The following is a 71,244-nucleotide window of genomic DNA, read 5'->3' on the forward strand; positions in this document are numbered from 1 at the left end:
GCACTGCCCGGCTGGAAGAAAACTATATAAGCCTGATCACTAATCCTTCTGTGAGCTTTTCTGATAACTTTGCCAGGAAAAACGGTTGATATGGGCAGAAAACTAGAAATACAGCAAATTCATAGATATGCTAGGCACACGCATGCAAACCACATTGGGACCAAATCGAGGCCACGATATTGTTTTCACTTTTAGTTTCAGATATTTGAAGTGAATTTCAGTGATTTCGGTTTGCATTTCGGTCAAAACGAATTCGACCAAATTTTTTGAAAGAGCAAAAAACGTCTTGTGTTGTACTGAAATTGCTGAAATGTCAACTGAAATTCAAGGGATTTCAGAGTGAAAACCTACTTCATGATCGAGTCCATGAAAACAGGCAGTCACGTCAAAGAGAATGTACAGACATCGATGCCAAACTCACATTCACTGATTCACAATGCACAGACACATTATGCATCCATGCCATTGCCATGTCCGGACCGGGCGGGACTCACTTGCTAGAGCGTGTCACGGCATGAAACGAGCGGCACCGTTGTCGCCGGCGGTCGCCGAGGCGGAGGAGGAGGACGCCTCCTCCATGGCTTCGCACTTGCGGCACCGCTTGGGCTCGGGCGGCGTCTTGCGGGGCGGCGCGTCGGCGACGACGACGACGACGACGCGGCGGCAGGACGGGCAGGAGGAGTGCGCGCGGAGCCAGGCGTCGACGCAGGCGACGTGGAACGCGTGGCCGCACTGCGGCAGCACGCGGATCTCCTCCTTCTCCGCGAACTCCGACAGGCAGATGGCGCACTCCGAGAGGATCCCCTCCTGCGCCGCGGCGGCCGGGCCCCCGCGCGCCGCGACGGCCGCCGCCACGGCGTCCTCGTACGCCAGCTTGGGCAGCGCCATGAGCGCCCTCTTCTTGAGCCCCTTGCTCGCGCCGGGGCCGGAGGAGGAGGCGGCGGATCTGGCGCCGCCGGCGTCGCGGCGGGAGCGCGCGCAGCCGGTGACGGCGGCGAGGCCGACGACGCAGAGGAGCGCGCAGAGCAGCGCGGCGAGGATGACGACGACGTCGGAGTCGGGGCCGAGGGCGTCGGGCGGCTCGGCGGCCTGGAACTGGCCCGGGTAGGTTTGCAGCAGGCGGCGCGCCGACGCCATTGGTCCGTTCTTGGCCGGATCGCCGGATCGGGATGGCAGCGGCGGGCAGGGAGGGGGAGGGGAAGGGGCTGGAGTTTCAGCGCAGCAGTACTCCTACTAGTAATGGCACGCGTATTAATGCGGGCTCGAGAGCGACAGCCGAGAGCGCTCCCATGGTCACTCACTCACTCCGTGTGCTGCGCTGTGTGTCTGCAGCGTGCTCCACGGTCGGTCACCAGTGACGCGAGCGAGATATAAGCCGGGGGATGAGAATCCGGGGCTCGTCACTTGGCTAGCTTTGCCATTTGATTCTTTTGGCCGTGGTCATTACGAACATGCGTGTACCGGCGGGCGGCGGCGGCGGTGGGTGGGCGGCTAGACGCAGCGCGGTGCAATCCGTGGCTCGGAGGTGAGTGGCCCGCGATGCAGGCGTAGGTGGGTGGTGGGGGCTGCCTTGCGGTCACGTCACCTTCTCATTTCCCATCCATGGAGCCGTGTCCCCTCTCTCGCAGGGTCTAGAAACGAAACGAGCGTCCGCAATGAGCACGCCACCGGTGGATGGATGGGCCGTCTATCTGCTCTTCTTTCTTTTTTTTTTTTTGAGGGTTATCTGCTCTTCTTTCTAGTGCCGTGATGAACGCATAAGACTTTGGTTGCCCATTTTGCATCACCCATCAGCTCCACAATTTAGTCACTCAAACGCCCTCCCAAACCTTCAATGAAAAACGGTTTTTAATCAAACTTCTACTAAAACTTAACCCCCCCCCCTTTTTTTAAACACAAATTCATTTGTTTAGGCCATCAGAGTTAGACCTTCACTGCTTAACTACTTCAAAAAAAGGATGGTTTGGGCACATAGTTCACCAGTTCCTCGCCGGAACAACTGATCCAAACAAGATGATAGAAACAATTTCAACACAAACAAGACTTTTTCGATTGCTGCTACAAGTGCAACCAACACTTTCTTCATCTTTTTTACGTTCATTGCCAATACTTTTGCCCTTCTCTGTTGAGTTCTCTGGCCTGCACACTTGTTTCTTCTATATGCCTCCTCATGAAGAAACTTAGACATTGCACCCTTCGTAATCTCACCTCTAGCAATTAGTGCGCCAACATCCAGTAGACCTTTCTGAATCAATAGGTTAATGTATTATTCTTCTCAGTACCAAAAGTTGCAACCTTCTTGTACAATCTTAACCAACATTGACCTCACGTTTGCTTGAAACCGAAGAACACTCGCAAAATATTGCACTTGTTTTATCCCTTTCACACTTGTAGATGACCTAGTCCGTATGTTTGTCCGTCGTACCGACCTGAAGCAGTACCAGCCACCAGCAATCGCCACATTTTATGAGTGGCAGAGGTGAGCCGAGTTGCTGCGCGATGGCTTAGTCAGTCCGAGCAGCAAATGAGGATCTGTCAACACTTGAGGGAGCGCCGGATGCGCACATCGACGGGAGGACATCCCGCAAGGAGCTCCGAAGGTGGTGCAGGGCACTCGGGGTCGCAACGCAGTCCCATTCTCGATGAAATGCGGCTTTGCCTTCATGGTGGCCCTCCTCGTCGACGAGCACGGTGTGGCGGCGGGGCCTAGATGCGTCGATTCAAAAGACGTGGGGGCAAGCAAATCGAAATGGGGCGGCGAGGGTGGGGGCATGGGGTGTTGGTGGGCGCCAAAGGCAATGCTCTCGGCAAAGGCGTGGAGGCGGATGAGCGGGCGAAAAGGCATCCATGCAAGGGCATAGTTTTTTTTGCTGAGAACTCCTTTCTACCGCCCCAAAAATGGGAGTTGGGGGAGGGTTCTTCTTAAATTCCTGGCAGATAAACATCTAGAAAGTTCAACTAGATGTGGCTTAGGGCATCTCCAATGCCAACCCTCAAAACGCCCGCATTCGTCTGCGTCGTGCTATCCGGACGTGTTGTGGCATAGAACGAGCGGTCCGGACATTATTCTTCCGTAAACCGGAGACAAGCGTGGGGAGGCTTTCCGGGCGCCCGAACCGCTGCCATGCCCGCGTCTGACCGCCCTATCCTACACAAACCCCCTCCCTCGCACGCATGTGCTTCCCGCCGAAACGGTCAGCACCGCTCCAGAGCGTCAGTGTCGCATTCATGCCCGGCCAGAGCAGACGCGTCCTCTACTAGCGCCGACATCGAAGCGATGCTACTTATGACAGGCGTTGGGATTTCTCAGAAGAGTAAGGGTGATGTAGTATATTAGTAGATAGTATTTCCCTTAGTTAAAAAGCAAGGTTTATCGAACCAGTAGAAGACTCGCATGTGCTTCCCGCCGAAACGGTCAGCACCGCTCCAGAGCGTCAGTGTCGCATTCATGCCCGGTCAGAGCAGATGCGTCCTCTACCGGCGCCGACATTGAAGCGATGCTACTTATGACAGGCGTTGGGATTTCCCGGAAGAGTAAGGGTGGTGTAGTATATTAGTAGATAGTATTTCCCTTAGTTAAAAAGCAAGGATTATCGAACCAGTAGAAGACTCGCAATCAAAGGTTAGTACCTGCACACACACACACACACACACACACACACACACACACACACACACACACAACAACAACAACAACAACAACAACAACAACAACAACAACAACAATAACAACACCAAGAAATTTAGGGTTTTAGTTAATATGAAGTGAATGGACCCGGGGGCCGTAGCGTTCACTAGTGGCATCTCTCTCATGAGTATAATAACGATAGATGAACAAATTACTGTTGAGCAATTGATAAAATTACGCATAGTTATGATGTTGTTCATGGCATGATTAATATATAGGCGTTACGTCCGAGAAAAGTAGACCGTTAATCTTACAAAATCTACTAGTATTATTTCACCCCTCGACCACTATTTTTCATGTATCTTAAGGTATTAAATACGTAATAAACAGAATAATGCTTGGAGCATGACATAATGTAGATAAAGCAGAATCAATCAGTATGATTAAACCCCCATCGTTTTACCCGTAGTGGCAATAATACAACACGTGCCTTGCTACTCCTCCTGTCATAGAGTAAGGTCACCGCAAGGTTGAACCTATTACCAAGTACCTCTCTCACTGAAAAAAAATCAATCTAATTGGCCAAAAAAAGATAGATAGATCGAAGAGAAATACAAGTCTATAAAATCACAGATAATACATCTCAGAAAAGACTTAGTTACTTTCAATGAATAATCTGATCATAAACCCACAATTTATCAGATCTCAACAAACACACTGCAAGATTACATCGAATGGATATCTGAAAAGATCATTGTATTGAAGAGAGAGAGAGAGCGCCATCTAGCTACTGATATGGACCCGTAGGTCCCGTGGGAACTACTCACACATCATGGGATCGCGGGAGAGCAGAGGTTTGTGGCGGCGATAAAATTGTTTCGGCTCTCGCTCTGGATGTTTTTCAGTTTTAGGGAATTTAATCATTTATAGCGCTGGAATTAGGTCAGGAGGACCTCTGAGGGGCCCACAAGCTCAGGTAGCGCCCCCCGGACCGCTCTGTGTGACCTTGTGGCCCACTCATAGACCTTCTTGCCTCCCCCCGAAGTTTCTAGGGTCTCTTCTGATCCAGAAAAATCACCATAAAGTTTTATCGTATTTGGACTTTATTTAGTATGTTTTTTCTATGAAACAAAGAAATAGGCAAAAGGCATGAACTGACACTCGTCACTTAGTGAAGAGGTTAGTTCCCCAAAACAATATAAAATGACACAGAAAGCATACAAGATTGATAATGTGATAGCATGAAACAATAAAAAAAATATGTTGGAGACGTTACCCGCCGGTGATAGAGCGCCACCCGCATCGCTTCTCGGTGCATGCGACTACTCCACGTTCAAACGATATCGCAGTCGTCCATCCGTTCATCCGTCCGCCGCTAACATTAATGTCAGACGGTTGCCGGGAAGCCTCCTCCCACTACAAGAAATATGTCAACTTATGACCTTTTGTCAGTGACCCTCGAAGAATTGGTCATAAATTTATGACCATTTTAGACCAATTGGTCAAAAGCTGTTCAGGGGGCTCCAAACCCTAAACCATTGCGACCATTTTGGACAGAAAGGTCGTAATTTCCTTACACGAAATGGTCACAAAGCAAATAGTGCTAGTCCGCAGCCTTATTTCCAGTTGTTAATGACCAATATAGATGGTCATAGCCTTGTAGATTATGGTGGGTTGTGATGACTAGGCGCCATCTCATCAGTTTTGCCTATGTGTCATGTTCATGTGGCAGTTTTTGCCCTAGGTTGTGAAGCAACCTATATTTCTATCATTCCTAAAATTCCCAAAAAAATCTCATAAATTCTTTGGGGCATATCTTCATCAAATATGTAAAAATCCTTCCTTGCCTAGTTCAAAACTAATTCAACAATATTCATTTTCCTATTATGTTCACAACAACACTTTATGAAGGAAGTGCTATTTATCTATTCTTGATTGTCCTCGAAATTTTTGGGCACTCTTTCCTATCCAAATCATTACCGCATGACAAAATTCAGCTCCATTTGCCTAGCAAATCTTCCTCGGCAAATTTCCAAAGTTTTTGTCCACCTAGAAGCATTGTGAAGGAAGTACCTTTTTTATATCTCTAAATGACATGAAATTTATACAGTTCCTTCATATGCCCAAATTATCACCCTCCTCCAAATTGCAGCTCAGTCAAATCATCTATGTGAGCCCAGGTTCAATTTATATTTTATGGCCAAATTGGCACGTTGCAAAGCAAGTGTTATATAGACCCCTCCTATTACCCTCAAACTTTTTGGGCACTCTTCCATACCCAAATCATTGCCACATGATAATATTCAGCTCAATTTTCCTAGTAAATCTTTCTCAGGAAATTTCCAAAGTTTCTACCTCGAGAGAAGCTTTGTGAAGTAAGTACTATCTAGGCTTACCCAAATGATCTGAACATTTACCAGCGCATGACCATACCTATGTAACTTACCTACACCAATTTTTAGCTCATTTCATTCATCCAATCTCTCTCACTAGTTTTCCCAAGTTTTTGTCCATAGAAGAGCATTGTGAAGGAAGTACTACTTTGGCATGTCAAAATGATATAAATTTTCTACAATGCTTTCCTATGCCCAAATAACCATCCTCCACCAAATTTCAGCTCAATCCATTCATTATTTTGAGCCCAGCTTCAACATTCATATTTTTGTCCAGTGTGGTACTTTGCAAAGCAAGTACCACCTAGGATCCTCCTTTTGAGCTGAAAATTTGTGAATAAATTCTCCTTAGTAGATGATCATCCTCGGCCAAAACTTACGCCCATTGGCCATGTGCATTTCCTGTACCGCTAATCAAACACTTGGCTGCTTATTCATGTTTGAGCATCGATCGGTCTCCTCGTGAGAATCTTATGTTGTGATTTTCTTCCTAGCACCTACCTGGGGAGTGCCCAACCCACTAGACATGCCTAGGCCGCCCAGAACACATGGCAATGCCACGGCCACGCGGTGACCACGCGGCGGGCATGCGAGTTTACGCGCTCTAGAGTTGGGGGCCTCGGCCACCGCCCAAACCTCGACGTATCGCCACCAAACCATGTATTTATGATTAAATAGGTACTTATGTAACTATAAATGATTTTTGGAAAAAATAAATAGCAAACTATGAGGCAGCTGCAGTTCAAATTTGACCCGCTTCCTCCTGAATCGGCGGGAATTTGTCTTTTTCACCAGAGGTGGATCAAAAATTTTGACACCCAACCATTTTGTCAATTGTGCATTAAATATGGCCTAGTATTTTATAAAATTGATTAGGTCAAATTTTGCAACAAATATATGGTAGGTCCTTCACAAAAAAACACATTTCAGGCACTCGGAAAATGGAAAATGGTTTTTTCGTCCAAAAAAATGAAAACTTCCTTAGGCAACATTGTTTTCCATTTTAATATGCACCCTTGTGCACAATATGAGATCATTTGAACAAACTATGCCATGAATGTGGCCATAAGATTGATCATTTGGCTTGAAAGCCATGAATCTTCACACTTGATAGCTCATTTCTGAGAACACTTTTTAAAATAATTACCGTATTACAAGTTTACTATTTTTCCTGGAAACTTGGTCACATATAATGACACAAATGCGAAGGTTTTCCATTTTTTTGATTTTTTTTGAATTTTTTATGCCCGTTTCAAAATGCGGTCAAAACAGCGGGCTTGACCGTTCCTAGCTAGTGGTTGAATCTTGGAATTGTTTTGGTGTTTCTCTGATTAAATAGATACTTATGTATTTAGAAATGATTTTTGGAAAAAATAAATAGCAAACTATGAGGCAGCTGCAGTTCAAATTTGACCCGTTTCCAACTGAATCAGCGGGAATTTGTCTTTTTCACCAGAGGTGGATCAAAACTTTTGACACCCAACCATTTTGTCAATTGTGCATTAAATATGTCCTAGTATTTTATAAAAATGATTTGGTACAATTTTGCAACAAATATATGGTAGGTCCTTCACAAAAAAACCTCATTTCAGGCACTCGAAAAATGGAAAATGAATTTTCCGTGCAAAGAAAATAAAAACTCCCTTTGGCAACATTGTTTGGAATTCCAAGATGCACCCTTGTGCACAATATGAGATCATTTGAACAAACTATGCCATGAATGTGGCCATAAGATTGATCGTTTGGGTTGAAATACATGAATCTTCAGACATGATAGCTCATTTCTGAGAACACTTTTTTAAAATAATTACTGTATTACAATTTTATTATTTTTCCTGGAAACTTATTCACATATAATGACACAAATGCGAAGGTTTTCCAATTTTTTGATTTTTTTTGAATTTTTTATGCCCGTTTCAAAATGCGGTCAAAACGGCGGGCTTGACTGTTCCTAGCTAGTGGTTGAATCTTGGAATTTTTTTCGTGTTTCTCTGATTAAATAGATACTTATGTACCTAGAAATGATTTTTGGAAAAAATAAATAGCAAACTATGAGGCAGCTGTAGTTCAAATTTGACCCGCTCCCAGCTGAATCGGCGGGAATTTGTCTTTTTCACCAGAGGTGGATCAAAACTTTTGACACTCAACCATTTTGTCAATTGTGCATTAAATATGTCCTAGTATTTTATAAAAATGATTTGGTATAATTTTTCAACAAATATATGGTAGGTCCTTCACAAAAAAACCTCATTTCGGGCACTCGAAAAATGGAAAATGAATTTTCCGTGCAAAGAAAATGAAAACTCCCTTTGGCAACATTGTTTGGAATTCCAAGATGCACCCTTGTGCAGAATATGAGATCATTTGAACAAACTATGCCATGAATGTGGCCATATGATTGATCGTTTGGGTTGAAATACATGAATCTTCACACATGATAGCTCATTTCTGAGAACACTTTTTTAAAATAATTACCGTATTACAAGTTTATTATTTTTACTGGAAACCTGGTCACATATAATGACACAATGCGAAGGTTTTCCAATTTTGTGATTTTTTTTGAATTTTTTATGCCCGTTTCAAAATGCGGTCAAAACGGCGGGCTTGACCGTTCCTAGCTAGTGGTTGAATCTTGGAATTTTTTTGGTGTTTCTCTGATTAAATAGATACTTATGTACCTAAAAATAATTTTTGGAAAAAATAAAGAGCAAACTATGAGGCAGCTACAGTTCAAATTTGACCCGTTTCCAACTAAATCGACGGCAATTTGTCTTTTTCACTAGAGGTGGATCAAAAAAATTTCACCCAACCATTTGGTCAATTGTGCATTATATATGTCCTAGTATTTTATAAAATTGATTTGGTTCATTTTTGCAACAATTATTTGGTAGGTCCTTCACAAAAAACCTCCTTTTGGGCACTCGAAAAATGGAAAATGAATTTTCCGTGCAAAGAAAATGAAAACTTCCTTAGGAAACATTGTTTGGAATTCCAATATGCACCCTTGTGCACAATATGAGATCATTTAAACAAACTATGCCATGAATGTGGCCATAAGATTGATCATTTGGCTTGAAAGCCATGAATCTTCACGCATGATAGCTTATTTCTGAGAACACTTTTTTAAAATAATTACCATATTACAAGTTTATTATTTTTCCTGGAAACTTGGTCACATATAATGACACAATGTGAAGGTTTTCCAATTTTTTGATTTTTTTTGAATTTTTTATGCCCGTTTCAAAATGCGGTCAAAACGGCGGGCTTGGCCGTTCCTAGCTAGTGGTTGAATCTTGGAATTGTTTTGGTGTTTCTCCGATTAAATAGATACTTATGTACGTACAAATGATTTTTGGAAAAAAATAAATAGCAAACTATGAGGCAGCTGCAGTTCAAATTTGACCCGCTTCCAACTGAATCGGCGGGAATTTGTCTTTTTCACGAGAGGTGGATCAAAACTTTTGACACCCAACCATTTGGTCAATTGTGCATTAAATATGGCCTAGTATTTTAGAAAATTGATTTGGTATAATTTTGCAACAAATATATAGTATGTCCTTCACAAAAAAACTCATTTTGGACACATTAAAAATGGAAAATGATTTAAAAAAAACTAATTTCACCTAACTCTTTCAAAAGATATTTGTCTTATTTCAATTTGTCATTATTCTTGAAAACTAAGGTCAAATTTGATGAAACATGAGAAGATATTTTATTTTTATTTTTATTTTTCAGATCATAAAATAGCCAATATGATTTAGCACCTTACTTTTAGTCGATTACGACCAATTTAGATGGTCAAAAAATGTAGTACTGGTATACTACGTTCTGATTGGTCCAGGAGCATCTCACGCGGATTGTGCCTAATCACCGTCGGATGCTCCTGAATCCAACGGCCCGCCTGTCTCACCCACGTTGCCCAACCCATAACCCGCACTCCCTCCCACGCACCCAACCACACCCAACCCCTCGTGCCCACTCGCCTCTCTCTCTCTCTCTCTCTCTCTCTCGAACCCTAGCGCTCCACTCCTCCCTGGCCGCCGCCACCTCCGGCGCCCTCTGTCCGGCGAGATCCATATGGATCGATCCCCTCCAATCCGCACCACCTCCAGCGCCCTCTGTCCGGCGAGATTCATATGGATCGATCCCCTCCAACCCTCCAACCCACGACTCCTCCTCCTCTCCTCCTCTCTGGATCTCTGGATTGACCCAACCGCTTCTCCCCCAATCCCGGCCTCCTCCATGCCGAGCCGAGAGACACTCCCCACTTCCAGCCGAAACCCTAGCCTGAGACCCCTTCCTCCTTGATGGCCAACCCCTCCATGGCGGCCGGCGGCAGGGTGCCCTTGACGGAGGGGGTCCATGCCGTCGGAGCCCAGATCCGCAACCACATCCGCGTGGCGCCCGTCGACCGTGTGGCTGCGGCCCTAGCGACGCGATGGTAGTGTCGGCCCTGGCAGCGTTGGAGGCGGCGAGCCAGTCCCTGAGAAACCACGAGATCCTCGGCGCCGTGGGCACCACCACGGCGGCGCTAAGCACCACCGATGCCGATGGGGTCCAACGAGGCGGACAAGCCGCTGCGGCGGATCGGTGCATCGTTCGAGCAGCTCGCGGCCGTCGCCAAACCACAGCAGCAGCCCGCGATGGCGGCGGGGGACTTCTCGCGTGCCTGCTTCAACGTCTCCGTCCTCTTTGGCTGCCTCGGCATCGCCTTCAAATTTTCCTTGATGGACTATGTCGCCAAGGCAAGCAGCCGCTCCTCAGCCCCCCTCTCCTCCCCTGCTACCTGCTCTGCTGTTCGGTATGCTACTTCATTGTGCTTGTACTGTATGTGGTAAAATTTCTGGTGATTCCTTCCCGGGACATTGATTTAGTTGTGTGAAGCTGAGAGGTTTGGGATGAAATGACCATTGCTTTTTCAATCAGTAAATTCTTCAGTGTTCTTGGCTTCTTAGTACATGCACATTGAGTACATGCACATTCACATTTATTGTATCTGAATTGTATCAACTTGCCAGTTAGCTAATTACTAAAATCATGTGCACATAACTATGTGAAGTTGATGTTCAACCATTACATGTGATAACTAGGAAGCATATTTTTATCAGTGGACTGCTATTTCTTTTCTTGCTTCTGTTTGCAAAATTAGGTGATCATGGTAGCCTTGTTTTCTTTAGTGTTAAAAAAAGTACTAGCCTGCAGTTTTTTAGTGTGTCATCTTTATATGTGTCTTTCGAGTGAACAAACTATGCTAAAGGTAGATCAGGACTTTCATCTGAAGTGGAATTCTATCTTGGGTCTGATCTTTTGAATGAAAAGTTTTAGTTAGAAATACACTGCTTTCTATCTGAAGGGGTGTATAGCTGTGTTGTATGACATTGTTAGTTTTTGATGTACAAAAATTTGGTAGGTATTCTAGGCTGATGATTGTTGGGACTCTATAGTTATTGAATGGATTTGCTAGCAACAAGGTGCCAGGCACAATTTACTGGTTATGAGGCTATAGTTGTGTTATTGTGATATTCAATTTATAGAATTGACTATGTTCTGTTTTTGCTTCAGGTAAACCAAGGTTTTGCTCATGGCTTGTACTAAGCAGACTGCTCGTAAGTCCACTGGAGGAAAGGCTCCTAGGAAGCAGCTAGCCACCAAGGTTTGTGACTGCAATATTGATAGTTTACCTATGCCATGTCTTTATTTATGGTTTAGGTAAATTGAACTGGGTATAATTTGAACCTCAACCTTCATTGCCATCTTATGACCAGATATCCTACTGATGTATATGGACTATCATGGTATTATTGTTAATTTGACCATGTGCTCTACTTTGCTTTTTGACAGGCTACCCGTAAGTCTGCTCCCACAACTGGAGGAGTGAAGAAGCCTCACCGTTACCGCCCTGGAACTGTTGCTCTTCGGTGTGTAAAATCTTCCAACCTATTCTAGCATGTGTTATAGTTTTGTTTTGAAGTATTCTCAAATGAGTAAATTTTGTGCTTGACTTTGCAGTGAGATCCGCAAGTACCAGAAGAGCACGGAGCTGCTCATCAGGAAGCTTCCATTCCAGAGGCTTGTTAGGGAGATTGCCCAGGACTTCAAGATGATCAATCAACTTGTGCACTACATTGTGATGCTCCTGTTGTGTCAACTCTTATAGTATGATGAATCAAGTAAACTAAAAGCACCATCTTGTTCTGTCTGTGCAGACTGACCTCCGCTTCCAGAGCCATGCGGTGCTGGCCCTTCAGGAGGCTGCAGAGGCCTACCTGGTGGGTCTCTTCGAGGATCCGTGGCGAGAGGGCTTAAGGTGCTTGCTTTGCCTGTGGGAATGTCTCTGGCGGGCATCTGTGTCTGCTTTTGCTGCTGTTTTTAGTGATTGTTTGGAACTGCTAGCTCTAATTTAACTTACTTCTCGTTCCCCTATTTCTGCTGTCAGTATTCCCATGGAAATTTAGGTAACTATAGTAATACTGTACAAGAAACATCATTGCATTACAAGTTGGGTTTGAATCTACTTGTGAGCAACTGGGTGCGCCCATTCTAGAAATATGATATGTAGATTTGCTTCACAGAACTGATGATGATGCACGTATTTGGAACAGTCCAGTCCATTCTCACAACCAATTAAGTCCAGAGCTCACACCTCTCTGTTGATGATGCACGTACATTCCAGTTAAAGAATAACACAGGATTAATTAATTCTTGGGCTCTTCTAGCCGTGCTTCTTACTCTAGGTTCCAAGTAGAGATTCCTATATACGTATACTTGCTTTGCTGCCGATTCCTGACTCTGTCTGTCTGTTTTGGAACTGTAAAATGCAGTGATGCCAAATATCGCCTCTGATTCAACTGATTAATTTTCTGCGTGCCAAACAGAGCCTGTGATGTTATCAAAATATTTGCTACTCTTAATGGGGTTATCCCACTTGATGATCTTAACCACCAAGATCTCTGAGGCTCTTATTTCTAGTCTAATGTTATCATTATAGTACATCCGCTGTTTGCATGATAGATACATATATGTGACATCAATTTGTCGTTGGATATTGCTGGAAACTAGCTATGTCACATCAATTTCTTGGTTGTCTAGTTTGTTATGTCACATCAATTATATGCTTTTTCTGAGATTGTGTTTTAGCTACTGCCACTTTGAGCTGTTGTAGATTTTAGTTATCAATTACAACAAAGCATTCTTACATTCCAGACTTGATCTTACTACTAAATAGCACCCCCTGTTGTTGTTGTTATTCATCCTATCCTTGCTGTTCTGTTTTCTTGTTGGCAGATATTTTGAGTAAATTCAAGACGAAAGATGTTCAAAGAAGCTCCAAGACATTCTTATATAGCAAGTTATGTAATAATAGATGGGTTATCTGGGAATTTAATGTATCTTCTCTTTGTTTGTGAATGAAATAGTAATTATGTATGTGATTTAATGTATCTTCTCTTTGTGAATTTCATGTATGTTTTAGAATTATGATTCCTGTTTCATATGAAATAGTAATTATGTATGTGATTTGAAAATGTGTGCAATGAAAACATGACTCATGTGACCCACTTATCAAAATAATTTGGGCACATTTGAAATTTCTGACATGTGGGACCAGTGTATGATATTATGATATTTGGGACAAATGTAAAACAGTGGAAAATAAAATAGCAAAAAGTAAAAGATCATATGTTGTAAAAGGCCACATCTAGAAATAAAAAGGCCAAATTGTTGGGCCAGACCCATGTAGCTAGAGAAAATTAATAGAGAAAATATACAGTAAAAAGGCCGAATTGTTGGGCTAGGCCCATGTAGAAAACCGAATTGGACCGGGCTGAATCTTGTGCCACATCAGCTTGCCACGCTGGATGCCTACGTGGCCTGGGAAGGTTGCTAGTGACCAAAACGCCACAGTAGACGTATTTTGGTCATAAACGTCTTCGACCATTCCATAAGAAAGGTCGCTAATGTCAGTTTATGACGGCCAGCTTTTGACCTTATGTTTTTGGTCACAAAAAGGTCACAAATGAAAATTTGTGACCATTCAGTGACCAATAGTGGTGGTCACAAGTTGACATATTTCTTGTAGTGTCCGCGCCACCCGTCTGTCCCTCTGCCGCCCACCATTGCTATTCGCCCGCTATAAAAATTGCAGCCCCAACCATAGCCGCATTCATCCTCCTCCGACCCCTTTCTCTTCCGCACCTTTCCCATCTCACGCGCCAAAGCTCTCTGGGACAGACTGACGTGGAGTAGAAGAAGGAGATGGTCGTCATTGCTGCCGGCTGGCAGGCAGCTGGCGTCCGACGTTGTTCCAATGAAGGACGCAGCGGAGGATGAGCCGGCGCCATCCTTATCGGTGCATTGCACCCTGACCATCGGCGAGGCCCGTGCCAATAACATGGACATGGTGCGGGACGAGCAGTTCCAGGAGGCACAAGCTGACGCCGCCTACAATCACCAGCTCCTACAGGACCACCATCAGGCGGAGGAGTGGCTCAACGCGGGCAAAGAGAGCGTGCTGAAAGCGGACTTGGCAGGGTAGGCGACGTTGCTCGAGTCGTACCGCTTCGCCCGTGAGATCCGCCTCGTTCGCTGGCGGTAGCGCCAGCGTCAGGCGGAACTGGAGGCCGCCTACGAGGAGTTCGACGAGGCGGCGGACAAGGTATGTTGCAGGACCTACGATGAGGCGGTGGACATCGCCAGCTCAACCCAGGGCGCACCCCGTTGCCGCGACCACGAAACCGGCATATCTGCGGGCACTGCCGGCAACGAGAAAGAGTACAACATGGTAGGTCGCCCCTTCTCGGGTCCCAAGAAGGCCACTGCTCCGTCCCTCCCATTCAAGGCAAGCTTGGTGGGCCGAACATTGTCGGTCGATTAGCCGCTTGGCGGCGACGCAGAGGTGGACAACTTGACTTCCCGAGGCTCCGAAGGAGAAGGTTACGAAAACGAAGCTGGAGAGCGTCGAGGCGGGACTGGAGAAGACAAAGTTTCAGTTCTCGGGGCTCATGGCCACACATGGGGAACGAGCGCCAGTGATCAAGATTAGGTAAATTGATTATACCTGTAGAGCCGAACGAGAATCACTTTAAACTAAAGTATGTCCAAAATATAATGAAATCCGTCATGTTTATATGGAATCCAGCATGTTCATATGAAATCGGACCGTGTTTAAACGAATTTCGTCTGATTAGTTTGAATTGTTGTCCAAATATATGCAGACAACGTTGGATGGCCGCCTCTCGCATCCGTGTTCACGGATGGATGCAGGAGAAAATTTACGGTCGCCGTTGGAGATGCCTTTATTATTAACTCGTACTCCCTTCGTCTGAAAATACTTGTTATGAAAATGAATAAAAAAAGATGTATCTAGAACTGAAATACATCTAGATACATTTTCTTTTATCCATTTTGATGACAAATATTTTTGGACGGAAGAAGTAAAAAACAATCTTGTAAAGAGTCGAGCCCATTTGAGAGTTCGCTAGAGCGTGCCTACGTTTATGCGTGCGTGCGGTGCACAAGAAATCATTGGACGCGAAGAAAAAAGGCTCGTTGGCGACCGCGCTACTAGGGAAAAGCCTAGCAGCAACGCGGGTTTTGGGCCTATTAGTAGCGCATGTTGTCCCATGCTACTGCTATACATGAATAGCTGTAGCGCTCTTTAGAAAAGGGTGCTGCTGATATTATCTGCAGCGCTGTTTACTGGGAAGCGCTACTGGTAAGGCGACGCTACTGCTAAATTCCTCCCCTCGCTACTACTAGTTTTATTAGTTTTTTTCATGCATATTTGTTTTGTATTTGAATAGGCTTTATACAATAATCTTTAGCATATTATACACATACAAATATAATCATAGCATATACATACAATTAGTCTCATCAAATCATGTCATCATCATAATCATCATCCAACACAAAGTGGTCTATCGTCATCATCTCAAAAATAGTGATACAAGTCTTGATTACTTGCAAATACATTGTCATCCATCTAAACAATGATATACGCGAGAAGAACTATCACTTTAAGTACATGAGTTCGTATCCCTCTCTCACATTAGCGTGAACCTAAACTAACTACTGCCTGTCGCTTGGAAACCGGAAACCGGTACACCTGGGTCTGAGTCTCAGCGCCGGTCTCAGTCTCAGTCTTGATGGCGGTCTGAGTCTCAGCGCCGGTCTCGATGTCGGCAAGGCTAAAAAATCGTCTGACGCTCGGTAGACGTCGTCGCATTCACCATAACCCTGTCCTTCATCGTTGCTAGCCATGTTTCCTACGATTAAATCTAGTCAATTAATTCTAGACCTAATAAAATGAATAATGACATAAAAAGGCCTATTGTTTTGCAGGAACATTGACTCCTTCCCGGTGCGGCAAATCCTAGGCACTCGATATGTCCTAGTTTGTAGCACAAGTCATGCCGAAATTCACGAAAATTTTTGGCATGACCTTTGCTAAAAAGTGAACAAATCAAGAACCTGAATTTTGCCAGAACGGAAATGAATCAACATTCTGGCAAAACATAGGCCACTCGGTTTCAATCCCTGAAAACAACAAAAGGCCACTTGGGCACAATCGAACCACTTCAATGTCGATTATGATCAATGAGCAAACACAATTGAGGATTTTTCATATATCATGACCACTTCAAATTTGCATCTCCTAGTGTATGAACCCTAGAATTCAAATTATGAACCTAGAACTCAAATTATGTCCTACATTTTTGTCCTAATAAAAATTCACTAAAAATTAAGAACCTACTAGACTTGCAACACTAATAGAAATTTATATTTTTATATTGATTTTTTCTCTAAACTAAATCCTACCACCCTAGTTAACATCTAGTTAAACCTTACTTTCCTAACATTTGTAATTAAACACTACAACCCTAACCCTACTGCCCTAGTTAAGCATATACAATTTTTTCCTACGGCGAGGGAGGCAGGGGCATCTCTGTCAAATTAACCTAACTAAATTCTTTTCCTAACTAAATTAACCTAACTAATTTAGAGATAGACAGAGGAGGGGTGGGGGCTTACAGAGGATGGCTCCGATGGTGGCGCGGGAGGCAGTGGTGGCGAGGGAGGCGGGGGCGTCTCCGCTAACGGCGAGGGAGGCAGTTGCGTCGAGGGAAGCTCCGGTGGCGTCGACTGCGACTCCAGTGGCGTTGATGAGGCCGCACGGCTCTGATGGCGTTGGGGGCGGCTCCGGTGGTGTCGATGGCGTGCGGCTCTGGTGGCTCCGGGGGAGTCGGCGTCGGCAGGAGACGGCGGCGAAGTGGGGCGACGATGAATCGGGAAGACGGCGGCGGGGTGGGTAGAGGGATTTGGGGGAGAAGTGGTGGCCGGGGGGAAACGGTTTTTTGGTTAAGTCAAACTTAGCGGTAGCGCTTTTCGCGAAACGCGCTATAGCTAAGTTAGCTATAGCGATTTTCGCAAAACGCGCTACTGCTATAGCTATGTAATTTCCTTCATCTTTCTTATTTCCTTTTCTGTTTCTACAGCGGGGGTCTAGGAAACGCGCTGCAGCTACGTTAGCTATAGCGCCTCTTACGAACAAACGCTACTGCTACGTCTTTCTCCTTTTTTTCCGCTTTCTCATTTATTTTGCTCTACATTTTATTTTTTCCTTTCTCCTTTTTCAATTTCTTTCTTTTTCATTTACTTTTCCATTTGTTTTTTTATTTTATTTTATTTCCATTAACAGTAGCGTTCTCCGCGCGAAACGCGCTGCTACTTATGTGCTAGCGGTAGCGCGCTTTCCTCAAGACCGCTGCTGCTATGCATAGCCTATCGGGGGTAGCAAAGGGGATACTAGTGGCAGCGCGTTTTCATGCGCACACGCTACTGTTACTATTGTATCTGTAGCGTGGTTTACGGACACGCGCTACTGCTATTTAGCACTAGTGCCTTTATTTGACACGCGCTACTGTTAAATTTCTGTGTATAAGATTTTCCCTAGTAGTGCCGGGACGCTCTGGGCTTTTGTCTCTGTTTCCTCGATGGCCATTTGCATAACTCAGTCGGCGAGTCGATCGATGAGGTAGAATGCGCCGGTTCTCCGTCGTGTCGCGGCCGAGCTAGAAAAGCCTGCCCGCGCTTGTGCGTGCGGTGCAGAAGAAATCATGACAGGCCGAGAAGAAAAGAGGACACAAAACAGCTCGGTGGCGAACGGGATGCTCTGCTCTTTTCCCCCTGTCATTGTGTCATTGTGTCTTTCTTTCTTGCTTGCTTTTCCTAACTAGGAGTAGATCGGTACGGGGATGGCCATGATGATGTCCTCTGGCTTTGAGCGAGCCATCGCAGGAGATAGATACTCGTAGATGATTCGACTTTGGACGGATCCATGGCAGCCAGATCATCACCTGCACCTGCACGCACGCACCACGACATGGAGGGTAGCAGAAGCTTCTGCCTACAAGTAGCCGCACCGCACGCACACCTGCCCCCAATCAGTGGACCAGTGGTGGTTGTTGTATAGCGTGCGTTGGGAAAAGGAACCGTGGTTCCATCCAACGCAGCCATGAAGAAGCAGAGTTCGTTCCAGAGCAAGCAGCAGAGCAAGATGGGGTTGGCTTCCTTGCTCACCACCTTTCTATATATATCTGGCTAAACAAAATACCTACTCCCTCCGTCCCAAAATTCATCCGTATCTAACATAACTAGATACATCCGTATCTAGACAAATCTAAACAAGAATTTCATCCATATCTAACATAACTAGATACAGTTGTAGTATTAACTCAGCATCGACTAACTAGGTTGTGGAAATACATACTATTGTTGTGGAAATCAGCATTAGTGGCCCAACTCTAAATGGGCACTCAGTCACTGCTAGCAAAGGGCTTAACCCCAACCATTTGAAGCAAATCTCCGTAAAAGTACTTCCTGCAAAAGGACAACACATTCTACTAGCAAAGGACAACACGTAATGGTGCAAGAGTGACGTTCCTGCAAAAGTCACGTAAAAGAGAATCTACAAACCACTCACCACTTGCTCTCTGTAATGGTGCAAGAGTGACGTTCCTGCAAAAAAGCACGCCTCGATTCAAAGGGTACTGAGTTCCATAACTTCAATTCATGTCGTCTGGCCGCGGCAATGATGGGAATCACAGAAATGCATCAGTACTACCATGATAACTGCACCCATGCAAATGCACCACTAATCTGGAACAATTATGCTACCACTTAAGAAAAAGGAGTCCAGAGGGGGGGTGGTTCCGCATGATTTCTTTTTATCATGATGCAAAACAAAAAAAACTAATCAGTTCCAAAATGATTACGGTGCTTATATCATGTTATACACGGTCTATTCAAAACCTAGCCTCAGGAACTAGGATAATGGGTTACCAACACAACATCTACACAAAAGTGCAGACGAAGACCTTCAGTCTAATCACTAATGATATAGGAACGAGACCGGGTCCGCTCATATCTCGCTAAGGTACTCTAGAAGAGATTCGACCTCTTGCCTCAGCGCAGCGATCTTCTGCTGCTGGGAAGCAATCCGGTTTTCTATGTCTTGCCCGCGCTGCTTCTTCTCGACGCTGTCAACCACGGTGGCATGCCTTGCCATGAGCTTCTCCTGCAACTCCTTCTCCTTCGCAACCAAGTCCTCTAGCTGCAGCAACAATACACAAAGAGTAATGATTTTATTTTTGGCATCAGAATAAATGCGGAAAGGTAGTCAAGATTGAGATTGCACGACATGGCAAGGTCAAATATGTTTCTCAATTTCATTTTTTTTATATACAACATAAACGCGGTCGCAGAAGCTTGGTGAGCAAACCTTTGGCCATATCTGATAAGACTGAGGGGATGACTGTACAGATAACCACAGTGGCTTCAGCTCTTTCGCTAATTCCTTCAACTGTGCATCAGCTGCTTTACGAGCTGCTTTGCAAGATTTAGCATCTCCAGTCCTAGACAAATCGTGCAATGATGTCTCTAGCTTATCATGAACAGCTAAGCACTGGCCGAAGATACCCTGGATTTGCTGAACAGTGGCTTGCACCTGCACCAGGAGAACAAAAGAGCCATCAGAAATCAGCACTGCACAATACTAAAGTTATATAATCAAAACAGTACAGAAAAAACTGCACAAAGATGACCACAAGCTCTTTACTTACAAGGAAAAAAACATTATTCATTATTCCAACCCATAAACTTAAGGACAATCCGGTTTAAAAAGTAGTCATGGCTCCTAAATATTAATCTTTAGGTTCAAATTTGATCTGCAATAATAATATTTTCCATGGCTTTCCAAGTACATGCTTGTTTTCTTTATATTGAACAAAACTTGATGTTCAGTTTCAGTTAACTTATCAAACTGGCCTTGCCCTTCTAGCACCCCGAACTGTTCAGTTTCAGTTTTGTATATTTTTCCTGAGTCCTTGATCTAAATAACTTGGAGAAGTTTGAGGCTTAAAGTAATTGTACCTCATCCCATTGCAGCTTTGCCAGATAAGAAGGAGAGTTCTTAGAGATTGACATGTCAGTGTGCATGTAGGCAATACATGCAACAAACAGGAGGAAGAAGCCAGTAATCAACATCATCGGCTCTATGAGCAACGAGATGTTATTGAATTTGTAGTACACCTGCATATTGCAAAGGAAAAAATAGTTAGCTACAGTTCACAACTTCACATAAAACACTGCTTAGGTATCAGTACACAAACGACTCACAGAAAGCATTGTTGATAACAAAAACCTTTCCAGTAGCAGCTTTAAGTATCGTTGCATGTGAAAAGTATTGTTTCATGTGAAACTAGTCGCATAATCCTTTTACAGATTATTTATTCAGTTTGACCAACAATTCACACAGTTTAGAATTTTCATCATGCAAGTGTGCAAACTACTGGCACGACAATAGTTCTGAAGACAAACCTGGAAATGCAAATTATGCTCTGGAATAACATCAGGCTTCTCCAAGACTAGAACTGGCCTTCCAGCAATGTCAAGATGTGAATACTTCACCTGCACCACACATCACTTCTGTTACAACGATGAATAGGATGAGCTAGTTATTCAGTTATCTATCATCCAATGATAGACCACCTCTTGCCATTGATTTGTTGGAAATGGAGCTGAAACATCAATATCCTTTGAACCTTCAGGTAGAACGACCTGTCCGAAAAGAAAGATATATACAAGTGTAAGAGGGGAGTGATGCGAAATTATTCACATAACTGGAAGCACCCGCACAGATAAAATCAATAGTGATTGATGTCAAGTTCAGGGAAACATGGCCAAAATGATGTTTTCGTGTGTGTCAAGAGGATCTAGAGCTTGGGGCTTTCCTAAATAAGTACAGATTTTATGTCAATACGAAAGAAAGTCAAATGATATGGAAATTAGGTCTGGAACAGTGGAACTCAGTAGATCAGAGAAAAGGGGGGAAATGAAACCCCATATTCCTGATGATACTGGTTTGATGCAACTGACCACATACCTTTACGATGAGCTTTTCTATGAGAATCTCCTCCATTGGAGAACCAAATGTGATATTGAGAAATCTCTTTCCATCAGCACTGAAAACAAAGTCTTGAAGAGGTAAACCATAACCAATGGTAAAGGTTGTTTGCCAACCACCAAACAAGGGAAACCTCGGTTCAATTTCCAGTTGGGTCTGCAATAAGATTGTTGGACATGCAAAAGCATTCAACATACATGCGTTGCGCTTTTGTTGGGAAATTTAACCATAATAAATGAAATAAATAGCAGCAGCACCTTCTTAGAATCACTCCATAAGTGTGATGTTGAAATATTACCGATTTCATCTCTGTAATAAATAGAGTGGGCCCTTGCAGGCAATCTAGCAATGAGATGCCTAAATGATGAAACCCCTCTTGCATAAGGTCTAGACTGGTAGTCAAGCCTACAAATAGAAACACGGAATTAGTTATTTCTGGACATGACTTCTTAAGTTGAGCTACTTAAAACACCAATTTAGAACAGAGACAAACCTGGAGAATTCACCCTTCAGTCTGGCACCACCATGAACAATGTTGTAATGTTCTGTAATCTGTACATTGCCCCAGTGAGATATCTCAACCTCCCTTATAAGTTCCTTTGCAACTGCAAATGGGTTGTTGTTCTCAAAGTGCACAATAATAGGGTTGTAAGAAAACGGGGGAACATCTTCATACGGTCCATATTTAAGCTCGGAATCCACAAGTTTTGTGTTTCCATATTTTGTGTATGATTCAACCCTTCCACCAGGCAATCTGATACTAAGCGTCTGGACCTTAACAGGGTAAGGAGACAGGTAGTGAGAGCTATCCTGAAAGACAACCAGCTGCGAATCGGCTTGGGTGATCTCTTCTGGGAACGGCTGGAGAAAGTGTGTAAATACGGTCAAGACATCTAAGTGAAGAATCTTCCCCTTTGTCAAAGGTTTGTGCAACGATGCTGAAAAGAAGGTCAGTTCTGGGGGAACACCAGAAGGCTCAACAACTTCAATCGGAAGAATACTACTGAGACCCTTCACTTTTCCCTCAGTGCCGAATGCTCTGATCGCTGCCAGGTTTTTTGCTTGGATGTTGGGAAAAGCCAGCAAGACTTTAGAGACAGGCTCGGAGCCGGCATTTTCAACCTGAAATCAATGGGTTTATAAGTAACAGCAGCATTCTGACATGACAAATAAGCACAAACAGAGTATTAGAATAAAGCTACTTAAGGATTTTAGTTATATAGCCCCTATTACCGATAGTCTAATACAGTGACCTATTTTACATTCTGGTAAAAAAAAATCACGGCTGAGACTGTACGTTTCTCAGTTCTGAGAATAAGTTTGTGGATACTGGTGACCATTGAGGCAGTGCCCATTAGCATGAAGTAACGAAGGTCTCAGATTCATGAAATGCTAACTACATGAATCACATCGCAGCATATCAATCAGCAAAACGTGACACGCACAAAAATATTACTACTCCCTCCCTCCCACAATATAAGAGCGTTTTTGACATTGACACTACACTAGTGTCGAAAACGCTCTTGTATTGTGGGACAGAGGGAGTACTTGTGTAGGTTAACAGGATGGAACACTGAGCTGGACGACTAAATTCAATTCCCACAGCAGGAGTAGAGCGCAACAGCGTACCTTGAGCGAAGTGAGGACGCGGACGATGTGCGAAGTCAAATCAACCTGCAAAACGCGAGAGAAGGTCGCACAAGACCATCAGATCCGAGACGTCAACCGCGGCGGGTCCTGAGATCTGAGGAGCGAGCGGGGGAGGGCCCACTGACCTTCCGATCCGCCCTGGAGATGACGAGATCAGCGCGCGCGGCGGAGGCGAAGGCCGCGACGAGGACGAGGAGGAGGAGCGCGGCGAGGCGGAGCGGTGTCGCCATGCTCGGCGGCCAGATCGCGTCGCGGGGCGTTGGTTTCGCGGCGAGATGGGGTTGGACCTGAGCAAGAAAGGCTTTAAACCCTCGTCCGGCTCGGTCGGACCCGTCACCCGTGTGCCCGTGGGAGAAGACAGGTGACTCACTGGGCGGTGCGACCGGACCACTTTGCTGCGACTTCCGACTGGGTGCCCGGTCTGGCTCCACCGGTTCACCGTCTCTCTCCCCCCTCTCTCGCATCGCTACCTCCGCCGGCGTCGCTCCATCTCCGACCCCCCGGTGCGGCGGCGCTGCCCAGCCTTTGTCACGCGCCGCTGTGGGCCTCGCCGTAGGCGCTAGAGTCAGAGAGGGCTGCCTGTCTCTGGGCCTCGACGGCCTCCTCGCTCCTCCGCGGCTGCCACGACCTAGCTCGCCGTCGGTCAGCACCAACAGTCCCACCTCGAAGGCAGACTAGACTTTCCACGCGCGGCCCCGCCATGGGCGCCGAGGTCGCCCAGATCAGCGCCTTCGCCGCCTTGGCCGCCCACGCGCTCTGCCTCGCCGGCCTCGCAGCCGCCCACTCCCTCGCCGGCCGCGGCGCGCTCGTCTCCGACCCCGCCCACGCGCTCCGCCTCCTCGTGGTAACCTCCCTTCCCCATCTCTCACCCCAACAACGCTTCCCACGTGTCTTCTGACCAGGACGGATGCTTTTTCTCTAGGTCTGTGAGGCGCCGCTTGTCATCGTGGTGTTCAGTCTGCTCCGGCGAGATCCCAAACGCTGCTCGGTTTGTTGCATCAACTGCTTCCAAACATCATATTTTTGTTCAGTGATATAATAAGGTGATTGTGTTTCTTCGATTGCAGTTCCTTAAGGCTGCTGCACGGGGATTGCTTGGCTTGCCCATAGGTTAGTTCTCCTTGCTGCCTTTGCACATTCATCCGTTGCGTTTGCTCGAGAGCCTTCTGTCCATCCAATGTGAAGAACACGAGTGCCCGTAGGATATCACGCGTTCAAAAAACTCAATGTTGGATCCTAGTCATTAGCTAGTACTCACGACTTACTAATACATGTTGATTTGCTCTTTAGGAATGCAAGAGGCCAGGCTGAGTTATTTTAGGACCTGCCCGTCTTTCTGCTTTTCATTTATTTATCCTTATGCTACATGCTTCTTCTCTCTGCCAGGGGCATTCGTAAATGCATTTGGTGCTATTGTTCTTGGCGCGCCTGTTGGAATCAAGTAAGTTCCCGCTGACAAGGTCATGTATGGTTGTTAGTCCCCGTGATGCACGCTAATTAGGAGTCATCACTAGAATAACCATGTACAATGTTAGTTGAACATTAGTGTTTTATAATACCTCATCTGACGGGCTTGCACAAGGATATGTCAATTTAAACATAAAAGACTCATACCAACAGTGTCTTGTCCTTCGTCAAAAACTAATGCCTTGTCTGATGCGATTTTCACATTTTTAGGTACTGGATAGCGACAATCTATTGGTCAAGTCTTATGTCGCTGTTCACAGTAAGTGGCATTTGCTGTGCTTTTACTTATTCTTGAATGAGTACTTCAGCACAACAAGATTGACAACTGAAAAATATTAGACTTGCTGGTCTTGTGCTCATACTTCTTGACAATTACTACCTCCGTAAGTAAATAGAAGACATTTTTGCAGTTCAATTCGTAACTAAATTAAGATGTTTTTGCAGTTCAAATTGAACGGCAAAAATGTCTTACATTTAGTTAGAGGTAGTATTATTTACTATAATGTACTTGCATAACTGAGGCATGACAAGCTAAATGCATGGCATTGCAGTTTGTTCCAGCAGCATGTGTCTTTGGAGCATCCAAAGTGGATTGGCAGAACGCGCTTTCTCATACTATGTATATTCCTGAATCCTAGATAAGTGCTATTGTGATGAGTTCATTCCATAGAGAGTTTCTATTGTCATTGCCCTGTGCTTACTGATACTTTAGTTGATTTGTGTTTTGTATGTCAGTTATTGCACATCATCCAATGTTGTGGACTACATGATCTCTGCGCCTTCTCATGGAGCTGTAATAGGAGCGTGGCTTGGTGCTTGGCCTATGCCCCTTGACTGGGAGAGATCTTGGCAGGTAAAGATACTGACTGCGACTTTTTTTGAATACCTATGGGACGACCGGACGAGCATCATAAAAGACGGGATCTTGTAGAGATGTTTATGCATATCCAGTAGGTAACATGATAACTTAAAGACTAGCTCGTGGACTAACTATTCAGAGCGGTGATGCAAAATGCATTAGTTTGTCTGATGCTCTCTCGTGTGTTGAATGCTGCTGTTGGAACTAGTCTATATTACCACCCCCATTTTTTTCCATGCATTCTATTTTCAATGAAGTATTTACCGGCACATGGATGAGACTACCTTTTCTGTGCCTTACAATTGACTGCCTGCTGTTATTGTCCCCACCTTGCTTTTGCAACTCATGCCTGTTTCCTTTTATCTTTTGTAGGAATGGCCAATATGTGTCACTTATGGTGCAATTGCTGGGCATGTGATTGGCATGTTAGTATCGCTGATCCTCATAGTTGCTCACCAGAGAAGAGCTCGTGTCAAAGCTGACTAGCCTATGGATGATGAATACCTTTTTTCCTTTAATGATTTACGCAGGTTATGCTATAGATTGTTTCTTCCCAAAAAGCAATGTACTTTTGGTTAGATTTCCAGTTGAGTCAGAGTACTGGTGCCTTCCAGTAGCTTGATATATTAGTGGCACTCATTTACCTTTTGGGGGATGAAGATTATTTTCTTCAGAGCTCTTTCTTATGTTATGAGACTGATTGCCATTTGGTATTTTTATTGAGATGAGAGGGTTTTTGTTTGTGCTTAGCAGGTTAAATTTTTTGACTCAGTAAAAAATTGTATTTCTTATTGTACGAATCATCACATCCTATGTTGGCTATACATTGGACTAACATCAATACAGAAACTTGTCTCATCCCTGGCTGAAGGAAAAATCTGCGCTGGGGATGTCGGCATCGAGGGCTGATGAAGAGACCGACCTCCGCCTGTCAGCAGGATTTAGTCTGTGTACAGGATGCGCCACCACAACCGGGTACATGTCCCTAGCCTCCTCCATGGTCCTTGGCGAGGTCGGTGCGCTCTGGGGATCGTCAGACCGTCCCATGCCCTTCTGAAGCAGGTGCACCGGCGATGAGCCCCGGCTAGGCATCGGGGACGTGCCTCGGCTGGGTGTTGCGTCGCCGATCATCTGCGCCATCAGCATGTCCGTGTCTCGGACCTTCTTCTTCTCCTTGGCCGTGTTCCGCCAGTTGGTCAGCGCCTTGGCTGTCTGCTCGTCGAAGATGGACCTCTTCATGTTTGATCCCATCTGCGTACAAAGCCAGCGCACACAGATGATTAAGGCTGCTGTTTCTCCTCTCCCAGAGCAATTGTTCAGAGATCTTCATCAACGGTTTTATTACCTGTGTGACTAGCGCGTAGAGGGGGAAGGTGATGTAGCTGCACAGGAACTGGAGAGCCAGCCCCAGCACGACCTTCATGATGCTCAGCCCGATGTTCATATGGAAGCAGTCCTTCAAGCCGGGCGTGGCCTGCGACACAGGTAAATCTCTGTCAGTGCAGTTCATCAGCAGCAGCACTTGGTGCCTTGACACCCATATTATTAACTGACAAGTTCATCCGCGGCGTACCACTGTCCACACGAAATGTGCCATCTGAAACGCGTTCTGGAACAGCGTCAGGTGTATGAAGAAGAGGACCCAGTCGGGGCGGTGGAACCAGAAGAACTTGTTGCTGGGCTCGACCACGGGTGCCCCCTTGATGACGCTCGACCGGTCCTGGATCTCCAGGGCCATCTCCATGATGATCATCTCTAGCTTGGTTCCAACACACAAGAGGATCTGGGAAAGACAGATGGACAATGACAATTTGAATTATTATTAGGTGTGATTTCGCATTGCAATCAAATGGGGTTTGGCTGTTGCTTTCGGCGGAGAAATTCGCACTTACGATGAGAGGGATGAAAGAAACCCAGGTGAGTGTGCCGATCCCTATGAGCAGAAAGAAAGGGGGGAAAGGTTAGAAAATGAACGGTGGTTACGAGACAAATAAATTACAAGTGTTTTAGCAGCAAGGCAACAGAGAAGGGGGCAAAGACAAGGTCCATACCGTCGATATCAAGGAAGAGGGTGAGGATCGCCACAGCCCACAGCGGGAGGCTGCGAAAAGAGGCCAAATGTGTCAAGATCATGCAACAAGGACCAGCAGGGGCAAAGACCATGACGCAGCAAACTGATAGTATTGTATCATATGGAAGCTAAGCAATATCATATGGAGCCTGACGACAATTGTATAATCATATCCATGGAATGCAACCTACCTGATGCCAACGACGACTTTGAAGTCGTCCTCCATGGACCTCTTGATGTACTTGTGGAAGTCGAACTTGCTGTTCTGCGACAAGTGCGCCTGCGCAGAATCATGGAAAGAGAGAGCATGTGATCATTGGTGTTGGAACAGTACTTATTTCAGAAGCGTCGCGGCAATGGCCGACGGAGCTAGAAGGAGAGGGGGCTTTTGGGGTATTACGTACGTTGATGAAGCCTGCCCTCAAGGTGAGGTAGTCCACCTTGGTGACCGACCTGAAGAACTGCCTGAAGAAGGCCACCACCCATCTGACGCCGGGGGTGCTGGACAGGCCCAGGTGCCGCTTCACGAACGACGTCTGGTGCGTGAAGCGGAACCGCGCAGGATCTGGAAGCACGGGAAAGAGAAGAACATATCATCAGTTCACTCGCTCTGATCATGCCTGCCTCTGTAAATGCATCAAAACAGAAGAGGTTTCATTTGGAAAATTGTCTGACCATTTGCGAACTGGTATTCCAAGGAGGCGGTCTCTGTCTCCCATTTCTTCCATGTTCTCATCTGCCGGGGGGAGGAATAAGAATATTATGCCGGAGCAGGTTAAGGATTGGTAGCAGTTTAACTGAGACAGACGTAGGATGAGCGCCACCTTGCCCGGGAACCGCGCAGGATCTGGAAGCACGGGAAAGAAAGAAAGAAAGGCTCACCTTGAGACGGCTTAGAGCCATGATGATGACGCTGTAGGTGACATGGAAGACGGCTAGCACGAAGATGAATATGTGGAGCTGGTGCAGGCTGCCCGTGGACATGAGCGCCACCTTGCCCTGCAGGAGAAACAGACACCACACCAATCAGGCCAAGCCAATCAGGAAGGAAAACAACAAGAAGAAGAAGAAGAAACTGTTTGTGTTAGTTACCTCTTTGGCGCAGTAGTAGTCCTTGTACTTGCTCTTGACGGAACCGGGTTCCACCTTGCAGGGGCGCATGATGCTGGCGGCCTTCTGGGAGATGCATATCCCGGAGATTGGGTCCTGCGTGACGGCGAGCAGCAGCGAGATGAATCCCACCAGCATCAGCTCCGCCTTCATCTTCTCCAGCGCCTCCGCCAGCGCGTTCTTGTGCCGCTTGTGGAACCACTGCTTACACGCACCAAGGGAGGAAAGGAAGCCATGAGCTGATTCTGGTTCTGGTTGTTCTTGTTCTTGTTCTTGTTGCGGGAGTGAGGGGACTTACATGGCCGAGCTTGTGGAGCGCGTGCTCCAGGAGGACGGAGACGATGATCATGACGGCGAAGACCAGCGCCACCGCCCAGGACGGCGTCTCCGGCAGCGTCCGCGCCGGGGGGTACCCGTCGTCCTTTGCCATCCGCCCGTCTTTAGCGCAACCTCTTTCCTTGGCCGGAGCAGGGCAGGGCGCGCACCCAAGTCCAACCGCCGATCGTCTGAGCCAACGAGGTACGTACCTGGGCAGGTATCTATTCTACGTGGCCGGCCGGCCGGCCGGAGCAAGAAAGGAAAACGAAAACGTACGTACGCACGCAGGTATGTCTAGCTTGTTGCTGCTGTGGCAGACTGTGGGTGTGGCAACCGGGTAGGAGGGAGCTGCCGCGCGGGGCCTTTTATCGGCGGCCGGGTCAAAGCGCGTGCGTGCGTGCGCGCCGGCCGGGTGGCTCGGCAGCGGCGCTGCGGAGCCCGAGACCTACAGGCTACAGCTGATGCGCGCGACCGCCGGTTTCCGGCTGAGATTGCACCGTGAGAAACGACCGATGTTTCGTAGCGCGCGGTTGGACGGGGTGGTTGATCCAGTGATGGCGCTCTGGGCGGGGTGCTCGGCCGGCACCGGGCCGGGGCGACGGGGGACACCCGGTCGGTCGGCAAGTATTTTTTGACGGGGACGGTCACTTTACCAGTATTTTGTTTTGGTTTTCTATTTTTTTTCTTTAGGTAATCTGTAGTATTTTTCTTGACTAGTTTTTTTCTTGTTGCGATCGTTTGACTAGTGTCTATCTGGCCATAGTTTTGTCCCGCGTAGGTTACTTGGAGATACTCCTAGCTTAGGCAGGACAAAAACCGACGCGTCCGGCTAGCTTGCTGGTTCTTTTTTTTTTTGAGGATCAACTACTGCCGCTTTATTGACTAATTAAAAGAAATTAGGAATCTCGTCCGACACAATGCCCAGAATACAATCTGGGGGAACGGCAAACCAAACCTTACACAGTCTATCACTTAACCCTACTTTAGCTAACTTATCCGCAGCAGCATTAGCACTACGCCTTACACAAGACACTTTCACTTCTTGGAACATTTTCATCCTCTCCTTGATCTCCTCCACCAAAGGTCCAACTGCAGAGAGAGTTTTCTCTTGCGCACACAACATCTTTGCTAGATTAGCACAGTCCGTCTCCAACAACAGCTTGGATGTGTTGAGTTCGGCCGCCACCTATAAAGCTCGTTTGCAGGCATAAATTTCAGCAACCTCCGGATCGGCGATTCCATCAAAGAGATGACAAGTAGCAGCTCTAAAAGCTCCTGAATGATCCCGTAGGACAGCTTGCTGGTTATTGGGATCATCAATGCAGGCGGAGATTTTTTTATATTTTTTTGACATTAAATTAGGAGGGACGGAGAGTTCGTTGGGACCGGCAAGAAAACGGCAAAAGTGCTGCCAGTTTCTCGGGGGATCGAATTTTGTGACGTCGGATCACTTTCGTTGGGTTGATTGATTTGGTGCTGCTCGATCGGAGACCCGTTCGCGCCAAAGTTATTTGGAGAAAATGACGCGACGCATGTCTTGGCGGCGACGTGTGTGCGGGCGAGAGAAAGGTAAAGGTAAAACCAACACGGTTTTACGGAGCACGGTTACACGTAGCCACACGTTGGTAGAGGCGAGAGGTCCACGCGCGCGACTGGCTGTTCCCGCCGGCGAGCCGCGCGTCGGGTGGTGGTGGATCAGGTCGCCGGCGCCCGGCAGGCAGTGCTTCATTTCGAAGCATGCATGGTTAATTACTGTAAGCTACATTATATACTTAAACCTGCAGGACGTGGACGTGCACCCTGCTGCATGCGCACGTTTAGCCAAAACGTGCACGGTTCCGTTACTGCAGATACACGGGCATACGTGGTGCGCTTCTACTCGCTTGTAGTCTCGTACTGTGCCACGCAAGTTTTTTTGTTTTGTTTTGAATTTCTGTAGCACGCAAGTTGCGACGACTTGCACACGTACGTCCGCATGCGAGCGACGGCGTGGCATCCGAACTTTGACTGCTCAATGGTCGGTCGTGCGTGGAAAAGTCTGACCAGGCGGCTCCGGCGAAGTGGGCGTTTCAACCAGTGGAGTACGGGCCTGATCGAGCGAGTCAGGTCAAATAAAACGTTGACTGCATTCGTGGCTGCTACTTTTTCGCGGACTTGTATATGCACAGGGTGTACTATTCTTACCAGCGGTCGATCCATGCGATCAGTGAGCTGCTAGTGCTTAAACAGACGCGATCAAGTCACTGGTCGCCGAATTAACGATCGGATCCGGACCGGTTCCTCTGATCGGGCAAAGTTAATGGTAGGTTTGAATTTACAGATGCACCCGTGATGCATCACGCCTGGAGTCTGGAGATCTATGTGGCTACTAGGTGCACCCGTGATGCATCATGCATGGAGATCTGCTTGGCAGCACACCCTGATGGCCGATGGGATGGCCGGCCCGATCCATTAACATATTGTGTGGTGACGCTCGTAGCCCGCGGCTTCGTCGCTCGTTCGTGTTGACGCTGCTGGTTCATGAATGGCCCATTTTTTATGGGCGCCACCCTCATCCGGATCTTATCTCATGCGCACCACCGCACAAATACTGTTATGAACAGTGGGTTTGACATAAAAGCAGATGTGTCATGGCATTCTGGAATTTGCTCTAAATCATTTTTCAATTGGCAAGCAGTAGTAGCCGGGTACGTACTGTACAGAACCCTAAACAGGCATGCTGAATCTAGTGGCTACTCGGAATTTATGGTGATGTGGAGGTTTGCTCTAACCTGCTCTGTGCCCAGTCATGCACGTACTGCTTCACAACTTGTGTGTGCTGTGGGCACCCAAAACATGCCTGTCATGTTGTCTATGCATGGCTAGCTATACATGATCAGAGCCCTCGCGAAATAAAAGAGCTACGGGGGAATCACTTTCGTCTCGTTGTCCTACTCCCTAATTTGCGTTGAATTTCGTATTACTAACTCTGAGAATTTAAGATGAGAAGTGAGGGTTTCCCATATTTTTTTTATTTCTTGTGCTTACACTATTAGAAAAATGGCTATAGCCAATATCCCTATTAGTGGCGCACCATGGTGGTGGTGCGCCACTGCTATTGTTATTTTTTTAGTAGTGGCGCACCTTTAGTCCAATGCGCCATTGCTAATTTTTCCCCGGGTCCACCCCCTTTTCCAGGTTTACCAATGGCGCATCTTTGCCAGGTGCGCCATTGCTATTTTAGATAGCAATGGCACACCTAGCAAAGATGCGCCATTGGTAAGCCAGGGGAGGTGGGCATTTTTGTGTAGCAATGGCGCACCACCCCCTGGTGCGCCATTGCTATGTGCTGCACCGACCGACCCTGATTCGAGGATTTTTGTCTGGTGAGAAGAGAATCCAATCCAATCAAAGCAACACAACACAACGCTTCCTCCTCCTCTTCCCTCGAATCGATCCCCTCCAAACCCGCCGCCTTCGCCGTGGACCTCCTATCCCCATCCCCACCGGCGTTCTTGTCTCCTCTAGCCTCACCGTCGACCTCCCGCCCCGCCCTGCATCCCGTCGCCGGTGCCCCCACCCTCTCCCCTCTCCGTCTCTTCCTAGGAGGGAGCGAGGCCTCAGATCCACAGGCCGTGGCAACCACCGCCACCGCGTCCTACTCCTTCCACCCCACCTAGCCGCCCTCCGCCTCCACAGCTCTCCGTCCCTCCCTCCCTCCTCGCGCCCGCAGCCATGTCGGAGATGCTGCTGCTGCACGGGCTGACGGGGAAGAACAAGCAGGCGTGGAAGGAGGGCAAGATCCGCGGCACGGCGGTGCTGGTCAAGAGCGGCATGCTCGACCTCGGCGACTTCAACTCATCCGTCCTCGACGGCGTCCACAAGATCCTCGACGGCCCAAGGACGATGGCGTCTCCTTCCATCTCGTCAGCGCCACCACACCCAACCCCCGTAAGCAGTCGCCTCCTTTCCCTTCCTCTCACCCCCGCCCTGCATCTCTGAACTCACCACGCCATCTCCTTCCCTACACCGCGTGCGTTTCAGTTTTCCTCTTGACCTTGTCCCTGCAATCTGTACTGTTGATTTCAATCCAAAATAAAAGAACAAGCAGTGCAGATTTGGTTCCTTTTCTTTTCTTGCCGAAGCCAATATTTGTAATTTATACAGTTTTTATATTTCCAAAAGGGAGATGAAATCAACGATGGCAGGGGAGTCAGTTTTTCCGGGTCACGTTTGAGTGGTCGAACGACTCACAGGGCATCACCAGCGCCATTCCGAGTTCTTCCTCAAGACGCCCACCCTCGACGGCGTTCTCGCAACAAGAGTTCTCGCGTGTGTTTCAGTTTGCCTCTGGCATTCTCGCGACAATCTGTACTAGCTGCCGTCTGTATTGATTTCAGTTTTTTTAAAAGACGATCTGTATTGATTTTGATACGTTTCCTTTTCTTGGCGGATGCATGACCTGTTTCCTATGTATGTATAGGTACACTTATATGTTTTCAAAGTTGGCTGGCACAGAGCAAATTCATCAACTAATGCCATCTTCCAGTCATTCTTTTTTTATCTGAATCACTCACTGTAATTTGTAGTACTTGGAAATTTACTTGTGGCAGTCTGAAGCTTTATTTTAGTAATATACTTGGAGAATTCCAAATTGATTTTGAGAGCAGACCATGTTGATAAACTATAGCACTTCGTCTTGTGGTTCCTACTCAGACCCCCTCTGTTGACCTACTTCCTTTACTAATCTAATCAGGGATTGAAGGTTGTCAACAAACTATGGAAGGAGGAAGGGACATCTTGATCGCAAGTGACTAACTGGAAGCAACCGAGGGAGGTAAGATGCATGCATATTCAACTTGCTGGTTTTCCAAGTTTAGGATTGTGTTTACTGAATAATTAAGTTCTTGTGACAGGGAAGTATGCATCCTGAATGGCATAGACTCTTGGCTTCATGAAATGACCCATGTCTATGATTCAAGGTATCTTAGATCTTCGATGTTGGATGCAAATAATTGCTCAATTTCACTTCTCTGCAATGTTCATTCTCACATATTTCTATCATTCTTTGCAGGGATAAAGTAAAGAAAAAGAAGAAAAGATTACTAGAAGATTAGTTTTAAAATTTTCTTTTATTTCCTTGTAATTTTTCTTTTATTGGATACTTGTAAAGACATTGTAATATTCTTACTATAATAAAAATTATGATTCTATTTCATTTTTTGTTTTTAAATTAATTTTCCTTATAGGTTGTTTTCTGTAAATTTGGATTTTTTTTTGTTTTCCAAATACATTACTAGTGGCGCATTTCAGCCCTTATTAGTGGCGCACCTTCCTTTATTACTAGTGGTGCATCTATAAGGCTATTAGTGGAGCATCTAGGAGTTAGTAGTGGTGCATTAGAGGTGCGTCATTACTATCTGGATTACTAATGGCGCACCAGAGATGCGCCATTACTATCTGTTACTAGTGGAGTGTTAATAGTGGCACACCTATAATGCGCCATTACTAACGAAAATAGGTGCGCCACTAATAGGGTTTTTTTTAGTAGTGTTATCTTCACTAGAACTGTAGAAGCGAGCCCAGCAGGTCGCATGTGTACAAGGTTTTCTTGGGCACCACGAATGCGTGCCGTTGTTCATGAGTACTGCCTGCGGCCGCCACGGGCTTTCATGTCTAGGTATTGAATCTGATCGATGACGTGCTGGGTGTGTGTGACTGTGAGAGATTACTGGGATGCGTTTTGTTGCTCACACCGATTTTAGTCACATTGCATACTTGTCCCATTAGGACCTAGTTGAGTATATGTAAACAAAAAATCATCATCTGCATGTTAATTGGTTGCTTACATATCATGTCCCTGCATCATAGCAACGCATCTACACATTGTGTTTGGTTGCTCGCATTATTTTTCTTTTCCGATAAAAGGGGCCACATGGCCCCATTTTCATAATGAAAATAGGAGTCTGGATACAACAAATTCAACACCCCACACATTCAACACCCCACACGTTATACGAGTGCACGTTGTTTGGTTGCATACGAGCATAGAGTTGTGCTCACCTTGTACCTTGGTTGATGAGCTTACCCACTACTACTACACCTTAAACACGATCACACTGAGCACACCAACACCACAACACTAAAATGGCGATGACTTGGATGAAGATGATGAAATTCTTCAACCCAAACTGACGATCCACCTTGCCAACTTCAACAGTGCTGCATGTGATGTCCTGCAAGTGCACAAGGTTTAGTTGTAGCTTTCTCGAAGTAAGAGTATCGATCCCACAGGGAGCACGTGAATCAATCTTTTGTCTTTTGGATGGTGCAAATAGTATGCCTACAAGTTGTGAGGGATCCAAAGCAGAAGTACAATAATGGAAATGATGTGGCAAGCATATAGGTGAATTTTCAATCAAAATAACTAAACAAGTTTATGGTGTCTCTGGACATCTGATCCATGATCCATCTTCACGGGGTGAATATAGTTGACCTAGTGGACGCAATGACTCCATACGACCGCCCATACGAGCGGGTGTGGTCATATGAAACGTCGTCTTTTGCACTGGAGGCCCAACGGCGACTGTTTCTTTGCCTTTTTTGTTTGATGCTTTTATGGTAGGTGATCATCACTTCAAATACGTGATTCCACTACCATTTCCTGGGATTTCTTCCATAAAATATTAGTGCGTCCAGAAAGCGTTACCCGAGAAAAACGACAAAAAAAGTGTGCAAACGTGATAAAATTCCACAAAGCCTATTGAGTAGGCTTAAAAGTACTAGCAAAATAATCACGCAATTTGGACTCATCAACTCCCCCATGCTTAGAGGTTTGCTCGTCCACGAGCAAATACCGCAACTTGTAAGAAAGAGGTCATATTTATTATGAGATGCAAATGGTTGAAAATGCCTGAGTCCATCATGAAATTTTAGAATTTGCATTATATGATCAACTATCTTATGTATACCATATCTTTGCCTTAATCAGATGAGCATAAAAAGGGCTTCCACACCTTAGATACGTTAAGAAGACGCTCTTCAACTTTAAGGGATAATTTCTCCGTTCTTTTAGTTGAACAAATTCCCCTAGTCATTGTCTTTTTAATGAAAACATTCTTTATTTCCCTTTACTTGAAGGGTCAAACCTAACCCACGTCACTAAATCTTTTCTTTTCCCTTTTACAGCCATGACATGAAAATATATGCTTGATTGTTCAAGTTTAACTTTGGGGGATTTACACAATTCTTGCAGCTTTTTGGTTCCATTTTCATTTTTACCACGAAGAGAAGTTGCTCTACTTCATACCTAGATCACTAGTTTCATAGACTTCACCGAGTAATTAAACTGAAAAAGAGCTGATGCATCCCACTAAGTTGTTAACTTCTCATTCCCGATTGATACTAACACAAAAAAAACTTCTGTGATGATACGTGTTTATCATAGTAGGTCATATTTTTTGTCATGGATGTACATTCATGTCGATTTTATGACATAATCAAGATAGACATACCTGTGATGTTGTAGAAGTGTTTCATGACAATTCTCAAATTATCATCATGGAAGTGTCCACTTCCATGACGATAAATGGAGCGCCATGCAAGTGTTTTCGTTTAGGGTAACCGACACGAAACATCCACTGTAATTAGCCGTTATTAAGCTATCGGGTGCGGGTGTGGATCTAATAAACCGTAAACAGCCCGGACCAATGGTGACGTGTCTTCGAGATTTGGTAGGGTTTATGTCCTCCTCGGGAAGGCGAGATGGAGAGCCTATTCTGTTGGCATGGAAACGATTGAAAACGACAAAAAATTGTCTATCTCTTCCCCGGGAAATATGAGGGTTAGGTCGGGCCAATCAATAGAATCCTCCATTCTCCATTCGAAGCATGATAATTTTGTAAACTATTTCCTATGTAAAGAAATATAAGATCGTTTAGATCACTAGAGACATTAACATACAAACTTAGATAAAAACAATTACATTAATACACCAAGATATTTCTTTATGAAGGGAGAACATTAACGTACAAACTCAGACAAAACAATTACATTAATACACCAAGAGAAGAGAGCATTTTCAAAGGGACCAAAGATAGGCATGTACGATGTCAACGTGGGCTCTACCTGCTGCACGCGCACCTTTAGTTAAAGCATGTGTCTAGGTCTTTGTCAACTAAGACTTAGTTAAGTCACTAGAGTCAAAAAAATGTCTTGCATTATGGGACGGAGGAAGTACTTTCTTTGATTCATAATAAATGGAGTAAGAAAGAAAAAAAAGAATTTTTATCTTTGCATGTATCCGGATTTTAGATCTTACGAATACAGCATCGACTGAGATATAATCAAGGCTCAAACAACTAAGAAGATTTAGCAAGACTGTTAGCTAAAACATGTACCGCCCCTGCCGGGCACGTATACGTGGCGTACTCCTAGCTTACACACGCAAGTTGCCGCCACTTTTACACGTACATCATCGCATCCAAATTGACTGCCCCTATGGTGCGTTGAACAGTCGACCGCTGGCTCCGGCGAAGTGGCCGGCGGTCTGCATCCAGTGGAGTACGGGCCTGAGCGAGTCAAGTCAAATGAAGCGTTGGACTGCATTTGTGGCTGCTACTTTACGAGGACTTGTCTATGCACAGGGTATACTAGTACTATTATTGCCAGCTTTGATGTCCATGTGATCAGTGAGCTAGTGCCTGTTTAAACAGACAAGATCAAGTCACTAGTCGCCGAATTAACGATCGAACCCGGACCAGTTCAAATCGAGAAATATTAATGATAAATTTTGAATTTCAACAATTCTTATAGAAAAAGGATTTCAATGAGACAAATCGTCCGCAAAAGCCTCTCGCCTCGCATAGATAAAGTATGGACCAAAGTACATGCCCTCACGATACATAATAGTGAGGATGTCCTCTTGCAAAGCTGATCCAATACAACCAAACAATAGAAACGCATGCGACTACGTTATCAAAACATAGCAGAGAAGGCCTAAATACAATGCTACAACATGCCCTAGGACACCTAACCTCCACGATAACACCCTTGAGAGGGGATATGAAGCTAAGTGTCGTTGTTGTCGAGTCCGAGAGAGACAAGAATTTTCGTCAGAAGCCCTGGTACGAGAAGAAGAACCACCACAACATCCTTGAGAGCAGAGCGGTACTTCCTCATGGTTGAGCGTTGAGCTTTTGCTCGGTAACTCGTCCGTGTCACCACAAGGAACCTAGGACACCCATGACGAGAAGACCTCTAGATCTCGATTTGGGCGTCGCCAACCACGGAGGATAACAAGACTGAGTTGCCCGCTGCTGCTGCACCCCTTGCCTTCTACACGACCAAAAGATATAAGGGATAATTGGTTTAATACCCTTAGTTGTGCCCCCCTCGTCATGATTGTCCTTAGTTTCTGAAAACACGCGGTCTTGCCCACCCACTTTGGTCGTCTTGTGCTTTTGCCCTTTGACATTGGCCGTCACTTTGAAAACTTCATAACTAATTCACACTAAATCAGAAAAATGCAAATATAGATACCAAAATGTTTGGAAAAACATTACCTGTATGTCAATGTCACGTGCATTCATCACAAAAGTGTTGCTAAGTGTCCATCCGAGTTTTAGCTCTTATGATATACCACCATGAACAGTCAACTCCAAAAAAGTTCAAAAAATCAAAACAAAAGTTGGTGGCAAAGAATAACAAATGTTTTAAGTGTTTGCCAAGTTTCATCAGAGAATGACATTCGTGAAAAGAAAACAATCTATTTTTGGGTGTTGATTGTTTTTTTAGGTAGGCGCATTCGAGCGAGCGAGATGCATGCATGGAGATGTGCTTCACTGCTTGACACAAGTAAACGCACCCCTGGCCCACCACGTATGGTGCCGCTCTTGGCGCGGCTTCGTTGTTGGTTCGCATAGGTCGAGTTGACGCTACCGGAAAACGATCACCGAAGTGTGCTGCTCCACGCACGCAAGTGGCGACGACCGGCACACGTACGTACGCGCCTCCGTCGGTTCACCGACGACCCACTGCCACCTTCGACTATTTCGAGACGCGATCGACAATGAAAGTCTAAAAACGAAAAGTGTGTACTAGTAGTAGCTTGCGTTTGCGTGTTGTTGCTTGTCAACCCGTACATCTTGGATCTACCATATCCCTGGAGGACTATAGCAGACCAATTCCGGCGGCAAGCCAACTCATGCAAGTGATCTGATTAGCAAAGCAGCCGGTCAGCTCAACGAGACGCTGCAAGATGTGAATGATTGATCAACGATTTTCCGGTTCAAGTAGACCCATTTTTTTTATGCACGCCACTGTCTGTCCGGATCTTATCTAATGTGCACATTCGCACAACGATCGATGGTACCAAAAACGGGTGCCTAACTGATGATGGTCCGGGCGGCGGCTGTTTTCGAAGAAATCATGCGTGGTGATCAGTCTTGTCTCGGCGACTTTTCAGCGCGTCCCCGTGAGGCAGATATGGTACTTCACCAATATAGTTAGGGGGTGTTTGGTTCAGGGACTTTTTAGTCCCAGAGACTAGAAAAAGTCCATAAAAAGTTCTTAAGAACCAAATGGAAGGAATTTTTTCTACACGGACTAGAAAAAGACTCCATTAGAGAGTCTTTTTTTATTAGTCCCTGGGACTAGAAAAAGTCCTAAGACTTCTGAACCAAACACCCCCTTATAGCAAAGTTGCTTCATGTTCGAAGAAAATGGGTTGGACAGGTTCTTTGGATAACAAAAACAATTACTAGTAGTATAGCCGAAGTAAATCAAGGCAAGAACAAATCATCAGGAAATGCGAAATTAATGAGTCCGGGCACATGCTTCTGTAGTGAACGGTAAATTGAAATAAAAACACAAATGACATAACAGTCTTAAATTTATACTACTACCTCCGTCCCATCATATAAGACGTTTTTGCAAGTTGAACAGCTTGAAAAAACAAATGTCTTAAATTGCGGGACGGAGTAGTATATCCTTTGAAATTTCCTACTCCGGGTAGTATTGAACATAACCAAAAAAGACATGCTGAATCCAGTGGCTCGGCGGATTTATGATGATGTGGAGGTTTCGTCTAACCTGCTCTGTACTCGGTTTAAATGCAAAGTCATATGCTATTCCACAAGTTGTGTGTATTGTGGGCTCCGTTGCACCCCAAACATACCCATCGTATTTTATGGTTAGCTATACATCATCAGAGCCCGGGGAATCACTTCCGTGCCCTTCTCCTACTCCGGTTTGCGTTGAATGTTTATAGCCCTGAGAATTTAAGATGAGATGTGAAGGTTTCCTAGATATTTTTTCTTGTGCTTATCTTCACAACAACTGTAGAAGCGAGTGCAGTGTGCAAGTTTTTCTTTTTTCACCAAGAATGTGTGTCGTTATTCGCGAAAAGAGCTCGATGGTACTATCAGCGGATGCTAGCGGCATCACTTTCATATCGCCCTATGGCATTTTATTCAGCATGGCACTTTCGTGTCACTCTCTTTTGCCCTTAATCACGGTGTTGAATTTCATCGATGCCGTGCTAGCTAGGTTTGTATGTTTGTGATTGTGAGAGTTACTTGCTCTCGTAACTAGATTTGCGGACTAGAAACATCCCTAATGTGACGGCTAGCTCCACGTTATTTATAGTTTGGTTATATGTAAGTGGTTGCATAGCCCTTTAGTTGGCCAACTTCGCTGTAAAGGCACGAACCAGTGCCCAGCATAGTTGCTTACTCTACCTCGTGTAACTTGATTTCTAGACTTGTACGTCCGTTCCCAAAGAAAAGTCCATTTTCACTTTGAAATTAATCCATATGAAAATCAGACCCTCGTACTTAAAACATCTCCAGCTAATGGCAGAGGCCAAATGCAATATTCTTTCCTTCTCCTCAAGTCAAATTAAAGCTAAAATTTAAAACATTGTGGCCGTCCAGGCATAAACGTATAAGAGCATCTCCAATAGCTTGTCTATATGAATGTCTATACTCGTTTTCCATGACGTGAGCTCAAAACAGGCGTCAAACAGCTTGTCTATATGATCGTTCAAATATACACATCCTCTAAATCGACCTCGACAATGTCCACGCTTGGACATTGTGAAGGCATCGCCTAAACTCAGCTGCAGTCATGATTTTTTTCTCTCCCAGCGACGGCCCACCTGTCATGGTCCCTGTATATAGACGTTCTAATGCAAAACTAGACGTGTATATAAGGGAATTTTTTTAAACCATTGTCTATATAAATACATAGACATCTAAATATACACATGCTATTGGAGATGCTCTAACTATTAGCAGCGGTTGAGCCATGCGATGGATTGTCATGTCAAATAGACGGGATCAAGTCTCCGGCGACCGCATTCGGTCCGGACCTATTCCGGTACGGATATAGTTTTTGCAGTTCAACGAAACAGTTCTAAGCAGCGATAATGTAGTATATACCGTGGTTACTGATTCCTTCTGTTCATATAGTAATGGATGGGAATCTTGTGATCGTGAGAACACACACTCCTTGACTTCCACTCTGATATTATGACTCACTTCACGAGCACATATAGACGGCATGAAAATGAATGTAAGGGTATTTTATTGTATTTTTATTGAGAATTGATCCTTGAATGCTACTTACGTCTATGTGTACTCAATTTCTGCGTGAAGTCATCGATCTGTTGCGTCAAATTAGGATGTTTGTTGCCGCCATGAATGGCAGCATGAGTGCAACATACAAACGGTGACTTCTCGTTTAATTTGTATGCTCCGGGCCAATGTTTTGTAAACTCTTACTATTAAGAGTGTTTTGTTAGGATATTAAGAGTGTTTCTTGGACAAAAGCTAACCTCTGCTATGACCGTGGCTTGCACTTATCCCCTGCGTGTTGAGTTTAAAGTAGAAAGTGACATGACAGACACGGTTAATTAGTAACGGCATACTAGTCCTGCACGTGGCGCTGACTTTGCACACGTCGGCAAGGACGTGGAAGTCCAGGTGAAACCGACGGATGGACTGCTTCGACTGTTTCGGGAAGGATCGGTTGCGTGCAATGGAAAAGGTCGCCAGGGCAGAGGAGAAAGGTTTGCCGTTCTGATACTAGTAAAAGCACGAGACTAGCTTGTATACTTGCTCCTGCCTCAGAAAAATATACTCCTACTGTTTACCACTTGGTAATGGGCCCGGGACCGCCTCAAGTCAAGCGAAACTTTCTTCTTCCTCCATGGAAGAGAAACATCGGTATCTTATAGTACGTACCATACATACTGTGGCAATAACTTAGAATATTAGTCGTTGTGTCTGCTCTATTCAATGGTTTGGAGAAGGTAAATCAAGAATCATTTGCCGTTTGATAAAATTTTTATCTCATAGGATTCTGCCACGCCGCTCTTTTTTTTGCGAGAAAACTTTCGATATATTCATTAACTGTCAAGATAGTACAAAGAACACTAGGAGTAAAATTTACATTCAGGTCCGTAGACCACCTAGCGACGATTACAAGCACTAGAGCGAGCAGAAGACGCGCCGCCGTCATCGCCCCTTCCTTATCGGAGTCGGGCAAACATTGTTGTAGTAGACAGTCGGAAAGTCATTGTGCTAAGGCCCCACTCTGTCCATAATATTCAAGAAGCATCTCTTCTCAATGCTAAGAATTATCAATTATTTCCTAATAAAAATGAGATAAAGAACAATATGGATTCTTGGAGTTCACGCCGAGTTGCGATAGAGTTCAGTCCGGTCTAATAAAAAAATGTAAGCATAAAGCGGTAGGGAAGGCCAGCCCGCTCCAATACCATTCATATAGAAGGGAAGATCAGGTTAAAAGATGCAATGGTAGGATATCAAAGTTCTAATAAAAGTAGACCCATTACTCATTACCCATTGCACATCACATGTAGCTACTAGGATTGTTGAAAAGTGGTGATGACAACACATAAATGATGTCAATGGTGGTGCTAATTGAGAACCCGTTCTCAAGGTTCAGAGTGAAAGTCTAGGTCTGATCTGAGTTGGTTATACCTGGCAATGATGTTGTTTCTACCGCATTAGCTTGTTAAAGTCATTGCTCGGATATACTCGAACTAATTTCTTCATGGTAAAAACCTATAATGTAGTTTTCGGTGATTGGATCCGGTGACGGTGGCGATTGAGTGTCGCATCCTTCCTGAAAGCATTGTTCTTAAAGATCTTCGTCCCCCATGTGATGTCATGATATGGTTGGTGTGGATGTGGTCGTCATTGTAGTTTGTCGATTGCAATCTAGTCACTTTGGGGTTTTTCCTTCTTCTTCTTTTTTCTCGCCTTTGCATAGGGTTCGTCTTTTATGACTTTGCTATTTGCCGGGTTTTTTGTGTGTATGTGTATTGGTGTTGGCTCTGTGCATCCTAATTATGCAGAGAATCGGCGTGTGCTCATTGTGTGTGTATTCTCTTGATGCTTCATTTCGAGCAAATAAAATCCACCTTTTCTCGAAAAATTACTCATGTTACCTAGGAACAATATGCACAACCGAATTAATAAAAATTCAAACACAAAATTCTGAGCTTCCACAATCCAGTATTGTTTGAAACTATCATGATTGTAAAAGTATATTGATTTATTGGCTTTTTTGGTTTCATGTTGAATCTCATTCATAAATTTGTACCAAGAACACCTCACCTTTTGGATCTGGCCAACAAAGGTGAGTAATACAAACTTTCACCTGCAAAAAGGAAAAAAAGCCTCTTCTCTTCTCCAGTAAAAAGAAAAATCTTGAAAGCAAGTTGTGGAGGGCTGATCGTCATGCTACGCGTGTCTGGACTCATATCCCCATCTGCCCACTCTTACCATTAGCAAAACAAAAACACGTCGGAGCATCTACACTCGGATATGTCAAATATGGCCCCATAAACGTCCGGACGTGTCCTATGGCCCCATAAACGTTCGGACGTGTCCGCGAGCAGTGACCGGGCACGCCTCAAATTTCACAAGTTGCATCTGGACATCTCATATTAAATTCTTAAATCCACACAAAGGCATGTAAACGAAATAAACCTATGTACTACGTCGATCACCTAGCTACTCATTGTCGGAGATGTCGACGATCTCTGTGCCCGGCTCCGGCAGCATGGGCAGCAACTGTAGTTCCGGCTCCTCCGGTGCCTCCGCCTGCTCCAGTCTGGCCTCCAACTCCTCTATCTCCATGTTGAGTTCAAGGAAGAGTGCGTCGGATACCACCTGCTCCTGCCGGAGGAACGCCCGGTTGGCCTCCTCATAGGCCTCATCCTGGATGGACTCCGGGATGGCCTGCTGCTCCGCCATCTTCTCTGATTGGGCAATGGCGAACTCCGCCTGCGCCATGTTGAAGCTTGGCAGCTCCAGCTCCAGCTCCGGTTGCTCCGCCTCCTCCACCTTCATCGGAGCCAGCTCCTCTCCCTCCTCTTCCCCAGGCTGCTCCTTCTCCTCCTCCTCCGTCTCCCGTGAGTCCGGAGGCAGCCCAGCAACGTTGCGGGCGGCACACGCAACTTGTCTCGCCCGGATCTCCTGCTGGATCTCGTACCGCCACTCCGGCGTGAGGATTGCGAAGTAGGTGATCTTCCTCTGGACCATGGCGGAGCACCGAAGCGGGAGAGGGAGGTGGTGGATGGGCTCGGAGTGGCGGCATGAAGAAGGGAGAGGTGGATGGGCTCGGAGTGGCGGCACGAAGAAGGGAGAGGTGGATGGGCTAGGGTTGCAGGATGCCGGCCGGCTTAAATAGGCGGATTTGGTCTCGGGCGGTGAGCCGGAGCGACACCATGCGGCGTTCACATCACGGCGACGGACGCGGCGTCCGTCGGACTATCGGGTTTTCGGACGTTTTCGCGTGGGAGCCTGCCATCAGACCGAGGTGGCAGGCGCGCCCGAGCCGCTCATATCTGCCACATATTTGGACTGGATATGAAGGGTGCTGGTCAGCCCGGATGTTTGAGATTCATTTGAGGGGGCGTCTGGATCGAAAAATCATGATCAGATGGACTGTCCGGACGTTTGAAAGGCCAGTTTGAAAAATTCGGCTGTAGATACTCTTAAATTGTCACTTCTGGAAAAGGGCATGTATTGATGTCTTCTCGTAGTTGCGCCTGCGTCGATCCAAACGGGCGCGGCAACCAACAAGCAGCTCCTCCTCCTAGCCGGCGGCCGCACTGGCACTGGCCAGGTGAAGGCAACCAGGACGCATGATCCAAGACCGACAGGGTACATTGATCACAGACCGGGACATGAATGCCGTTGCGGGGAAGTCGGCCAGCACGTTTTCTGCGTCACATTTTTTTCCTGCTCTTGCCCTTGTTGAGCCGTCAGGTCAGGGTCTCACATTCCCGCAGAAGCGGAGAAGTCTGAACAATTCAAGATAGAACAAGAACAAGAAATAAGATAATTGCGATGAGGTAATGAAGTTCTAGATGATTGGAATAGGTTTTCCGGTTCAGCGAAACAAGCAGGCGGTCAACTCTCTGATTGGCCGGCAGTTATAACCTGGAACAAGCACTAATTCACGAAACTAATATTCAGAATTATTCAGAATGACAGCACACCATGCACCTTCCGGGTGTTTCTCTTTGATAAGTTCTTGAGGGCCGGATATGTTGGTTCTCATAATTGTGACGCATATAGAAACCGAGGTACAGTAGGCGAGTATTGTAGTCTGTAGACAACCAAATACCAGCTGCAGTGAAAGTCTTTGCTTATTGACAAGTAGCCTGTACTGTAGAGAACCCCCACAAAATGCACACTGATTATAGGATTCCTAGCTATGGAATTTAAGGCGATGTGGATGTTTGCACCAGCAGCTTATTTCGTGCTCATGTTTAGCGCTGCAAAGTCATAGATATCTCCTGCACCAAAACATATCTGTCAGAGTTTATGACCCGGGAATCACTTTCTTCGGTGTCGTCCTCTTAATCTTATCTCCGCCATGGATTTCGTGGAGCTCCTTGAATCCAGCATGATGTCTGAAGCTTCCCTGGATCTTTCTTGTATTTTGGATGTGTTTATCATCGGTACAAGGTGGTCACATGTCCGTGAGCAAGTTGTGTGCATGATTTGCTGGGCGCAAGGATGTGTCATGTATTACATGTACAGTACGTGGGGTGGGGTCAGTCCCATCACTCTCGTGGTATCACTCTCCTGCACTTTATCCCCACCGTTGAATGCTGGGGATGGCGTGCGAGGCGCCTGATGGTGAGGCTTACTTGTCGCTCATAATTGGAGGCCTGCGTTGACTTGTCTCATCCTTTTTTTTCTAGCGTATATTGGACCTCCTGGGAATGAATGGTCATCGCAGCCACTGTAATTGATTAAGCTTCAATGTATAAATAAGCAGCACAGTGTATAAGAACTATAATCCACGACCGATTTAAGCATTTTTTGAAAATTCGAACCAAATTTTCTAAAACGTGCATTTTTCAAATGGGAACTTTTTTCAAATTTTGAACAAATTTTCAAAACCTGAACTTTTTTTAAAATTAGAAGCATTTTTAAGCCCTAAACAAAATTTGAGAAAAAACAAAAAAAAATTATATATGTGAACAAATTTCGAAAATAGGAATATTTATTGAAACTTCTAACAAAATTTGATGATGCAAACATTTTTTCAAATTTGCAATTAGTGTTTCTGAATAACACGAACTTTTTCTAATATGTGAAAAAATTAAATTATTTTCAAATGAAAAAAAATTAAACATGAACAAAAATTTGAAATTCTGAACTTTTTTTGAATTTTTAAACATTTACCTAAAAATGTGCACAGAATTAGAAATTCCAAACATTTATGAAAATGTGAACAAATTTGAAATTCGGGAATTTATGAAAAACCGAGAAGAAAAAGAATTAAAAAAGAAACAGAAAAAACAACAAAAAATATTAAAGAACCTTCTAGAAGGTTCCCAAAAAATATAAGGGTCGATACCTAAAACATACGATAAAGCTGCTAAATGGGCCGGCCCACTATAGTGCTCCCTCGCTTGTTTGGTTGACAACTTGACGCAATGAGCGTTAATTAGGAAATTCCCTCCACCACCGGTAGCAACTATCGGGAGCAACTAGTTAACGAGCGCTCCTTCGGGAGCCTCGCAACGATCAGCGCCACTTGGCGCACTCTTAGCCATTTGCCACGTGTCGCGCTCTGGGCGTTTGCTCCGGATTTTTTTTGCACGCGTTTTCGGCTTTTTAAACTTTTTTTTTATTTTTTTCGATGTTTTGGTTTTCCCCGGTCTTCCTTATCTTCTCGATAAAAATAAATTCGAAAAAAAAATTGCACGAAAGAAACGTGTTTTCTTTTTTTTCCCTTTCGCGAAAGTCACGGTTTTTTTCCGCGAGAGGCACGGTTGTGCTTTAGTGAGAGTCACGGCCGTGCCTTTCGGAAACGAAAAAAACGTATTTTCTGTTTTTTTTTCTTTCGCGAGAGTCACGATTTTGCTTCCGCGAGAGGCATGGTTGTGCTTTCGTGAGAGTCACGGCCGTGCCTCTCGGAAAGGGAAAAACCAAACGCGTTTTCTGTTTTTTTTTCTTTCGTGAGAGTCACGGTTTTGCTTCCGCGAGAGGCACGGTTGTGCTTTCACGAGAGTCACGGCCATGCCTCTCGGAAAGGGAAAAACAAAACACCTTTTCTGTTTTTTTTCTTTCACGAGAGTCACGGTTTCCCTTCCGCGAGAGGCACAGTTGTGCTTTCGCGAGAGTCACGGCCGTGCCTCTCAGAAAGGAAAAAAATACGCGTTTTTCTGTTTTTTTTTCTTTCGCGAGAGTCACGGTTTTGCTTCCGCGAGAGGCACGGTTGTGCTTTCGTGAGAGTCACGGCCGTGCCTCTCGAAAACGAAAAAAACGCGTTTTCTATTTTTTTTTCCTTCATTGAGAGTCGTGGTTTTGCTTCCCCAAGAGGCACGGGTGTGATTTCGCGAGAGGCACGAGCGTGCCTCTTTCGGAAAGGGAAAAAACCGTTCTTCCGGTTCGGTTTTTTCGCCCGATTTTTTTCGTCCGGTTTTTTTCGTGAAAAAAAAGTTTGTCAAAACCTATCAACATGGGATCTAGTTTTGAAGATCTTGACACGAGGAATCCAATGGTGAAAATGGTTCGAGATTTGGACGCACGGTTTAGAAGATAAAACATTTTGAATAAACGGATCTACGAAAAAAAAGAAAACTCTCCGATTGCGACAAGTGGCGCGGTGCATGTGTGCCACTTGTCATGACCTGGAAAAGTGGAGTGTTCTTTGCAATGAGTACTCCTTAATTAATGATTTCGGCAACTATCAGGCTGCATAGGTTGTTTGTATGTGCTCATGGCCCATACAAGTGTAGACTACTACCGTGTAGGCATAAAAACCGATGAACCGACCACCAAATTAATACCGATGAATTTGGTTTTCACTTTCTTTATCCAAATTTAATTTGTTTTCGTGTTTCATTAGTTGCTCGGAATAAAACCGAATTGTGCATGTATAGCTAGATTTCAACCGAATAAATGGCGTTTAGGCACACCCACCTCACAAAAAATATAAAATAAATGTTATATAGCATGTGTGCAATGCAACCAACCTTCCAAAATCGCCCCTCGTGTGGGCCTGCATGCAAGGTCCAAGCCCAACTTGCCAAATAGAAGAGACAGAAGATAACTCGCCTATAAGAGGGCGTGTGAATGGTGAAAAATATGTTAGTTGCGAGCCATTATATTTGTATAAACCGGAAACCAAACCAGGTTGATCGGTTAACTAATATTTTGAATTTGTTTTATGATATCATTTCTGATGTTCACTAACCAAATTTAGAAATAAAATTGAATTATACTAATTGGATGTTTGATTTATACAAAATGGCCTAATATGTTACCAACTGTTAGCAATTCTTCCATGATCTGAACAATATTTTCAGGTTTCGCACCACCCGCATCATTATGGTAGAGGCAAGTTTTTGTTTAACAGTTGAAGAAACAAATAACTCAGCAAAAATGTGCGGAAGATTTTTATTATTAATTAATAATTCATGCATATAGTCAACACATTATGTTAGCGTTCTATGTCAATGTTGACGTGACAGCCCTGATTTGTATTGGAGGTTTCTTTATACAGAACATTTTTACTTATGAATCTCGGTTTTCAAAATTTATGATCTTGACTATTGTATTTTAATTTGCAACTTGTCATAATTAACCAAACATATTTGTAGTAGAGATTAAATTAAAATCCTTTTTGTTTCACTATAATTTTGTAACAAATTTAGACAACAGTTTCCAATTAAATTTATATCAGACAACTCTTTTTTTCTTCTGTTTCACAAAAAAACAGTTCAAGCAAACCACTTTGTGTCCAAGAAAACTGAAATGATTGCATGCCTTCACCGGTTAATTTGGTGTAGACTGATAAACTGTACTACATTTGTATGTATTGCATGGTCCCACAAATATCTTGACCGATGTTTCTAGGTTATACACGGTTGTCTCTCTTATGCATAGGTTCATGGAGAATTCTAGGATGATTGCTCTACCTCACATGTAATCAAATACAATTCTGTAGTGCACGGATAGATTGGCCAGAGCCTCACCTCGCCGTTGTCTGTTTTCTAGAATAGATTATAGTGTACTAGCACATATGCCCATGCGTTACAACGGAAAAAAATTAATGTTTGCACAAGCATAATGTCTCACAGCATCGGATTCATTATGAAGAACATGTTGCAACGCAGCATCGTCCTTCTACAAAATGAACATAAAAAAATACGTCGCAATTTAGTCGTGTTCATATTTTCTTTGCGGGGCGTAATGTCCCACTGATTTCATTTAAATACAATCCTTTTTAATGACATTTAAGTATGATCCTTTCATTAATTACCATGAAGTCCTCACCCGTTTTAGTCGGGAATCAAATCCTTCATTTTCTAATTTAGTAGCCCCAACACATTAAGGTATATAAATCCTTTCTTTTAATTATCCTACCTTTTTACCTCAAATCCTTCATGTAGAATTTATTAAGACCACAATCTTTCTAATAGTTATTCCACCGATTTACTCATAATCCTTTCTTTAATTAGCCACATTCGTTTAAATATTATATGTAAGCCCACAATCCTTCCTTTATTAGCTCATTCGCTTAATTAGCTCTCCCTAAACATGAGCCTTGGACCTCACCCTTCCCCATCTACATGAACGAAGGGCGATTTGTGCGAATCCCGGGCTCTCCACCTCGCCGTTGCCAAATCGGCGGCTCCCTCGCCCTTCGCCGGACGCTCCGGCAGCGGGAGGACGAGGGAGGCCCGATTTGCAGCGTGTACATAGTGTAGGAGTGCCTAGGGAGCCAGCCGGTGGCGTCGTGGAGGCGGCGGTGCGACTGGATCGGCTTTTTGCAGGTGTTGGTCTCCCCTTCGACTGCGAAGTTCTAGTGGAGCTCCCCAGTGGACCAGCTCCCTTCTTCGTGCTCGCTGCTCGGTGGAGAGGCCGTGCACGGTTCCCCCGTGCCAGAGATCGAGGGATGGCGATTCCGGCGGTTGAAGATCTGGAGAAGGAAGGCGATGTTGAGCGGTGCGATGACGACGACGGCCATGGGTGTAGGTCCTCAGGGACCGTTGATCGGAGACTTCCCGTTTCGCTCGGGGGTTGCTTCGATCCAAGGCGTCAGCGAGCAGCGGCGAACGGCGCGTCATCGGCTCGTCCACGGCGCCGGCGTAGTCGGGTTGAAGAGGGGCTTGGTTGCAGTTTCCTTTTTTGTGTGGACCTTTCAGTAATTTGGCCGTTTTAATATCAACTCCTTTTCTCGCAAAAAAATAAACATGATGACTGCCACTCGTATATTTAGAGTGAGTTGGGATTAGTAAATATGAAAGGTGCATAAGTCTTTGGTTGTTACATCTAAGAGATAGACAGGAGGTCTTGAGTTCAATTCCCACAATGTTGATTTATTTTGACCCAATTATTTTTCGTGGTCTCTCTATGAAAGTCCATAAAAGGCCCATCAACATACAAATAACTGGCCTAGATCACTTAACGTGTGTAAACCAAACGTAAAGGACTAAACCAAACCAAGAATACTTATTCCCTTTAATACCCGCTCCTTTCTTCGTGCTCGCTGCTCGGTGGAGAGGTCGTGCACGGTTCCCCGTGCTGGAGATCGAGGGATGGCGATTCCGGCGGTTGAAGATCTAGAGAAGGGAGGCGATATTGAGTGGTGCGACGACGATGACGGCCAAGGGTGTAGGTCCTCAGGGACCGTTGATCGGAGACTTCCCGTTTCGCCCGGGGGCTGCTTCGATCCAAGGCGTCAGCGAGCAGCGGCGAACGGCGCGTCACCGGCTCGTCCACGGCGCCGGCGTAGTCGGGTTGCAGAGGGGCGTGGTTGTAATTTCCTTTTTTGTGTGGACCTTTCTGTAATTTGGCCGTTTTAATATCAACTCCTTTTCTCACAAAAAAATAAACATGATGACTACCACTCGTATATTTAGAATGAGTTGGGATTAGTAAATATGAAAGGTGCATAAGTCTTTGGTTGTTACATCTAAGAGATAGACCGGAGGTCTTGTGTTCAATTCCCACAATGTTGATTTATTTTGACCCAATTATTTTTCGCGAGGTCTTGTGTTCAATTCCCACAATGTTGATTTATTTTGACCCAATTATTTTTCGCAGTCTCTCTATGAAAGTCCATAAAAGGTCCATCAACATACAAGTAACTAGCCCAGATCGCTTAACGTATGTAAACCAAACGTAAAGGACTAAACCAAACCAAGAATACCTATTCCCTTTAATAGTGTGTATAGATATGCTACACCAAAATAAAGCTACCACGTTGGACCTATTCTCTACTAGACAAACACCAAAAATGAAGAAAAATAACAGATAGTACAACCAAACCGAATTCTAGTTCACCTCAATATCAAATGTATAGATCATGTTTGGCTGATAGACAAACTTCACCAAAATATTTTTTTCTCCTACTTAATATATCCACAGCTAAACTGCCAATTCCTCAAAAAATTAATTATCAGCGTGTGGAAAACAACAAATAGTGTGCCAAAGAAATTGGTTGCCAAAAGTTTTGGCAAAGACTAACAAATAAATAGCTTATTTTACTAGAATACATGGAGAGGTGTATCACCATTCGTAGAAGAAAGGCCAAGTGGCCAGTACAACCCCTTATGGCTGATATAGTGCCAAGATGGCAAACAACACAACATTGATCCCTAAGATTGGGAACCACAATCAATACGATCAAAGACAAGAGAACTCGTGTTGCCTTACCTCCAGCCAATAAACAAATGGAGCTTATTGGGAGGAAAATAATCCCAAATGTGATTGAGAAAATCTTTGGTCATCCCATAATGTTCACAAGCTTTAGTCAAGTAAGGTTTGTTCCATTTTGCTTAGACCTCTAGTCCGAGTATAGAGAAACATTGTCAAAAATGTATGTTCGCTCTGTGCAACTCAAAACTTTGGTTTTTTATTTGAGTAAGAGAAAAGTGCACATTGTTCTTGAACTTATCCAAAAGACCGAGTTATAACTCTAAACTCTAATACCAGACAAATTGCTGGCATGAAATCCTGAAACAGATTCATTCCAACCCTAGGCAGCTCGAACCCGGATTTGATGCCACACGGACAGCAATGTCACCTTGGTGGTGAAGGAAATATGCCCTAAAGTCAATAATAAAGTTATTATTTATTTCCTTATTTCATGATAAATGTTTATTATTCATGCTAGAATTGTATTAACGGGAAACATAATACATGTGTGAATACATAGACAAACATAGTGTCACTACTGTGCCTCTACTTGACTAGCTCATTGATCAAAGATGGTTAAGTCTCCTAACCATAGACATGAGTTGTCGTTTGATCAATGGGATCACATCATTAGGAGAATGATGTGATTGACTTGACCCATTCCGTTAGCTTAGCACTTGATCGTTTTTTGTTTACTGCTATTGCTTTCTTCATGACTTACACATGTTCTTATGACTATGAGATTGTGCAACTCCGGAATACCAGAGAAACACTTTGTGTGCTACCAAACATCACAACGTAACTGGGTGATTATAAAGGTGCTCTACAGGTGTCTCTGATGGTACTTGTTGAGTTGGCATAGATCAAGATTAGGATTTGTCACTCCAATTATCGGAGAGGTATCTCTGGGCCCTCTCAGTAATGCACATCACTATAAGCCTTGCAAGCAATGCAACTATTGAGTTAGTTGCAGGATAGTGCATTACGAAACGAGTAAAGAGACTTGCCGGTAACAAGATTGAACTAGGTATTGGGATACCGACGATCGAATCTCGGGCAAGTAACATACCGATGACAAAGAGAACAACGTATAGTGTTATGCGGTTTGATCGATAAAGATCTTCGTAGAATATGTAGGAACCAATATGAGCATCCAGGTTCCACTATTGGTTATTGACCGGAGACATGTCTCGGTCATGTCTACATAGTTCTCGAACCCATAGGGTCCGCACGCTTAAAGTTCTGTGACGATCGGTTTTATGAGTTTATATGTTTTGATGTACCGAAGGTAGTTCGGAGTCCCGGATATGATCACGGACATGACGAGGAGTCTCGAAATGGTCGAGACATAAAGATTGATATATTGGAAGCCTACATTTGGACATCGGAAGAGTTTCGGGTAAAATTGGGATTTTACCGGAGTACCGGAGGGGTTACCGGAACCCCCCGGGGGCTAATGGGCCTTGTTGGGCCATAAGAGAAAGAGAGAGGGGCCGGCCTAGGGCAGGCGGCGCCCCCCTTTCCTTCTCTTTCTTCCACTTACTTTCCCCCTCCTGGTAGGAGTAGGAAAGGGAGGAATCCTACTCCTACTAGGAGGAGGATTCCTCCTCCTGGCGCACCAACAAGGCCAGCCGGCCTCCCCCTTGCTCCTTTATATACAGGGGCAGGGGGCACCTCTAGACACACAAGTTGATCACAAAGATCTCTCCCAGCCGTGTGCGGTGCCCCCCTCCACTATAATCCACCTCGGTCATACTGTAGCGGTGTTTAGGCGAAGCCCTGCTGCGGTAGCTTCATCAACATCGTCACCACACCGTCATGCTGATGAAACTCTTCCCCGAGCTCTACTGGATCGTGAGTTCACGGGACGTCATCGAGCTGAACGTGTGCTGAACACGGAGGTGCCGTACGTTCGGTACTGAGAATCGGTCGATCGTGAAGACGTACGACTACATCAACCGCGTTGTCATAATGCTTCCGCTTTACGGTCTACGAGGGTACGTGGACGACACTCTCCCCTCTCGTTGCTATGCATCACCGTGATCATGCGTGTGCATAGGATTTTTTTTTGAAATTACTACGTTCCCCAACAGTGGCATCCGAGCCTGGTTTTATGCGTAGATGTTATATGCACGAGTAGAACACAAGTTAGTTGTGGGCAATACAAGTCATACTGCTTAGCAGCATGTCATACTTTGGTTCGGCGGTATTGTTGGATGAAGCGGCCCGGACCGACATTACGTGTACGCTTACGCGAGATTGGTTCTACCGACGTGCTTTGCACATAGGTGGTTGGCGGGTGTCAGTTTCTCCAACTTTATCACTAACTTGAGTGTGGCTACGCCCGGTCCTTGAGAAGGTTTAAACAGCACTAATTTGATGAACTATCGTTGTGGTTTTGATGCGTAGGTAAGAACGGTTCTTGCTCATCCCGTAGCAGCCACGTAAAACTTGCAACAACAAAGTAGAGGACGTCTAACTTGTTGTTGCAGGGCATGTTGTGATGTGATATGGTCAAGACATGATGCTATATTTATTGCATGAGATGATCATGTTTTGTAACGGAGTTATCGGCAACTGGCAGGAGCCATATGGTTGTCGCTTTATTGCATGCAATGCAATCGCCCTGTAATTGCTTTAATTTATCACTAAGCGGTAGTGATAGTCGTAGAAGCAATATTTGGCAAGACGGCAACGATGCTACGATGGAGATCAAGGTGTCGCGCCGGTGACGATGGTGATCATGACGGTGCTTTGGAGATGGAGATCACAAGCACAAGATGATGATGGCCATATCATATCACTTATATTGATTACATGTGATGTTTATCCTTTATGCATCTTAATTTGCTTTCTTTGATGGTAGCATTGTAAGATGATCTCTCACTAAATTTCAAGATAAAAGTGTTCTCCCTGAGTATGCACCGTTGCCAAAGTTCGTCGTGCCGAGGCACCACGTGATGATCGGGTGTGATAAGCTCTACGTCCATCTACAACGGGTGCAAGCCAGTTTTGCACACGCAGAATACTCGGATTAAACTTGACGAGCCTAGCATATGCAGATATGGCCTCGGAACACTGAGACCGAAAGGTCGAGCGTGAATCATATAGTAGATATGATCAACATAGTGATGTTCACCATTGAAAACTACTCCATTTCACGTGATGATCGGTTATGGTTTAGTTGATATGGATCACATGATCACTTAGATGATTAGAGGGATGTCTATCTAAGTGGGAGTTCTTAAGTAATATGATTAATTGAACTTAAATTTATCATGAGCTTAGTAACTGATAGTATTTTGCTTATCTATGTTGTTGTAAATAGATGGCCCGCGTTGTTGTTCCGTTGAATTTTAATGCGTTCCTTGAGAAAGCAAAGTTGAAAGATGATGGTAGCAATTACACAGACTGGGTCCGTAACTTGAGGATTATCCTCATTGCTGCACAGAAGAATTACGTCCTGGAAGCACCGCTGGGTGCCAGGCCTGCTGCAGATGCTGCTGATGACATTAAGAACGTCTGGTAGAGTAAAGCTGATGACTACTCGATAGTTCAGTGTGCCATGCTTTGCGGCTTAGAACCGGGACTTCAACGATGTTTTGAACGTCATGGAGCATATGAGATGTTCCAGGAGTTGAAGTTAATATTTCAAGCAAATGCCCGGATTGAGAGATACGAAGTCTCCAATAAGTTATATAGCTGCAAGATGGAGGAGAATAGTTTTGTCAGTGAACATATACTCAAAATGTCTGGGTATCATAATCACTTGACTCAACTAGGAGTTAATCTTCCTGTTGATAGTGTCATTGACAGAGTTCTTCAATCACTGCGACCAAGCTACAAAAGCTTCGTGATGAACTATAATATGCAAGGGATGAATAAGACAATTCCTGAGCTCTTCGCGATGCTAAAGGCTGCGGAGGTAGAAATCAAAAAGGAGCATCAAGTGTTGATGGTTAACAAAATCACCAGTTTCAAGAAAAAGGGTAAAGGGAAGAAGAAGGGGAACTTCAAGAAGAACAGCAAGCAAGTTGCTGCTCAAGAGAAGAAACCCAAGTCTGGACCTAAGCCTGAGACTGAGTGCTTCTACTGCAAATAGACTAGTCACTGGAAGCGGAACTGCCCCAAGTATTTGGCGGATAAGAAGGATGGCAAGGTGAACAAAGGTATATGTGATATACATGTTATTGATGTGTACCTTACCAGAGCTCGCAGTAGAACCTGGGTATTTGATACTGGTTTTGTTGCTAATATTTGCAACTCAAAACAGGGACTACAGATTAAGCGAAGACTGGCTAAGGACGAGGTGACGATGCGCGTGGGAAATGGTTCCAAAGTCGATGTTATCGCCGTCGGCACGCTACCTCTACATCTACCTTCAGGATTAAGTTTAGACCTAAATAATTGTTATTTGGTGCCAGCATTGAGCATAAACATTATATCTGGATCTTGTTAATGCGAGACGGTTATTCATTTAAATTCGAGAATAATGGTTGTTCTATTTATATGAGTAATATCTTTTATGGTCATGCACCCTTGAAGAGTGGTCTATTTCTGATGAATCTCGATAGTAGTGATACACATATTCATAATATTGAAGCCAAAAGATGCAGAGTTGATAATGATAGTGCAACTTATTTGTGGCACTGCCGTTTAGGTCATATTGGTGTAAAGCGTATGAAGAAACTCCATACCGATGGACTTTTGGAATCACTTGATTATGAATCACTTGGTACTTGCGAACCATGCCTTATGGGCAAGATGACTAAAACGCCGTTCTCCGGAACTATGGAGCGAGCAACAGATTTGTTGGAAATCATACATACTGATGTATGTGGTCCAATGAATATTGAGGCTCACGGTGGGTATTGTTATTTTCTCACCTTCACGGATGATTTGAGCAGATATGGGTATATCTACTTGATGAAACATAAGTCTGAAACATTTGAAAAGTTTAAAGAATTTTAGAGTGAAGTGGAAAATCATCGTAACAAGAAAATAAAGTTTCTACGATCTGATCATGGAGGAGAATATTTGAGTTACGAGTTTGGTCTACATTTGAAACAATGCGGAATAGTTTCGCAACTCACGCCACCCGGAACACCACAGCGTAATGGTGTGTCCGAACGTCGTAATCATACTTTACTAGATATGGTGAGATCTATGATGTCTCTTACTGATTTACCGCTATCGTTTTGGGGTTATGCTTTAGAGACGGCTGCATTCACGTTAAATAGGGCACCATCAAAATCCGTTGAGACGACGCCTTATGAACTATGGTTTGGCAAGAAACCAAAGTTGTCGTTAAGTTTGGGGCTGCGATGCTTATGTGAAAAAGCTTCAACCTGATAAGCTCGAACCCAAATCGGAGAAATGTGTCTTCATAGGATACCCAAAGGAAACTGTTGGGTACACCTTCTATCACAGATCCGAAGGCAAGACATTCGTTGCTAAGAATGGATCCTTTCTAGAGAAGGGGTTTCTCTCGAAAGAAGTGAGTGAGAGGAAAGTAGAACTTGATGAGGTAATAGTACTTGCTCCCTTGTTGGAAAGTAGTTCGTCACAGAAACCTGTTCCTGTGACACCTACACCAATTAGTGAGGAAGCTAATGATGATGATCATGAAACTTCAGATCAAGTTACTACTGAACCTCGTAGGTCAACCAGAGCAAGATCCGCACTAGAGTGGTACGGTAATCCTGTTCTGGAGGTCATGTTACTTGACCATGACAAACCTACAAACTATGAGGAAGCGATGATGAGCCCAGATTCCACAAAATGGCTTGAGGCCATGAAATCTGAGATGGGATCCATGTATGAGAACAAAGTGTGGACTTTGGTTGACTTGCCCGATGATCGGCGAGCCATCGAGAATAAATGGATCTTCAAGAAGAAGACAGACACTGACGGTAATGTTACTGTCTATAAAGCTCGACTTGTTGCGAAAGGTTTTCGACAAGTTCAAGGAGTTGACTATGATGAGACCTTCTCGTAGCGATGCTTAAGTCCGTCCGAATCATGTTAGCAATTGCCGCATTTTATGATTATGAAATTTGGCAAATGGATGTAAAGACTGCATTTCTGAATGGATTCCTGGAAGAAGAGTTGTATATGATGCAACCTGAAGGTTTTATCGATCCAAAGGGAGCTAACAAAGTGTGCAAGCTCCAGCGATCCATTTATGGACTGGTGCAAGCCTCTCGGAGTTGGAATAAACGTTTTGATAGTGTGATCAAAGTATATGGTTTTATACAGACTTTTGGAGAAGCCTGTATTTACAAGAAAGTGAGTGGGAGCTCTGTAGCATTTCTAATATTATATGTGGATGACATATTATTGATTGGAAATGATATAGAATTTCTGGATAGCATAAAAGGATACTTGAATAAGAGTTTTTCAATGAAAGACCTTGGTGAAGCTGCTTATATATTGGGCATCAAGATCTATAGAGATAGATCATATGCTTAATTGGACTTTCACAAAGCACATACCTTGATAAAGTTTTGAAGAAGTTCAAAATGGATCAAGCTAAGAAAGGGTTCTTGCCTGTATTACAAGGTGTGAAGTTGAGTAAGACTCAATGCCCGACCACTGCAGAAGATAGAGAGAAAAGGAAAAGTGTTCCCTATGCTTCAGCCATAGGCTGTATCATGTATGCAATGCTGTGTACCAGACATGTTGTGTGCCTTGCCATTAGTCTAGCAGGGAGGTACCAAACTAATCCAGGAGTGGATCACTGGAGAGCGGTCAAGAACATCCTGAAGTACCTGAAAAGGACCAAGGATATGTTTCTCGTTTATGGAGGTGACAAATAGCTCATCGTAAATGGTTACGTTGATGCAAGCTTTGACACTGATCCGGACGATTCTAAATCGCAAACCGGATACGTGTTTATATTAAACAATGGAGCTATCAGTTGGAGCAGTTCTAAATAGAGCGTCGCGGCGGGATCTACATGTGAAGTGGATTACATTGCTGCTTCGGAAGCAGCGAATGAAGGAGTCTGGATGAAGGAGTTCATATCCGATCTAGGTGTCATACCTAGTGCATCGGGTCCAATGAAAATCTTTTGTGACAATACTGGTGCAATTGCCTTGGCAAAGGAATCCAGATTTCACAAGAGAACCAAGCACATCAAGAGACGCTTCAACTCCATCCGGGATCAAGTCTAGGTGGGAGACATAGAGATTTGCAAGATACATACGGATCTAAATGTTGCAGACCCATTCACTAAGCCTCTTCCACGAGCAAAACATGATCAGCACCAAGGCTCCATGGGTGTTAGAATCATTACTGTGTAATCTAGATTATTGACTCTAGTGCAAGTGGGAGACTGAAGGAAGTATGCCCTAGAGGCAATAATAAAGTTATTATTTATTTCCTTATTTCATGATAAATGTTTATTATTCATGCTAGAATTGTATTAATCGGAAACATAATACATGTGTGAATACATAGACAAACATAGTGTCACTAGTGTGCCTCTACTTGACTAGCTCATTGGTCAAAGATGGTTAAGTTTCCTAACCATAGACATGAGTTGTCGTTTGATCAATGGGATCACATCATTAGGAGAATGATGTGATTGACTTGACCCATTCCGTTAGCTTAGCACTTGATCGTTTTTTGTTTACTGCTATTGCTTTCTTCATGACTTATACATGTTCTTATGACTATGAGATTATGCAACTCCCGAATACCAGAGGAACACTTTGTGTGAACGAAACGTCACGACGTAACTGGGTGATTATAAAGGTGCTCTATAGGTGTCTCCGATGATACTTGTTGAGTTGGCTGATAACCCACAAGTATAGGGGATCGCAACAGTTTTTGAGTGTAGAGTATTCAACCCAAATTTATTGATTCGACACAAAGGGAGCCAAAGAATATTCTCAAGTATTAGCAGCGGAGTTGTCAATTCAACCACACCTGGAAACTTACTATCTGCAGCAAAGTGTTTAGTAGCAAAGTAATATGATAGTAGTGGTAACGGTAGCTGCTACCTCTTGAGCACTGCGTTGGATTTCCCCGAAGAGGAGAGGATGATGCAGAAAAGTAGCGTAAGTATTTCCCTCAATTTTTGAGAACCAAGGTATCAATCCGGTAGGAGGCTATGCTCAAGTCCCTTGTACCTACACAAAAACAATAGCTCAACGCAACCAACGCGCTTAGGGGTTGTCAATCCCTTCACGGTCAATTACGAAAGTGAGATCTGATAGAGATGATAAATAATATTTTTGGTATTTTTGGTATAGAGATGCAAAGTGAAAAGTAAAAGGCAAAGTAAAAGCAAAGCAATAATAAAGTGATGGAGATTAATATGATGAGAAAGAGACCCGGGGGCCATAGGTTTCACTAGTGGCTTCTCTCAAGAGCATAAGTATTCTACGGTGGGTGAACAAATTACTATTGAGCAATTGACAGAATTGAGCATAGTTATGAGAATATCTAGGTATGATCATGTATATAGGCATCACGTCCGAGACAAGTAGACCGACTCCTGCCTGCATCTACTACTATTACTCCACTCATCGACCGCTATCCAGCATGCATCTAGAGTATTAAGTAAAAAATAGAGTAACGCCTTAAGCAAGATGACATGATGTAGAGGGGTAGTTTCATGCAATATGATAAAAAAAACCATCTTGTTATCCTCGATGGCAACAATACAATACGTGCCTTGCTGCCCCTTCCGTCACTGGGAAAGGACACCGCAAGATCGAACCCAAAGCTAAGCACTTCTCCCATGGCAAGAACAACCAATCTAGTAGGCCAAACCAAACTGATAATTTGAAGAGACTTGCAAAGATAACAAATCATACATAAAAGAATCCAGAAAAGATTCACATATTATTCATACATAGACTTGATCATAAACCCACAATTCATCGGTCTCAACAAACACATCGCAAAAAGAAGATTACATCGAATAGATCTCCACAAGAGAGGGGGAGAACATTGTATTGAGATCCAAAAAGAGAGAAGAAACCATCTAGCTACTAACTATGGACCCGTAGGTCTGAGGTAAACTACTCACACATCATCGGAGAGGCTTGGATGATGATGTAGAAGCCCTCCGTGATCGATTCCCATTCGGGCGGAGCTCCGGAACAGGCCCCGAGATGGGATCCCGTGGATACAGAAAGTTGCGGCGGTGGAATTAGGTTTTTGGCCCCGTCTTTGGTCATTTGGGGGTACGTAGGTATATATAGGAGGAATGAGTACGTCGGTGGAGCTTCGAGGGGCCCACGAGGCAGGGGGCGCGCCCTCCACCCTCGTGACCGCCTCGTGGCTTTCTTGATGGAGGGTCCAAGTCTCCTGGGTCTTATCTGATGAGAAAATCGCGTTCCCGAAGGTTTCATTCCGTTTGGACTCCGTTTGATATTCTGTTTCTTCGAAACACTGAAATAGGCAAAAAAACTGCCATTCTGGGTTGGGCCTCCGGTTAATAGGTTAGTCCCAAAAATAATATAAAAGTGGAAAATAAAGCCCAATATAGTCCAAAACAGTAGATAATATAGCATGGAGCAATAAAAAATTATAGATACATTGGAGACGTATCAAGCATGCCCAAGCTTAATTCCTGCTCGTCCTCGAGTAGGTAAATGATAAAAACAGAATTTTTGATGCGGAGTGCTACTTGGCATAATTTCAATGTAAATCTTCTTAATTGTGGTATGAATATTCAGATCCAAAAGATTCAAGACAAAAGTTCATGTTGACATAAAAATGCTAATACTTCAAGCATACTAACAAAGCAATTATGTCTTCTCAAAATAACATGGCCAAAGAAAGCTATCCCTACAAAATCATATAATCTGGCTATGCTCTATCTTCACCACACAAAGTATTTAAATCATGCACAACCCCGATGACAAGCCAAGCAATTGTTTCATACTTTTGACATTTTCAAAACCTTTTCAGTCTTCACGCAATACATGAGCGTGAGCCATGGATATAACACTATATGTGGAATAGAATGGTGGTTGTGGAGAAGACAAAAAGGGGGGAAGATAGTCTCACATCAACTAGGCATATCAACGGGCTATGGAGATGCCCATCAATAGATATCAATGTGAGTGAGTAGGGATTGCCATGCAACGGATGCACTAGAGCTATAAGTATATGAAAGCTCAACAAAAGAAACTAAGTGGGTGTGCATCCAACTTGCTTGCTCACGAAGACCTAGGGCATTTTGAGGAAGCCCATCATTGGAATATACAAGCCAAGTTCTATAATGAAAAATTCCCACTAGTATGAAAGTGACAAAATGAGAGACTCTCTATCATGAGGATCATGGTGCTACTTTGAAGCACAAGTGTGGTAAAAGGATAGTAACATTGTCCCTTCTCTCATTTTTTTTGTTTAGGACTTTTCTCTTCTTTTTTATGGCCTCTTCTTTTATTTTTTGTCCGGAGTCTCATCCCGACCCGTGGGGGAATAATAGTCTCCATCATCCTTTCCTCACTTGGGACAATGCTCTAAAAATGATGATCATCACACTTTTTATTTTTCTTACAACTCAAGAATTACAAATCAATTCTTAGAACAAAGTATGACTCTATATGAATGCCTCCGGCGGTGTACCGGGATATGCAATGAATCAAGAGCGACATGCATGAAAGAATTATGAACTGTGGCTTTGCCACAAATACGATGTCAACTACATGATCATGCTAGCAATATGACAATGATGGAGCGTGTCATAATAAACGGAACGGTGGAAAGTTGCATGGCAATATATCTCGGAATGGCTATGGAAATGCCATGATAGGTAGGTATGGTGGCTGTTTTGAGGAAGGTATATGGTGGGTGTATGATACCGGCGAAAGGTGCGCGGTACTAGAGAGGCTAGCAATGGTGGAAGGGTGAGAGTGCGTATAATCCATGGACTCAACATTAGTCATAAAGAACTCATATACTTATTGCAAAAATGTACAAGTTATCAAAGCAAAGTACTACGCGCATGATCCTAGGGGGATAGATTGGTAGGAAAAGACCATCGCTTGTCCCCGACCGCCACTCATAAGGAAGGCAATCAATAAATAAATCATGCTCTGACTTCATCACATAATGGTTCACCATACGTGCATGCTATGGGAATCACAAACTTCAACACAAGTATTTTTCAAATTCACAACTACTCAACTAGCATGACTCTAATATCACCATCTCCATATCTCAAAACAATTATCAAGTATCAAACTTCTCATAGTATTCAACACACTCATAAGAGAATTTTATTATTAATCTTGTATACCTAGCATATTAGGATTTTAAGCAAATTACCATGCTATTTAAGACTCTCAAAATAATCTAAGTGAAGTATGAGAGTTCATTTATTTCTTCAAAATAAAACTACCACCATGCTCTAAAAGATATAAGTGAAGCACTAGAGCAACAACAAACTACTCCGAAAGATATAAGTGAAGATCAATGAGTAGTCGAATAATTATGCAACTATGTGAAGACTCTCTAACATTTAATAATTTCAGATCTTGGTATTCTATTCAAACAGCAAGCAAAGCAAAATAAAATGACATCTAAGAATAGCAAACATCATGTGAAGAAGCAAAAACTTAGGATCAACCGATACTAACCGATAGTTGTTAAAGAAGAAAGGTGGGATGCCAACCGGGGCATCCCCAAGCTTAGATGCTTGAGATTTCTTGAAATATTATCTTGGGGTGCCTTGGGCATACCCAAGCTTGAGCTTTTGTGTCTCCTTAATTCCTCTCATATCAAGGTCTCCCTAAATCTCAAAAGCTTCATCCACACAAAACTCAACAAGGACTCGTGAGATAAGTTAGTATAAACCATTGCCAAAACCTTATCATACTCTACTGTAGCAAATCACTAAAATTATTATTCAACATTGCATACTAAATGGCTCTGCATATTTAATAGTCCTATCCTCAAATAGAATCATTAAAGAAGCAAACATATGCAAACAATGCAAACATAACAGCAATCTGCCTAAACAGGACAGTCTGTAAAGAATGCAGCAACATCCATACTTCCCTAGATCCAAGAATTATGAAAGAAAATTACCACTGTAGTAAATTTATCAGAGCTTAATATGCAAAAGGTTTCAACATTTTATCACATTCTGACTTTTCTAGGGAATTATTGCAACAGCGGTAAACTTTCTGTTTTCAAGCAGCAACATGTGGACTTCTAAAATAGGCATAGTAAAGGCTATCAATGCCACTTTTATTGAAATAAAAGATGCAAAACATTGTTCTAAATAAAATCATGCAAATCCTAACAAAATAAATTGACGCTCCAAGCAAAACACATATCATGTGGTGAATAAAAATATAGCTCCAAGTAAAGTTACCGATGAACGAAGACGAAAGAGGGGATGCCTTCCGGGGCATCCCCAAGCTTAGGCTCTTGGCTATCCTTGAATATTACCTTGGGGTGCCTCGGGCATCCCCAAGCTTAGGCTCTTGCCACTCCTTATTCCATAGCCCATCGAATCCTTACCCAAAACTTGAAAACTTCACAACACAAAACTTAACAGAAAACTCGTAAGCTCCATTAGTATAAGAAAATAAATCACCACTTCAAGGTACTGTAATGAACTCATTCTTTATTTATATTGGTGTTAAACCTACTGTATTCCAACTTCTCTATGATTTATAAACTTTTTTACTAGCCATAGATTCATCAAAATAAGTAAACAACACACGAAAAACAGAATCTGTCAAAAACAGAACAGTCTGTAGTAATCTGGATCAAACGTATACTTATGGAACTCATAAAATTCTCAAATAAATTTCTGGACCTGAGTAATTTATATATTAATCATCTGAAAAAAGAATTAACTAAATATCACTCTCCAAATAAAAATGGCAACAATTCTCGTGAGCGCTAAAGTTTCTGTTTTTTACAGCATGATCGCAAAGACTTTCCCCAAGTCTTCCCAACGGTTCTACTTGGCACAAACACTAATTAAACACATAAAACCACATATAAACAGATGCTACATGTATTATTTATTATTAAACAGGAACAAAAAGCAAGGGACAAAAATAAAATTGGGTTGCCTCCCAACAAGCGCTATCGTTTAACGCCCCTAGCTAGGCATGATGATTTCAATGATGCTCACATAAAAGATAAAGATTGAAACATAAAGAGAGCATCATGAAGAATATGACTAGCATATTTAAGTATAACATACTTCCTATGCATAGGGATTTTGTGAGCAAACAACTTGTGGGAACAATAATCAACTAGCATAGGAGAGCAAAACAAGCATAATTTCAAGATTTTAAGCACATAGAGAGGAAACTTGATATTATTGCAATTCCTACAAGCATATGTTCCTCCCTCATAATAATTTTCAGTAGCATCATGAATTAATTCAACAATATAACCAGCACCTAAAGCATTCTTTTCATGATCTACAAGCATAGAAAATTTACTACTCTTCACATAAGCAAAATTCTTCTCTTTCCGGATAGTGGGAGTATCATAAGAGACTTGAATATTATAAATTGTTTCCACATTAAAAGAGTAATGTTCAGAGAAGGGGTAATCATAATCATGACAAGTTTTATAAATATAATCACTACTTTTTATAGCATAAGTATCATCACAATAATCATCATAAGTAGGAAGCATGCTATCATCATTATAAACTTGCATATCAAAACTTGGGAGACTACAAATATTATCTTCATTAATCATATCTTCCCCAAGCTTGGGACAAACATTAATTGCAGCAAATATATTCTCAAATATGTCATCCTCATCAAACATAGCTTCCCCAAGCTTGGGCCTTTTCATATCATAAGCATAATCACTCTCATCATTAATAGTATAGATAGCACCGATAGTATAGCAATTATTATATTCTTCCAAGCAAGTACCAAAAAGATTTTCAAGATCATAAGAAGTATCATTATCTTCTACAATTATATTTTCATGAGGCACAATAGTAATAGGAGCAGCATTATTTGGGAGAGATATCTTTTTACCTCTCTTCCTTTTTCTTTTCTTCTTCTTCACAACATCATGTGTGGGTTCAATCCTCTTTTTGGAGCTCCTTATTAATGAGATTGGTTGAATAGGAGGCTCCTCCTCGTTACCTGATTCATCATAAGAAATAATAGGAGGGTATAGGGAAACCTCTTCCCTTTCATTAGTATTCTCTTCATCTTCTATTTGTTTTCTTTTCTTTATGTAGTTGGCAATATAAGGATTTTCAATACAATTCACCGCACAATACATATAAATTTCCTCTAGATCAAAACCAAGAAGTTTATAACGGGCAAATTCCGGAAGATAGTTAGTTATACATTTCATTTCTTCATAGCCCATAAGCAAACTAAGTTCATTATAGTGTGCAAGGGAAATCAAGTCATCACAATTTTTGGACACGATTAGATCATGAAACAATTTGCATCGGATAACTAAATGACTACTTTCATTGCAAAGTCCACAAGTACGGCCAAGAAAATTTAAATTTTCAGCACAATCATCTAGCCTTTCTTGCAACAATTTAGTTTCTAACTACTTATGCCTCATGCAATATCTATCTTCCCTATTTGGTGTGTACTTACAAACCCAATGCACTCCACAAAAATTGACATGTTTATAGGAGACATTTTTATCATAACTGGTGCAATCATCATTAGTATCATGGATATTCAAAGAATTCATACTAACAACATTGCAATCATGCTCATCATTCAAATATTTAGTGCCAAACATTCTATGTAATTCTTCTTCTAGCACTTGAGCACAATTTTCCTTTCCATCATACTCACGAAAGATATTAAAAAGATGAAGCGTATGAGATAAACTCAATTCCATTTTTTTATAGTTTTCTTTTATAGACTAAACTAGTGATAAAACAAGAAACTAAAAGACTCGATTGCAAGATCTAAAGATATACCTTCAAGCGCTAACCTCCCCGGCAACGGCGCCAGAAAAGAGCTTGATGTCTACTACACAACCTTCTTATTGTAGACGTTGTTGGGCCTCCAAGTGCAGAGGTTTGTAGGACAGTAGCAAATCTCCCTCAAGTGGATGACCTAAGGTTTATCAATCCGTAGGAGGCGTAGGATGAAGATGGTCTCTCTCAAGCAACCCTGCAACCAAATAACAAAGAGTCTCTTGTGTCCCCAACACACCCAATACGATGGTAAATTGTATAGGTGCACTAGTTCAGCGAAGAAATGGTGATACAAGTGGTATAAGGATAGTAGATAAAGGTTTTTGTAATCTGAAAATATAAAAACAGCAAGGTAACTAATGATAAAAGTGAGCGTAAACGGTATTGCAATGCATTGAAACAAGGCCTAGGGTTCATACTTTCACTAGTGTAAGTCCTCTCAACAATACTAACATAATTGGATCATAAAACTATCCCTCAACATGCAATAAAGAGTCACTCCAAAGTCACTAATAGCGGAGAACGAACAAAGAGATTATGGTAGGGTACGAAACCACCTCAAAGTTATTCTTTCCAATCAATCCGTTGGGCTATTCCTATAAGTGTCACAAACAGCCCTGGAGTTCGTACTAGAATAACACCTTAAGATACAAATCAACCAACACCCTAATGTCACCTAGATACTCCAATGTCACCTCAAGTATCCGTGGGCATGATTATACGATATGCATCACACAATCTCAGATTCCTCTATTCAACCAACACAAAGGACCTCAAAGAATGCCCTAAAGTTTCTACCGGAGAATCACGATATAAAACGTGTGCCAACCCCTATGCATAGGTTCATGGGCGGAACCCGCAAGTTGATCACCAAAACATACATCAAGTGAATCACGTGGTATCCAATTGTCACCACAGATACGCACGACAAGACATACATCAAGTGTTCTCAAATCTTTAAAGACTCAGTCCGATAAGATTACTTCAAAGGGGAAACTCAATTCATTACAAGAGAGAAGAGGGGGAGGAGAAACATAAGATCCAACTATAATAGCAAAGCTCGCGATACATCAAGATCGTGCCAAATCAAGAACACGAGAGAGAGAGAGAGATCAAACACATAGCTACTGGTACATACCCTCAGCCCCGAGGGAGAACTACTCCCTCCTCGTCATGGAGAGCACCGAGATGATGAAGATGGCCACCGGAGAGGGATTGCCCCCTCCGGCAGGGTGCCGGAACAGGTCTAGATTGGTTTTCGGTGGCTACGGAGGCTTCTGGCAGCGGAACTCCCGATCTAATCTCCGTTCTGGAAGTTTTAGGGTACGTGGAGTTATATAGGCGGAAGAAGTACGTCAGGGGAGCCACGAGGGCCCCACGAGGTAGGGGTCGGGCCCTAGGGGGGGGGGGGCGCCCCCCACCCTCGTGAGCAGCTCCCGTATCTCCTGACGTGGAGTCCAAGTCTATCAGTTGGCTTTCGTTCCAAAAATAACTTCTCCAGTTGATTTTGTTCCGTTTCGACTCCGTTTAATATTCCTTTTCTTCAAAACACTGAAATAGGCATAAAACAACAAATCTGGGTTGGGCCTCCGATTAATAGGTTAGTCCCAAAAATAATATATAAGTGGATAATAAAGCCCAATATTGCCCAAAACAGTAGATAATATAACATGGAGCAATCAAAAATTATAGATACGTTGGAGACGTATCAGAATCACAAACTTTAACACAAGTATTTCTCAATTTCAAAACTACTCAACTAGCATGACTCTAATATCACCATCTTCATATCTCAAAACAATTATCAAGCATCAATCTTTTCTTAGTATTCAACGCCCTCAAAAGAAAGTTCTACAAATCTTGAATACCAAGCATATTATTATTAAGCAAATTTCCATGCTATTAAAGACTCTCAAAATAATCTAAGTGAAGCATGAGAGATCAATAGTTACTATAAAATAAATCCACCACCGTGCTCTAAAAGATATAAGTGAAGTACTATAGCAAAACTATAAAGCTCAAAATATATAAGTGAAGCACATAGAGTATTCTATCAAATTCCAAATTATGTATGGCTCTCTCAAAAGGTGTGTACAGCAAGGGTACAACTCGATACTAGAACAAAGATGACTCTATATGAATGCCTCCGGCGATGTACCGGGATATGCAATGAATCAAGAGTGACAAGTATGAAAGAATTATGAACGGTGGCTTTGCCACAAATACAATGTCAACTACATGATCATGCTAAGCAATATAACAATGATGGAGTGTGTCATAATAACCGGAACAGTGGAAAGTTGCATGGCAATATATCTCGGAATGGCTATGGAAATGCCATAATAGGTAGGTATGGTGGCTGTTTTGAGGAAGGTATATGGTGGGTGTATGATACCGGCGAAAGTTGCGCGGTACTAGAGAGGCTAGCAATGGTGGAAGGGTGAGAGTGCGTATAATCCATGGACTCAACATTAGTCATAAAGAACTCATATACTTATTGCAAAAATGTACAAGTTATCAAAGCAAAGTACTACGCGCATGATCCTAGGGGGATAGATTGGTAGGAAAAGACCATCGCTTGTCCCCGACCGCCACTCATAAGGAAGGCAATCAATAAATAAATCATGCTCTGACTTCATCACATAATGGTTCACCATACGTGCATGCTATGGGAATCACAAACTTCAACACAAGTATTTTTCAAATTCACAACTACTCAACTATCATGACTCTAATATCACCATCTCCATATCTCAAAACAATTATCAAGTATCAAACTTCTCATAGTATTCAACACACTCATAAGAGAATTTTATTATTAATCTTGTATACCTAGCATATTAGGATTTTAAGCAAATTACCATGCTATTTAAGACTCTCAAAATAATCTAAGTGAAGTATGAGAGTTCATTTATTTCTTCAAAATAAAACTACCACCATGCTCTAAAAGATATAAGTGAAGCACTAGAGCAACAACAAACTACTCCGAAAGATATAAGTGAAGATCAATGAGTAGTCGAATAATTATGCAACTATGTGAAGACTCTCTAACATTTAATAATTTCAGATCTTGGTATTCTATTCAAACAGCAAGCAAAGCAAAATAAAATGACATCTAAGAATAGCAAACATCATGTGAAGAAGCAAAAACTTAGGATCAACCGATACTAACCGATAGTTGTTAAAGAAGAAAGGTGGGATGCCAACCGGGGCATCCCCAAGCTTAGATGCTTGAGATTTCTTGAAATATTATATTGGGGTGCCTTGGGCATACCCAAGCTTGAGCTTTTGTGTCTCCTTAATTCCTCTCATATCAAGGTCTCCCTAAATCTCAAAAGCTTCATCCACACAAAACTCAACAAGGACTCGTGAGATAAGTTAGTATAAACCATTGCCAAAACCTTATCATACTCTACTGTAGCAAATCACTAAAATTATTATTCAACATTGCATACTAAATGGCTCTGCATATTTAATAGTCCTATCCTCAAATAGAATCATTAAAGAAGCAAACATATGCAAACAATGCAAACATAACAGCAATCTGCCTAAACAGGACAGTCTGTAAAGAATGCAGCAACATCCATACTTCCCTAGATCCAAGAATTATGAAAGAAAATTACCACTGTAGTAAATTTATCAGAGCTTAATATGCAAAAGGTTTTAACATTTTATCACATTCTGACTTTTCTAGGGAATTATTGCAACAGCGGTAAACTTTCTGTTTTCAAGCAGCAACATGTGGACTTCTAAAATAGGCATAGTAAAGGCTATCAATGCCACTTTTATTGAAATAAAAGATGCAAAACATTGTTCTAAATAAAACCATGCAAATCCTAACAAAATAAATTGACGCTCCAAGCAAAACACATATCATGTGGTGAATAAAAATATAGCTCCAAGTAAAGTTACCGATGAACGAAGACGAAAGAGGGGATGCCTTCCGGGGCATCCCCAAGCTTAGGATCTTGGCTATCCTTTAATATTACCTTGGGGTGCCTCGGGCATCCCCAAGCTTAGGCTCTTGCCACTCCTTATTCCATAGCCCATCGAATCCTTACCCAAAACTTGAAAACTTCACAACACAAAACTTAACAGAAAACTCGTAAGCTCCATTAGTATAAGAAAATAAATCACCACTTCAAGGTACTGTAATGAACTCATTCTTTATTTATATTGGTGTTAAACCTACTG

The 71,244-nt window shown here is 43.6% G+C and overlaps 5 protein-coding genes and 1 non-coding gene across 6 annotated transcripts; 3 read left to right on the forward strand and 3 right to left on the reverse strand.

The window, feature by feature from the left end:
- Nucleotides 1-192: 192 nt before the first annotated feature.
- Nucleotides 193-1,543, reverse strand: LOC123105782 (probable E3 ubiquitin-protein ligase ATL44). Its single transcript, XM_044527923.1, has one exon. The coding sequence runs from the start codon at nt 1,135-1,137 to the stop codon at nt 508-510; it is 630 nt and encodes a 209-aa protein (XP_044383858.1). The 5' UTR covers nt 1,138-1,543; the 3' UTR covers nt 193-507.
- A 9,121-nt stretch (nt 1,544-10,664) lies between these two features.
- On the forward strand, nt 10,665-12,975 carry LOC123108287 (histone H3.3-like). Its single transcript, XM_044530109.1, has 7 exons — nt 10,665-10,822; nt 11,260-11,278; nt 11,594-11,674; nt 11,863-11,939; nt 12,031-12,136; nt 12,228-12,328; nt 12,897-12,975. Exons 1-7 carry the CDS (start codon nt 10,665-10,667, stop codon nt 12,973-12,975), a joined length of 621 nt encoding a protein of 206 aa, XP_044386044.1.
- Nucleotides 12,897-12,979, forward strand: LOC123109156 (small nucleolar RNA SNORD24). The gene has a single exon (XR_006452449.1). It is a non-coding gene; the product is annotated as a small nucleolar RNA SNORD24 (small nucleolar RNA).
- Nucleotides 12,980-19,273: 6,294 nt separating this feature from the next.
- Nucleotides 19,274-23,489, reverse strand: LOC123105783 (dolichyl-diphosphooligosaccharide--protein glycosyltransferase subunit 1A). The gene is made up of 10 exons (XM_044527924.1): nt 23,260-23,489; nt 23,114-23,158; nt 21,978-22,606; nt 21,742-21,889; nt 21,464-21,640; nt 21,070-21,138; nt 20,899-20,988; nt 20,452-20,610; nt 19,802-20,026; nt 19,274-19,633 (listed from the first exon to the last, which is right to left on the reverse strand). Exons 1-10 carry the CDS (start codon nt 23,362-23,364, stop codon nt 19,442-19,444), a joined length of 1,839 nt encoding a protein of 612 aa, XP_044383859.1. The 5' UTR covers nt 23,365-23,489; the 3' UTR covers nt 19,274-19,441.
- Nucleotides 23,490-23,533: 44 nt separating this feature from the next.
- Nucleotides 23,534-26,201, forward strand: LOC123105784 (phosphatidylinositol-glycan biosynthesis class F protein). The gene is made up of 8 exons (XM_044527927.1): nt 23,534-23,978; nt 24,057-24,122; nt 24,202-24,244; nt 24,521-24,575; nt 24,812-24,860; nt 25,153-25,220; nt 25,337-25,454; nt 25,833-26,201. Exons 1-8 carry the CDS (start codon nt 23,835-23,837, stop codon nt 25,944-25,946), a joined length of 657 nt encoding a protein of 218 aa, XP_044383862.1. The 5' UTR covers nt 23,534-23,834; the 3' UTR covers nt 25,947-26,201.
- LOC542879 (protein MLO) lies at nt 26,194-29,474 on the reverse strand. Its single transcript, XM_044527925.1, has 11 exons — nt 28,940-29,474; nt 28,624-28,842; nt 28,414-28,530; nt 28,207-28,267; nt 27,936-28,096; nt 27,723-27,811; nt 27,512-27,561; nt 27,353-27,393; nt 27,034-27,243; nt 26,806-26,934; nt 26,194-26,711 (listed from the first exon to the last, which is right to left on the reverse strand). Exons 1-11 carry the CDS (start codon nt 29,069-29,071, stop codon nt 26,316-26,318), a joined length of 1,605 nt encoding a protein of 534 aa, XP_044383860.1. The 5' UTR covers nt 29,072-29,474; the 3' UTR covers nt 26,194-26,315.
- Nucleotides 29,475-71,244: the final 41,770 nt, after the last annotated feature.

This window comes from Triticum aestivum, chromosome 5A, assembly GCF_018294505.1.
Source record: "Triticum aestivum cultivar Chinese Spring chromosome 5A, IWGSC CS RefSeq v2.1, whole genome shotgun sequence".
In the NCBI taxonomy this organism is placed as follows: Eukaryota; Viridiplantae; Streptophyta; class Magnoliopsida; order Poales; family Poaceae; genus Triticum; species Triticum aestivum.

Bases quoted from the DNA above. Each gene is read 5' to 3' on its own strand.
- LOC123105782 (XM_044527923.1), bottom strand. From the start codon at position 1,137: ATGGCGTCGGCGCGCCGCCTGCTGCAAACCTACCCGGGCCAGTTCCAG.
- LOC123108287 (XM_044530109.1), top strand. From the start codon at position 10,665: ATGGCGGCGGGGGACTTCTCGCGTGCCTGCTTCAACGTCTCCGTCCTC. The intron at 12,137-12,227 runs GTGCACTACATT...CTGTCTGTGCAG, and splicing joins TCAAGATGATCAATCAACTT to ACTGACCTCCGCTTCCAGAG. The intron at 12,329-12,896 runs GTGCTTGCTTTG...CGTGCCAAACAG, and splicing joins CCGTGGCGAGAGGGCTTAAG to AGCCTGTGATGTTATCAAAA.
- LOC123105783 (XM_044527924.1), bottom strand. From the start codon at position 23,364: ATGGCGACACCGCTCCGCCTCGCCGCGCTCCTCCTCCTCGTCCTCGTC. The intron at 21,139-21,463 runs GTATGTGGTCAG...CTTTTCGGACAG, and splicing joins TAGAAAAGCTCATCGTAAAG to GTCGTTCTACCTGAAGGTTC. The intron at 20,611-20,898 runs GTTTGTCTTCAG...TGCAATATGCAG, and splicing joins AGCATAATTTGCATTTCCAG to GTGTACTACAAATTCAATAA.
- LOC123105784 (XM_044527927.1), top strand. From the start codon at position 23,835: ATGGGCGCCGAGGTCGCCCAGATCAGCGCCTTCGCCGCCTTGGCCGCC. The intron at 23,979-24,056 runs GTAACCTCCCTT...CTTTTTCTCTAG, and splicing joins ACGCGCTCCGCCTCCTCGTG to GTCTGTGAGGCGCCGCTTGT. The intron at 25,221-25,336 runs GTATATTCCTGA...TTTGTATGTCAG, and splicing joins AACGCGCTTTCTCATACTAT to TTATTGCACATCATCCAATG.
- LOC542879 (XM_044527925.1), bottom strand. From the start codon at position 29,071: ATGGCAAAGGACGACGGGTACCCCCCGGCGCGGACGCTGCCGGAGACG. The intron at 28,843-28,939 runs GTAAGTCCCCTC...GCGTGTAAGCAG, and splicing joins CGCTCCACAAGCTCGGCCAT to TGGTTCCACAAGCGGCACAA. The intron at 28,268-28,413 runs GTGAGCCTTTCT...TCCCCCCGGCAG, and splicing joins TGGCTCTAAGCCGTCTCAAG to ATGAGAACATGGAAGAAATG.